The 72,089-nt window shown below is 40.3% G+C and overlaps 3 protein-coding genes and 2 pseudogenes across 3 annotated transcripts; 2 read left to right on the top strand and 3 right to left on the bottom strand.

The window, feature by feature from the left end:
- Positions 1-15,178: 15,178 nt before the first annotated feature.
- On the bottom strand, positions 15,179-28,156 carry LOC143896016 (ATP-binding cassette sub-family B member 10, mitochondrial-like; annotated as a pseudogene).
- Positions 28,157-31,320: 3,164 nt separating this feature from the next.
- LOC143896010 (uncharacterized) lies at positions 31,321-32,668 on the bottom strand. The gene is made up of 3 exons (XM_077403566.1): positions 32,274-32,668; positions 31,696-32,048; positions 31,321-31,445 (listed from the first exon to the last, which is right to left on the bottom strand). The coding sequence occupies exons 1-2, from the start codon at positions 32,411-32,413 to the stop codon at positions 31,718-31,720; spliced, it is 471 nt and encodes a 156-aa protein (XP_077259692.1). The 5' UTR covers positions 32,414-32,668; the 3' UTR covers positions 31,321-31,445; positions 31,696-31,717.
- An 11,775-nt stretch (positions 32,669-44,443) lies between these two features.
- LOC143896015 (uncharacterized) lies at positions 44,444-45,535 on the top strand. Its single transcript, XM_077403570.1, has one exon. The coding sequence runs from the start codon at positions 44,444-44,446 to the stop codon at positions 45,533-45,535; it is 1,092 nt and encodes a 363-aa protein (XP_077259696.1).
- Positions 45,536-57,729: 12,194 nt separating this feature from the next.
- Positions 57,730-58,819, bottom strand: LOC143896013 (uncharacterized; annotated as a pseudogene).
- A 3,311-nt stretch (positions 58,820-62,130) lies between these two features.
- LOC143896014 (uncharacterized) lies at positions 62,131-63,042 on the top strand. The gene has a single exon (XM_077403569.1). It carries the CDS (start codon positions 62,131-62,133, stop codon positions 63,040-63,042), a length of 912 nt encoding a protein of 303 aa, XP_077259695.1.
- Positions 63,043-72,089: the final 9,047 nt, after the last annotated feature.

The raw sequence follows: 72,089 nt of genomic DNA, 5'->3' as shown, positions 1-72,089 counted from the left end.
TATATATATATATATATATATGACTATTTATTTATTATTAAAAAAATTATTAATTATTTTTCACTAATTATTAATTTTCAAATAAATAGTTATTTATTTTTTATAAACTATCTATTGGTTATCTTAATAATAAAGAATTTATTTTTACTAATTACCAGTTAACAAAAAAAATTAATTTATATATTTACCTAAATACTAACTTTCACAAACTAGAAATTTTTCTTTGACAAATTACCAATTCTATAAGTAATCTACACTTCTCACAAAAATTAAAGGAATACTAAATTTATCTTTAAAAATAAGCAAAATTCAAGCAGCTATAACTTTGTTAAAAATAAACAAAATTTAAATTTAAAAAAAGGATTTTAAAGCTTGAAATTTCTACTTTCAAAAAGTTACTATTATTTTTTAGTTTCTGTGAGTTTGGTAATTTTTACGTATAGAAAACTACGAGCTGGATAAAATAGAAAATTTTTCTTTCACTTTGTGGGCCTGTCAAGTTCACAAAAAAAAATCCGCGAAAATTTTCAACTTTTTAACGTGAAAGCTTGAAGTTTTTCTTGCAAAATATTTTTTTAAAAATGTTTCTACAATTTTTTGTTACTAATTTATCGTAGATTGAACAAAAAATAAGCTTTTTAACTTTGATTGCTCATAACTCCCTTAGAAATCATCGTATTGCAATTCAAAAAACAGATTCTTAAAGCTGAAACTTTGCTCTATTAAACAGTATAATTGCCAAATTTTTTTAAATAACGTAGTAGATATGACACAAATTAATGAAAATAATGTAAAAATTAGCGATTTTTATCTTTTTCATATTGACCCAAAAAACAATTGTACAGAACAACAAGGCAGACACATCGAAACATTTTTAAAAAAAGATTTTGGAAGAAAAACTTCAAGCTTTCACATTAGGAAGTTGAAAATTTTTGCAGATTTTTTTTTGCACGTGACAGGCCTACAAAGTGAGAGAAAAATTTTCTATTTTGTCCAGCTCATAATTTTCTATAATTTAAATATTATTTATTTTTAATAAAGTTACAGCTGCTTAAATTTTGCATATTTTTAAAGATAAATTTAATGTTCCTTCAATTTTTGTGAGAAATAAATAATTTACTTTTACTTAAATATTATTAATTTTTATGTATTTGTTGGTAATAAAAAATAAAAAATAAAAATGTTTTGCAGATCCTTGCTTAACACTACAAAATAGGTGATATTAACAATTAAAGTAACTTAAATCGACCTGACTGGCAATATATATAACGTCTTTCCGATATGAACATTGAAAAACTGTAAGCCAACTTGGTTTGTCGGATTCACACAGCACTTTTTTTTCAGATCAATATCGAGACATTATTAATTTTGACCATGGTTTTGGTCAATTGATGTAATTTCTAAATTAAATAGTTTTTAATTTTATTGCGAAAAATACTACCCCAGCCAGGGTTTGAACCTGGAACCTGCCGTATACCGAGCGGGTGTCGTGCCAATTCGACCACTGGGGCTGTGGTAATATTTATCGCAATAACAACTGTAAGATGGAGCACCGATTACTAGGTCGACGGTGTATAATAAACAGAATAATAAATTTCTTTCGCCAGTATATAGAATAACAATTAAAGTAATTTAAATCGACCTGACTGGCAATATATATAACGTCTTTCCGATATGAACATTGAAAAACTGTGAGCCAACTTGGTTTGTCGGATTCACACAGCACTTTCTTTTCAGATCAATATCGAGACATTATTAATTTTGACCATGGTTTTGGTCCCTTGATGTAATTTCTAAATTAAATATTTTTTAATTTTATTGCGAAAAATACTACCCCAGCCAGGGTTTGAACCTGGAACCTCCCGTATACCGTGCGGGTGTCGTGCCAATTCGACCACTGGGGCTGTGGTAATATTTATCGCAATAACAACTGTAAGATGGAGCACCGATTACTAGGTCGACGGTGTATAATAAACAGAATAATAAATTTCTTTCGCCAGTATATAGAATAACAATATTTGTTTGAAGTTGAGAGAGAGAGAGAGAGAGAGAGAAAGAGAGAGAGAGAGAGAGAGAGAGAGAGAGAGAGAGAGAGAGAGAGAGATTGTGTTATTCTTTTTTGCGGCCATCAGTGTCGATTGTAATCTGATAGGTCAAGCCGCGCGTTCTACGTAGTTCATGGAAAAAGCGCGCTTGCGGCGCCGACAACGCTGCGTCCCAAGCGGCGAGGCACGTGTTTACTGCGCATGCTTGAGCATGTTAGGAGGGGCGCGCAGCCCGGCCGAGCGAGCACAGTCGTCTCGCGGATACCGTGCGTGATACATCGTGCGTTATACATAAATTCGAGTCGCATAATTGCATCATCTTTTCGCAGTTAAGTCATAAAGTATTTGAGATCGGCCTATTCATGTGCGATACATAAGATAATTGTGAAACATATACGGATCGGAAAAGCTCATGGACAACAGCGATCGTCACTGAGAGGAAGCCAGCGAGATACATCCTGGCGAGCCATACCGGCACGTGGAAGGTTCGAGGAAGGCAGCCATTTTCTGGAACGTTCGAGGAATCCTGTTCAAGCTGAATACAAGCAGCTACTCATACATCGAGAGGAAAGAAAGTCTGAGGCGTGCTCTGTAAGATTAGCTCTAATTATTTATCTGTTTTGCTCACAAGGTAACCATTTCATAATAGCAAGTAGAGACGTTAGAAGTTCATCTAACGTTACGTTAGGAATCCTGATCGAAGGATCCTATGCTCATCTGAGGAAGGTTATCCTTGTTCTTCTGGGGAAAGTTATCCTTGCTATTCTGGGGAGGAAAGTTATCCTCATCTCTTATTTCGGGTTTGTGCACAATTCATTTCGATTCAATTGTATAACATTGAGCTCAGTTTAAAGTAAAGTAAATAGTTAATAGTTTGGTTGCAACCATTTTCATGACAAGTAAAAACTTTAATTCTTCTTTGTACGATTATTTCTTTCTCATTAATTAGACAATATCTCTTGTTAATTTGCGAGCTATGTGTACTGTTCTTTGTATTACATATGAAATGAGAATGCGCTCTTTGCGAAATATATAAATCGTTTCTGGCATTGTAATAACACTATCGAATAACCGTTTCCGTGCGTTGCTATATAAGTTCTTATTCAATTACTTTATAATCTTCTAATAAATATCTTGCGAATTATTAGTTATCTAGTATTACGTTTATGCTGTGGTGAATTAATGTGTCAATCAAAGACTGTCTAGTACAAGATTTAGTCTAGTAAATTCAGTGAAAAACGTATCACTTATTTTGCTTTTGTTGTTCATGTCGTAAATATAGCTTATGTTGTAGTGATCGCTCATACTGTAGTATAATGCTTTGCAGAGACTTCGACACTTATTTAGTAATACTCAATCAGTATTAACATTACAAATAACATCCCTGAATAGACTGATGATAGTAATTCGGTATTTAAAACAAAAGATTGATGCATTATTTCCTAGATTATATAAATTCTATCTGAAGTGATATTCTGGTATTATTTGATTTATGTTTATGTTTCAAACGATCCTTTCTTTAGAGAAGAACAACTAATTCTAAGCTTGACTACGTCAAAAGAAATTATACGAGAATAATGACTACTATGACAATTCTTCTTACAACGAAGATTTTATATGATAAGGAAAGACTTCAGTAAATCTCCAAGTATATTATGATACATATTTAAAGAAAGGACTGTTCTATAATAACCATTGATTTGTTTCTTTTATGTGTTTTATACATTTATTGTATTTCTATAATATTTTGTATAATCAATATATATATATATATATATATATATATATATATATATATGTATGATTTTGTTCACGAATACTGGGAAGGTTTAGGGCAGTTTCCCTTCTCCTATGAAACAAATGTTGGTATTTTTTGTGTAGCTCTGCCCACTTTAAACTTTGATTTGAATTACATATAAATCATGAAACGCAATCTCTCTCTCAATAAACGGATTCTTTTCATTTGTTCCTTCCTCATCTAAGTCTAGAGTTCAGGCTTGTGCGCGAGCTTGTCCAAACAATATTAAAGTAATTTAAATCGACCTGACTGGCAATATATATAACGTCTTTCCGATATGAACATTGAAAAACTGTGAGCCAACTTGGTTTGTCGGATTCACACAGCACTTTTTTTTTTTAGATCAATATCGTGACATTATTAATTTTGACCATGGTTTTGGTCCCTTCATGTAATTTCTAAATTAAATAGTTTTTAATTTTATTGCGAAAAATACTACCCCAGCCAGGGTTTGAACCTGGAACCTCCCGTATACCGTGCGGGTGTCGTGCCAATTCGACCACTGGGGCTGTGGTAATATTTATCGCAATAACAACTGTAAGATGGAGCACCGATTACTAGGTCGACGGTGTATAATAAACAGAATAATAAATTTCTTTCGCCAGTATATAGAATAACAATTAAAGTAATTTAAATCGACCTGACTGGCAATATATATAACATCTTTCTGATATGAACATTGAAAAACTGTGAGCCAACTTGGTTTGTCGGATTCACACAGAACTTTTTTTTTCAGATCAATATCGAGACATTATTAATTTTGACCATGGTTTTGGTCCCTTGATGTAATTTCTAAATTAAATAGTTTTTAATTTTATTGCGAAAAATACTACCCCAGCCAGGGTTTGAACCTGGAACCTCCCGTATACCGTGCGGGTGTGGTGCCAATTCGACCACTGGAGCTGTGGTAATATTTATCGCAATAACAACTGTAAGATGGAGCACCGATTACTAGGTCGACGGTGTATAATAAACAGAATAATAAATTTCTTTCGCCAGTATATAGAATAACAATTAAAGTAATTTAAATCGACCTGACTGGCAATATATATAACGTCTTTCCGATATGAACATTGAAAAACTGTGAGCCAACTTGGTTTGTCGGATTCACACAGCACTTTTTTTTCAGATCACTATCGAGACATTATTAATTTTGACCATGGTTTTGGTCCCTTGATGTAATTTCTAAATTAAATAGTTTTTAATTATTTTTTAAACGGTGCTCCATCTTACAGTTGTTATTGCGATAAATATTACCACAGCCCCAGTGGTCGAATTGGCACGACACCCGCACGGTATACGGGAGGTTCCAGGTTCAAACCCTGGCTGGGGTAGTATTTTTCGCAATAAAATTAAAAACTATTTAATTTAGAAATTACATCAAGGGACCAAACCATGGTCAAAATTAATAATGTCTCGATATTGATCTGAAAAAAGTGCTGTGTGAATCCGACAAACCAAAAGTTGGCTCACAGTTTTTCAATGTTCATATCGGAAAGACGTTATATATATTGCCAGTCAGGTCGATTTAAATTACTTTAATTGTTATTCTATATACTGGCGAAAGAAATTTATTATTCTGTTTATTATACACCGTCGACCTAGTAATCGGTGCTCCATCTTACAGTAGTTATTGCGATAAATATTACCACAGCCCCAGTGGTCGAATTGGCACGACACCCGCATGGTATACGGGAGGTTCCAGGTTCAAACCCTGGCTGGGGTAGTATTTTTCGCAATAAAATTAAAAACTATTTAATTTAGAAATTACATCAAGGGACCAAAACCATGGTCAAAATTAATAATGTCTCGATATTGATCTGAAAAAAAGTGCTGTGTGAATCCGACAAACCAAGTTGGCTCACAGTTTTTCAATGTTCATATCGGAAAGACGTTATATATATTGCCAGTCAGGTCGATTTAAATTACTTTAATTGTTATTCTATATACTGGCGAAAGAAATTTATTATTCTGTTTATTATACACCGTCGACCTAGTAATCGGTGCTCCATCTTACAGTTGTTATTGCGATAAATATTACCACAGCCCCAGTGGTCGAATTGGCACGACACCCGCACGGTATACGGGAGGTTCCAGGTTCAAACCCTGGCTGGGGTAGTATTTTTCGCAATAAAATTAAAAACTATTTAATTTAGAAATTACATCAAGGGACCAAAACCATGGTCAAAATTAATAATGTCTCGATATTGATCTGAAAAAAAAGTGCTGTGTGAATCCGACAAACCAAGTTGGCTCACAGTTCTTCAATGTGTAACGATGCACCCCCACACATGCATCATTCCCGGCGAAGAACTGCCGGATGCCGCCCGACGATCTCCGTCAGGCGAGGAAAGGGCGCGGTGCGCCCACCTTATTTTTTAAACGAAGGAACCGCGATCGTGTGCGCGGCACTCCGCCGCACCGACATCTTCCCGGGTCTCCGACAGACACCGAGGGGAGCCGAACGCCGCCGAGCGCGAGCACGCTTACCGCCACGCCGATCCCGCTCCGCTCCGCCGGCGGCGCGGCTCACGCGGGAATCGGCCTCCCCTCCCTAGCGTACCACCCGGGCGAGTATAAAATACCGGCGCCGCGACAGATCGACACTCGCAATCCGAGCTTAGCTACCTGTGCTCCGCTACCCTCGGAGACGAGTACCTTTCCGCTTCCTAGGCCAGCTCACGAAACGGGGTACAGCGTTCTGTGCCTCGCTCGAGAGTTCTCGAGCGCTGACCGCCTTCCTACCCGGGACACCCCGTCTGCCACGGTAACCAGGGGTCGAGCGTGCTCGGCCTCTCGACAAGAGTTCTTGCCGCCGGAACAGTCGGACCTCCTCGTCAACCGATCGACCAGCCTAGCCCCTGGCCGTTCGTTTCCCTTACCTCCGCGCCGCATAATTAACACCGGACCATATCGCGAGAAAAGAAACCGCGCCGGATAACACACACGCGCCCGCGCCGCGATTCTCGCGCCGCGGGCCGACCAGCCATGGGCCGGCCTCAAGGCCCGTTCGCACGCGTACCGCATCGCGCCGGTGCGGACCACCTGATTCGCGTCCGCTGCATAAACCGAATGCGCTCCCGACATTTGTAACTATCGCGACCGTCTTATAGAGTACAATCCGCCCGCGTCCGCCGCATAAACCGAATGCGCTCCCGAAATTTGTAATTATCGCGACCGTCTTATAGAATATAATCCGCCCGCGTCCGCCGCATAAATCAGATGCGCTCCCGAAATTTGTAATTATCGCGACCGTCTTATAGAATATAATCCGCTCGCGTCCGCCGCATACACCGAATGCGCTGTACTTATCGCGGCTGTCTTATAGCATATAATCCGCCCGCGTCCGCCGCATAAACCGAATGCGTTTCCGTACTCTGTAATTGAACCACTGTAATAAACCACGTTTCGTATCAAAACTGCCTTCTGTCTCTGGGCCTACCATCGAACTCCTGGTCCGGCGAGCTAGTCCGCGTTCGATAAAAACAGCCAAAAGGCAGGCCGTTACATGGCGCCCGAACAGGGACCGTTTTGATCGTTCCGAGAGACAGAAGACCAGGATACGCAATGGCCAAAGCGTGGATATATAAACTACCGAAAAACGAGCTAATCGAAGAACTCACGCGACGCGAACTCGACGCCGGCGGCACGATGGACGAGCTACGGCAACGCCTGAGTGCTCATGCGACCGATCATCCCGAGATGACGCGAACCGACGCCGCGGGGGGCAACGAGACGAAAACGGTGCCTCCGATCATCATACAGCCGCCGGGATCGCTCCTCGCGCCGACAACAACCGGCCTGCCGTCGGCTCCGGCAACCCCGTACGAAGTTTTTTTTCCGGCGGCAAGCGATCGCCCGGCCGGATTCCCCGGTCAAGTCGTGGATCAAATAAGAAAATGGGGGTGCCATTTTGATGGCAAAGATCCCGTCGCGTTTCTCGAGCGGCTAGAGGAACTTAAAGACGCGTATCAGATTTCCGGCGCGCAAATACTGGCGGGGCTTCCGGAGTTACTTAAGGGCGACGCGCTTCTTTGGTACCGAAATAACCGGCACACATGGCAGGGCTGGGAGGACTTCCACGCCGATTTCCGCGAGTATTACCTCCCGCGACGATACCGCGCTCAACTCATTCGCGAAATACAGACGCGAATGCAGCGACCAGACGAACCGTACCGCAAATTTGCCACCGAAATGCTCACCATGATGCGCCGAGCGACCGGGTTCACAGAGGAAGACCGGCTCGACGCGCTCTACGATAATATGCATCCGCGGTACCAGCTCTACATCCGACGCGATTCCGTCACCCGGACGCGCGAAATCCTGCGCCAGGCGGAAGAGTTCGAGCGCATCGAAGAGCGGACTCGCGCGCGACAGCCTGCCGCCCCGCAACCCGCGCTCGCCGCTACCGCATACGACCGACACGAGTGTTGCTGGCGCTGTAAACAGCGCGGGCACACCCGTTTTGATTGCCGCCGGCCACCCAAACGGTTTTGCTCACAATGTGGGCGGGACGGCGTGTTTACGCGTGATTGTCACCCGCCGGCGGGAAATGCCACGCGGGCCGGGGAAGAGGCGGCCGCCCCCCGGTCCTCCGCATAACGTACAAACCGCGTCCGCACCTGAGCGTCCGCGTAGCGGACCAAACGTTCGACGCTCTCTTAGACACCGGGTCCGAAGCCTCCTTCGTGAACGCGAGCACCGCGGAAACGTTGGCGGCAAACTTCACAATCACGACAATTACCGGGCGGGTATATCTCGCCGATGGGACGCGCGCGGACATCTCGGGTTTAATTACGTTCCCCGTGACCGTACAAGGACGCATGTTTTGGCACCGGTTCCAAATCATGCCCAAGCTGGACTGCGACATGTTGATAGGCGTAGACCTGTGGGGCAAAATGGATTTCGCCATCCCGCCCCCGCCGCCGCCCAGCGCCGACACGATAGCAGCCACCGTCGGGGGCATTCACGAGGAGGACGCGGCGACCGAGGAGAACCGCCTCCGCCGTTTTCTGGCAGACGAACTCGCGCAGTTCGAAGGGGTGCAGGGCCCCACGGACCGCGGGGAACACATAATCCGCGTAAAAACCGACCGCCCGGTTAAGCAGAGGTATCGACCGCGGAACCCTGCGATGCAGGCGATCATAGACGCAGAAGTCGAAAAAATGCTGCAGGACGGCATCATCGAGCCGTCGCACAACGCCTGGAGCTCGCCGATCGTGATCGTACGAAAGAAAGACGGCAAACCGCGTTTTTGCATTGATTTCCGCTGGGTTAACGAGCTTACCGAAAAAGACGCGTATCCACTACCGCAAATCACCGCGACGCTAGATAGATTACGGGGGGCTCGGTACTTGTCAACCCTCGATCTAAAAAACGGGTACTGGCAGGTGCCCCTCGCGCCGGAGAGCCGACCCGTAACCGCATTTACGGTCCCCGGCAAAGGGCTGATGCAATTCCGGGTTATGCCATTCGGCTTGCATTCGGCCCCGGCGACTTTTCAGCGCTTGCTCGACTCGATCCTCGGCCCCGAATTATGGCCGCACGTGTTCGTATACTTGGACGACATCGTGATCGCCACTGAAACGTTCGAGGAGCACCTACGCGTTATGCGCGAAGTTTTCCGCCGACTCCGGGCCGCGAAGCTAAGGATTAACCCGGAAAAATGCCGTTTCTGTACCGACCGTATAAAGTATCTCGGCCACATCGTCGACCGCGACGGCATCCGCACCGACCCAGACAAGGTTAGCGCCGTCGCGAACTGGCCCGTGCCCCAGAGCGTACGACACATCCGACAATTTTTAGGGCTCGCGAGCTGGTACCGCCGGTTCATCAAAAACTTCGCCACCCTCGCCGCGCCGCTCACCGCGCTGACACGCAAGCAGGCCCGATGGGCCTGGGGGGAGGCCGAGCAAAACGCGTTCGACACACTCAAACGCACGCTGACCACCGCGCCGGTCCTTGCCTGTCCGAACTTTACGCGGCAATTTCACCTCCAGACGGACGCCAGCACCACGGGTCTGGGAGCCGTGCTCACGCAGTACTTTCCGGAGGGCGAGCGTGTCATCGTTTACGCTAGCCGCACATTGAATCACGCCGAGCGAAACTATAGCGCTACCGAACTGGAGTGTCTGGCAGTCGTATGGGGAATTAGGCGGATGCGCGATTACCTCGAGGGGTACCGGTTCACGGTGATCACGGATCACCAATCGTTAAAGTGGCTACAGAAACTAGAGTCGCCGTCCGGCCGATTGGGACGTTGGTCCTTTGAATTGCAGCAGTACGACTTCGACGTTAAATACCGTAAAGGGACACTGAACAAGGTGGCGGACGCGCTGTCGAGGCAATCCGAGCTCCTCAGCGTCACCGCCCCGAAGTGCCCATGGTATACGCGCATGTGGCATGCAGCCGAAACCGCGCCACACGAGGCGCCCGATTTCCGAATAGACCAGGGCCGACTGTGGAAGCACGTGCTCCACAGTCTCGATTTTAAAGATACACCGGCAGACGAACAGTGGAAAGCGGGAGTGGGGACAGTGGGGAGTGGGTGTGGAAGCGCGACCGACCCCTGACTAACAAAGAAGCCGCATTCAACGCAAAGCTCGCTCCAAAATTTATCGGTCCACTCGAAGTTCGTCGCATCATCTCGCCAGTAATAGTCGACCTCCGTAGCCGCCAGGGAAAGTGGTACCGTCACGTGCATGTACAGGATCTCAAACGCGCGCCCACCGATACGACACCCGTCGTACACGATCCCGACCTAGACGGGGCACCCGCCGACGAAACCGCCGCCGCGACCGTACATTACGAACCCACGCCGACGACGCGCGCTGAAACTGTTAGCGCCGACAAAAATATTATTGTCAGGGACCGTGAATATTATTGTCAACGGGTAAGATCACCGTGGAATATTATTGTCACGCCGAACAAAATAAAGATGGTACGACCTTCCCCCCCGGATAAGCCAGGAAACCTGGCGACGATAGGAAGCGAGCGAACAACGCGGCCACCGACCCGTCAGATCGACTGTCACCATGACGGAAGACACAGCGACGGAGCAAGCTACGGAGCGAAATATCCTACGAGAGATCGAGGAAATCCTGGGAGAGGACCCCGAGCCGTACGATCCCGCCAACCCCGGGATCGGGCACGGGTGGGCCACACTATACCGCGGCGATCCCGAGCCCACGCCGCCACCACCGCCGGAGAGACCCGCACCTCCACGGACGTGGCCTCGCATCGGCACCATCGTGCAGAGGTCCGACGCAGCCAACCGAGCGAAGCAAGCGTGGCTGACCACGCCGCCGCCACCGCTACCCCGGCGACTGCAACCGCGAAATACGGCACCGCTAAGGCCACGACCAGCTCTCAACCCGGCCCGAGTGATGGGCCCGCTGCCACCGCCGCCGATACCGATCATCGTCGCGCCCGGGATTACCGTGGACGTGCCACATTTCGCACGCCACGTCTCCCGCGAATACAAAGCCCGACTCGGGAACAGGCGCTGGCACATACGATTCAATGGAGATGGGTCCGTTCGATGGATTAAGGAGAAATCCCAGAGCAGCACGGGGTAGGTCCAGCCAAGGTCAGCCGACTACCCCGACCGGCCATCAACGCATGCCTCAAAGTTCAGGCATACTAAGGGGGGGGGTGATGTAACGATGCACCCCCACACATGCATCATTCCCGGCGAAGAACTGCCGGATGCCGCCCGACGATCTCCGTCAGGCGAGGAAAGGGCGCGGTGCGCCCACCTTATTTTTTAAACGAAGGAACCGCGATCGTGTGCGCGGCACTCCGCCGCACCGACATCTTCCCGGGTCTCCGACAGACACCGAGGGGAGCCGAACGCCGCCGAGCGCGAGCACGCTTACCGCCACGCCGATCCCGCTCCGCTCCGCCGGCGGCGCGGCTCACGCGGGAATCGGCCTCCCCTCCCTAGCGTACCACCCGGGCGAGTATAAAATACCGGCGCCGCGACAGATCGACACTCGCAATCCGAGCTTAGCTACCTGTGCTCCGCTACCCTCGGAGACGAGTACCTTTCCGCTTCCTAGGCCAGCTCACGAAACGGGGTACAGCGTTCTGTGCCTCGCTCGAGAGTTCTCGAGCGCTGACCGCCTTCCTACCCGGGACACCCCGTCTGCCACGGTAACCAGGGGTCGAGCGTGCTCGGCCTCTCGACAAGAGTTCTTGCCGCCGGAACAGTCGGACCTCCTCGTCAACCGATCGACCAGCCTAGCCCCTGGCCGTTCGTTTCCCTTACCTCCGCGCCGCATAATTAACACCGGACCATATCGCGAGAAAAGAAACCGCGCCGGATAACACACACGCGCCCGCGCCGCGATTCTCGCGCCGCGGGCCGACCAGCCATGGGCCGGCCTCAAGGCCCGTTCGCACGCGTACCGCATCGCGCCGGTGCGGACCACCTGATTCGCGTCCGCCGCATAAACCGAATGCGCTCCCGACATTTGTAACTATCGCGACCGTCTTATAGAGTACAATCCGCCCGCGTCCGCCGCATAAACCGAATGCGCTCCCGAAATGTGTAATTATCGCGACCGTCTTATAGAATATAATCCGCCCGCGTCCGCCGCATAAATCAGATGCGCTCCCGAAATTTGTAATTATCGCGACCGTCTTATAGAATATAATCCGCTCGCGTCCGCCGCATACACCGAATGCGCTGTACTTATCGCGGCTGTCTTATAGCATATAATTCGCCCGCGTCCGCCGCATAAACCGAATGCGTTTCCGTACTCTGTAATTGAAACACTGTAATAAACCACGTTTCGTATCAAAACTGCCTTCTGTCTCTGGGCCTACCATCGAACTCCTGGTCCGGCGAGCTAGTCCGCGTTCGATAAAAACAGCCAAAAAGCAGGCCGTTACAAATGTTCATATCGGAAAGACGTTATATATATTGCCAGTCAAGTCGATTTAAATTAGTTTAATTGTTATTCTATATACTGGCGAAAGAAATTTATTATTCTGTTTATTATACACCGTCGACCTAGTAATCGGTGCTCCATCTTACAGTTGTTATTGCGATAAATATTACCACAGCCCCAGTGGTCGAATTGGCACGACACCCGCACGGTATACGGGAGGTTCCAGGTTCAAACCCTGGCTGGGGTAGTATTTTTCGCAATAAAATTAAAAACTATTTAATTTAGAAATTACATCAAGGGACCAAAACCATGGTCAAAATTAATAATGTCTCGATATTGATCTGAAAAAAAAGTGCTGTGTGAATCCGACAAACCAAGTTGGCTCACAGTTTTTCAATGTTCATATCGGAAAGACGTTATATATATTGCCAGTCAGGTCGATTTAAATTACTTTAATTGTTATTCTATATACTGGCAAAAGAAATTTATTATTCTAGGTGATATTAATACAAAATTACCTTTTTCAAAAAAGGTAAAAAAAGTGCCAAGTACACGCAATGTATTTTGTAAATTCAAAAATCCAACCTAAGTGATAGCTTTATATCTTTTTCACAAAATTATATTATCTAACTTAACTCAAGTAACATGTATTTAAAAAAAAAAGATGTCAAATCTTTAATTTCTTCTTTACAAAATTATATTACCTAACTTAACTCAAGTGACATGTATTTAAAAAATAGTGCAAATTAGAAATTTGCACTTGGCTTCCTCATAGAGGAAGTGATGTCTTAAGATCGCGGTCTTACATACAGGTCTCTCAACTCTGATGTGTGTATGTGCCAAATTTACCGAAATTTCTATAACTTTAGAACTAATTAACCAAATCTTAACGAATTGTATATAAAATAGGGGTAGAATTTTCCGGGGAGTACTATAGAGTGTATAGTTTTTTGTTACCGATTTTCTGGAAACCGTTTTTTTTTATTCTTCTAATTCTTGAGTAAAAAAATTTGACGAAGCAAAAAGAACCCCTTCATTATTAGCAATTTTTATTAATTCTATATATTCTTCAGTTTTTTTTCTGCCCCTAAAATAATTCAGAGAAGAATGCGATGGGAGTAAGGGTGCCGTCGGATGGCGCGTATTGCGATACGAGCGTATCGGGCGTATCGAAGTCTGCAGCCAATCACAGACAATCCGCCGATTTTGGTACGCCAAAATTTGCTCCTAAATGTCCCATGGAGCGGATTTCAACAGATTAAGCGTAAGCGGACCAGCGGATCGCCAATCACAGAATCTTTCCGATAGAGCTCTTTCAAAGATTCCGTTGAAACGGATCCGTGATTGACGATCCGCTGGTTACGCTTCCGCTTTATCCGCTCAATGGGACAGTAGGACCGTTTGGCGACGCGTACTGAACACACGCACACAAACACGCTTGTGACGCATGCACCTAAAAGGGCAAACGTAATAACCTCCAAAGTGAAGCCAGTTGTACGGCAAAAAATCTATGTTGAGATCGAGATCACCAAGGTATTCGCCACCGCTTAATCTAGATCCAAATCACCTAGATTACCCCGAGAACAATGTCACCACGTCGATTTACGTTTCAGATCCAGATCGCCCTCGAAGAGGATCACCTCGCTTGCGTTCGCCGAAGAATTTTGGTGACTTTTGCATGACATCGGTGTATGGCAGTTTCGAGATCAAGATCGCCAAGGTCATTGCCAAGGTATTCGCCACCGCTTAATCTAGATCCAAATCACCTACGTTACCCCGAGAACAGTGTCACCATGTCGATTTACGTTTCAGATCCAGATCGCCCTTGTTTTCTCCTCGAAGAGGATCACCTCGCTTGCGTTCGCCGAAGAATCTTGGTGACTTTTGCATGACATCGGTGTACGGCAGTGTCAAGATCAAGATCGCCAAGGTATTCGCCACCGCTTAATCTAGATCCAAATCACCTACGTTACCCCGAGAACAGTGTCACCATGTCGATTTACGTTTCAGATCCAGATTGCCCTCGTTTTCTCCTCGAAGAGGATCACCTTGCTTGTGTTCGCCAAAGAATTTTTGTGACTTTTGCGTGACATCGGTGTACGGCAAAAAATCAGTGCAATGTTATTTTAAAATATATTTTTATCTTCTATTGTAATTCATTTTCTATTTTGTTCTAGATTTTTATATTAGCATCACATTACTTTTAATGTTATTATTTTCTCTTATTTTCTATGCCTGCGCACAAATTGAGTTGTATTAAATATATTTATTCAAAATTGTGTTATAATTAATGCTTACCTGATATAGCGTTTAATTAACAAAGAAGCCAGTATAGTCTAGAATAACAAATATGTAGTAACAAATAAGATAGCAGTAATAAATCTGCGAAAGAATGAGTCAGTGACAATAACTCAGTTAATCAGATTTATTTTTTACAAGTAATCATTACAATATATATCACTGATTGAGAATACGTTTTACAGCGAATAGTATCACAACACGAAATATACAGAGAAAGTGCGGACGAGCGTTCGCATTTACAGCGCCGAGAAAGAAATAAATCTCACTCACACCTTTATGAACCATATTACTTTCATTAATCGATAATCGATATTATGCCACATTAAATTTTATGAATTCGTATTGCCACCTCGGTTATTTCCAAATGCAATTTAATTTTGATTTCGCAACGTGTATCGTCACGGTTTATTAATCGTACCTCTGACGCATATATTTGTCCGTGAGTTAAAAAAGAGAAGTATTTTAATTGCGTTAATTTTTTAAGTAATTCTAACGCCAATTTGCGAATATGTAAAATAATTGATTTCCGTATTGCGTTCACAAAGCTGCAGAGTGTTCATTGTCCACTTTCTCTCTAATTCGGTAACTTTATAACGAATTTAAATTTAAAAAAAAAAAGGAAAAAAAGAAAAAAACTAAATATCTTTGCGGATTAATTTATTTGACTTTCTACGAAAAACGGAAAATGTACTATCTTCTCTCGCGTTAGATACGCGAAGGAAACATCTCGGAACGTCACGTTGCCCGATAATTCTTTTTCTAAAATTTGCCCGCCCTCCATGGGAATAAACGGCTGTCGATCGATTAACTCGAACAGACGAACATTTGCGCCTAAAGCCTTATTCTCTGCTTATTTAACTCACTATACGTCCTGGACAATCCGTTCAGAGATATGCCCACGTAACCGGCGTACAACACAGAAAGGCGCTTAAGCTTCCAATTGTTATGTCGGAGTTCGATACTATGAACACTCCATTATAAAGGACCGAAAGAGCAATAGCATTCCCGGAAAGACCGGTCATACCGAAGAACATTCCTCTATACAGACTCTCTTTGTAACACAATTTGAGAACGTCTTGTAGTTTTGCGCTGTATCTGTCGATCTCGCGTTTTTCTTGCGCGAACGACTCAACAGTTCTTATATTGCTAATTCTTTCCTTCGCCGTCGTATTGACCACTGTAAAACTACTTTGCAGATCCTTGGAGATTCTTTTCAAGATACGTCCCCAAAAGACAGCAACGACCGCGATCTATCAAAATAATAGATTACGATGCCTTAATGATGCGTTATATCTGATTAAAAGCGTGAAACGTACCGCTCAATCTCCCGACTAGTTCTCCCGTACTTTCTCTGTCAAACCTTGCTGTTTCCTGTTGAAGGATAGCGGCGTACGCCTGCTTCCTAAAGGAATGCGTGATTCTGTTCCCCGCCGTCGACATTAGATAAACTCTGCCAAAGTTGCTCACACCGCCTATGAAAAATACCACAAAGAGAGCAAGCGTTAACCGATTAAGGTTTTCTTTCATATTCGTTTTTTCCACGGTATTGACAAACGTCTATCACTTTGCCAAAGCAGAACGGGACTGCCATTGTTACGCTGGACGACACGAACAACAAGGCGACGGCCTTCAACAGAGTCCACTTCTCGGGGGCGGCCAGCAAAAGTAAAATCTTCAATTCCGAGCGTCTCTTTGCCTTAACCGCATGTACTACGGGCATAGATGCGTCGGACAGGATAGCGTTAGTCGTATAGTGTCTCAGTCCAATGAACACGCGGCCCTTCTTCGAGAATCTGACAATCCTGCTAGTGTCGGCCGTCGGCCTTCGATTCGGGTTAACCTAAACACAAACAGTGTCACTCAGGATTTCATTGAAACATCGTGACTACGCATATGTACGATCGAATACGTGCGATCAGCTTTGCGGAAAACTGTCCAAATTCTCCTGAGTATTCTGTTGTGTATTAGATCGCAATAATTCCTAATTGCACGCACTTCGTATGTACATACTCCGTTTCTTCTCTTTTCTCTACTGCTCTACTAGTGCACCTTCTACACTCAATATGGCACCTGAGCCCAAGAAGGAGGGCTCGACCCACACGTACGTTACGATGGAACTGTGTGAGTGTGCGATCCGCTCAAACAATGTTCAAAAGATTGTTAAGCGTATCAAAAACGGCGGATCGTCTGTGATTGGTCGCAGAGTCGATACGCCCGATACGCGCGTATCTCGATACGCGCCATAAGACGGCACCCTAATATTAAATGATTATCAGCGTGGATTTGGAGTGAATGATATGGGTGTGCGTGACGACACGGACGGCGGATAATGCGGCTTATAATTAAGTATAAAATAAATTTATTTATTTATTTAAAATTTCGAGGTCTAACAGCGCCAAGTTTTTTTACAAGAAAAATTTATGTATTTTAATAAAATATTTTTATTTTGTACTGTTACCTTTGTAATTCTTTGTGATTAAATCTTTTATTCTATTGAAAAATACATATATAAACTTTATATTTAAATACAAATTGTATTCCTTCGTTGGATTAAATATTTTAATAAAATATTTGTATTTTGTACTGTTACCTCTGTAATTCTTTGTGACCATTAAAAAATACACATGTAAACTTTGTATTTAAATATCTTGTATTCCCTTGTTAAATTTAAATAAAATTTTTTAATCTTATAAAATTGTTATCATACATTATTTTTTAATTGACACAATGTAAAGATTTTTCAAAGTAGTGCAACAATTATTTTTTGAAGCAATATACATGTTCTCTCTGTAATTGGCGCTCTAATTTAAAGAGATATCATTTCTTTTTTGTAATTGTAATAGATCACTTGAAGCGCGACTCTTCTTTTTGATAAGGTAACATAATTTTGTGACGTGTATCACTTGGGTTATAATTTTTTGGAAATAAAGATACTACTGCTTAGATTTTTTCGAAATTTTTCGAGATATAAAGATCTACCACTTGTTATTTAGGTTTTTTCGAGGTATAATACTACCACTTTCTTTTTTTTTAGGTAACAACATATACACTACTATACGTGTACTTGGCGCCTTTTTTTCTTTTTTTTTAAAAAGGTAATTTTGTGCGGATATCACGCCTTTTTGTAGTATATTACGCCTTTTATAAACAGTATGTACAGGATAAAGCTATTTGGAAGTATAATACTACCACTTTGTTTTTTTCGAGGTAACAACATAACAGGGTGACAACATAATACATATACACTACTATGCGTGTATTTGGCGCTCTTTTTTACCTTTTTTTTTAAAAGGTAATTTTGTACGAATATCACGCCTTTTTGTAGTGTTACGCATCTTAATCTTATAAACAATATATCTTATAATCTTATAAACAGTATATAATACAAGGTATGAAGCTAAAAGTGTTACGGACTATTATTTCTAAAGAAAACAACAATTTAATATTTTGCTTAGTTTTTTTTAAATAATAATCTGTAACCCAGTTGTACACCTCGTATATATTTTTCAATTTCAACATAAAACATAATCGCAATAAAGCATGATTAATGTTAATAAGCCGTTAACTGTAAAATTTTTTATTTATTTTTATTTGCTTGTCTTACTGAATGTTGTTCGCAACTGTATATGTACCGATATCTTCAGGTATCGTTATTTTTGATAATTATTTTTACGTCAGACATAATTTTAATTCATCCAATTTTTATTATGTCTAGACATAATTTTCGTCCAATTTTTATTATGTCTAGACATAATTTTAATTTAGCGATTTTTATTATGTCATGACATAATTCTAATTCTGCCGCTAGGGAAATTTTAAGTCGATTCTTATGAATCAAGCTTGAATTCAATGTCTAGGTGTCCCAGGTTGCCGATGACGAAGTCCACATAGTGCGCTCTATAGTTTTCGGTGTTCAGGTGTATTAATACCTTGAATTCGATGGCCACGTGTTCCAAGTTGCCGATGACGAGGTCCACATAATGCGCTTCGTAGTTTTCGGTGTCTACGTGTATTAATACCTTGAATTCGATGTTTAGGTATCCCAGGTTGCCGATGACGAGGTCCACATAGTGCGCTCTATAGTTTTCGGTGTTCAGGTGTATTAATACCTTGAATTCGATGGCCACGTGTTCCAAGTTGCCGATGACGAGGTCCACATAGTGCGCTTCGTAGTTTTCGGTGTCTACATGTATTAACACCTCGAATTCAATATCTACGTGTCCTACATTGGGTGCGTTCAGCCGATACTCCGCTAGCCTAGCAATCGTGAGCAGTTGCTCGTTTTTGCTCGTTTCCTCTCTTTTGACCTAATGGATTAAAAGGAGAGAAAACGAGCGAAAACGAGTGACTGCTCACGATTGCTTGGCTAGCGGAATATCGGCTGAACGCACCCATTCAGATTTAAAGTTATTAATACACCTAGACACCAAAAAATATGAAGCGCACTATGTGGACCTCGTCATCGGCAACCTGGAACACGTAGACATCGAATTCGAGGTATTATTACACCTAGACACCGAAAACTACGGAGCGCGCTATCTGGACCTTGTCATCAGCAACCTGGGACACCTAGACATAAATTTCAAGGTATTAATAAACGTAGACACCAAAAACTACGGAGCGCACTATGTGAACCTTGCCATCGGCAACCTGGGGCACCTAAACATTGAATTCAAGGTATTAATACACGTAGACACCGAAAACTACGGAGCTCACTATCTAGACATCGTCATCGGCAACCTGGAACACTTAGACATCGCATTCAACGTATTATTACACCTGGACACCGAAAACTACGAAGCGCACTATGTGGACCTCGTCATAGGCAACCTGGGACACCTAGACATCGAATTCAACGTATTATTACACCTGGACACCAAAAACTATGAAGCGCACTATCTGGACCTCGTCATCGGCAAACTGGGATACCTAGACATCGAATTCAAGATTGATTCATAAAAATCGACTTAAAAATTCTCTAGCGGCATTTTTTGCCAAGCGTAGAGATTGTAGAGAACCTTCTTTTTCGTTGAAAATATATTATATCAAGCTTGATTCATAAGAATCGACTTAAAAATTCTCTAGCGGCACTTTCTGCCAAGCGTAGAGAACCTTCTTTTCCGTTGACTCAAAATATTTATTATTACCTAATTTACCTAAATAGAAATTTTTTTCCTGACCGATAAGTCTATCGACCTAATTTCGAAATACGCGCGCGATATCGAAACTGACGATACCTGCGCCGCCAGTGTCGAAAAAGTGAAAGTGACGTCCTCTGTTTGTTACATGTATGTTATAATGAATAAGAGCGGTCGACGTAGAAGAAAGTATCTTAAAAAAAAATTTTGACATTTGGACTTTGCGTCGCAATATCTCCGCTCGTAGGGCACGTAGCGGAATATTATAAGAGAAACCCCCCCCCTAATTGGACCCCAAGCTATCTATCAAGCCTACTTAGAACTTGATCCGTTCACTCGTTATCGAGATCTCAACATCTTGTATACTCGCAACCCGTCGCGAGACACTACCGTGTCTCTTGATAATTTTGTGAAAAAAATATAAAGCTACCACTTAGGTTAGATACATGTCACTTGAGTTAAGTTAGGTAATATAATTTTGTGAAGAAGAAATTAAAGATTTCACATCTTTTTTTTGAAATACATGTCACTTGAGTTTGAAGTACTGGAAGGCGAACATTATTTTCTGAAATATCTCACTAATTAATTCCTAATATTTAAATATACAATAAATAACAAATAAAACTATTTCTAATGTTTACTTTTTTCTCTGTATATATCTGCAGAAAAGAAAACCTATTTTCGAAGGCTGTCCTTTAACGGTAGAAGAAAGCGATATTCTTATAATGAGTCATGCGATTCGTCACCAATCAACGGATGTTGAAATTGAAGATCTTATCAAGTTAATCAACTGCCATCTTCCGGCTCCAGTAAATCCTACAAAATATATATGTTCTTTAAAAAATTTGTCAATATTGCTAAAGTTCAAAATCATATACTATTGTCCAACATGCATTATACCATTATATTTTGGAAATGCAAAAAAGATTAATTGTCCAAATTGTCAAAGTTTATATATTGAGACAGATCTTCGACATAGTGGTAGTTTTTTTGTATACATTTCTCTAAAGGAACAATTACAATATTTATTATCAGGGCTATTGTTCTATCGATTGCAAATGAATGGAGACTACAGTGGTATTTCCGATGTAACTAGTGGAAAAGTGTATAAAACATTATTAGAGAAAGAGACTGTAAATAATTTTGATATTAGCGTGCAATGTAATCTTGTAACGATGCGCCCCTTACGCCAAGGCATCGTCCCCGGCTACCACCCGCCGGATGCCGCCCGACCAATCCTCCGTCGGGCGAGGACCGGGCGCGGTGCGCCCACAATTTTTAATCTTTTGAAACGCACCGTGTGCGCGGGAAATCCGCCGCACCGGTGCCTTCCCGCACGACGCCGACGAGCGCCGAAGCGAGCCGATCCTCGCCGAAGCGAACACGCAGGATCGCGCCGCTCCCACCACCGCACCGTCGCCTGACGATCGGCCTCCCTCCTGCCAAGCTCACCGCGCCGAGCGGTATAAAAAGCCGGCGCGCTCGACGAAAAGACACTTCGTCTTTACCACGGCTCTCCGCTATTCCTGACGAAGCTACCCTCCGAATTCTAGGGCAACACGCACAACGAGGTCCAGAGTTCTGGTTCTCGACTGAGGGTTCTCAGAGTGTTCCCGAACTCCTTGAACACTACCCCGACGGCCACGGCACCGTGGGGTCGAGCGTGTTCGGCCTCGCCGCGAGGGTTCTCGCGACCGTAACCCCGGGATCCCGCCATCCTCCGGTGCAATGCACCGCGCTATCTTACCCGTGCATATGGACTATACCGCGTCCCGTATGTAATACCCCGCGTTCCGTTATTGGCATATGTATTCCGTCGGTTCATATAGCATGGCTCCTGCATTCTGATGTCTGTAGCCGCGTTCCGTTTGTAATATACCGCGTCCCGTATGTAAGATACCGCGTTCCGTTATTGGCATATGTATTAATTCGGTTCATATAGCATAGCTCCTGCGTTCTGATGTCTGTAGCCGCGGTCCGTATGTAATATACCGCGGTCCGTATGTAATATACCGCGTTCCGTATGTAAGATACCGCGTTCCGTTATTGGCACATGTTATAGTTCGGTTCGTATAGCATAGCTCCTGCGTTCTGATGTCTGTAGCCGCGGTCCGTATGTAATATACCGCGCTCCGTATGTAATATACCGCGTTCCGCTATCATCTTAGATCTTTGTTTTATGTATTAATTCGGTTCATATAGAATATCCGAGATCTGTAGCCGCGGTCCGTAGGGAATATACCGAGCGGCGTTATTCTCTCCTCTGCATACCGCACCTCGGGGCGAAAACTCGAGTTCCGATATTCCATATACCGCGCCGCGTGCACCGGCACTACCGACCACTGTAACCTACCGCGTCCAGCTTGCGTGTAATACCGAATCTTGAATAAAGTGCATGTTACTGTCACATGGCAAATTGATTACTGTCTCTGGGCCTTTCATTGAACTCCCGATCCTGTGAACCAGTCCGCGTTCGATAAAGTCGGACCGTTACAATCTAGATAGAGTTAGTACTTTTAAATCACCTAAAATGTCAATGTGCCCAATTCAAGTTGCAGTAAATGAGCTTCCATACCGAGACAGAAAAGATAATATTATATTAACAGGTTTGTGGTATTGTGGTGCGGTAAGGAGAAACCTGTGATGGATATTTTTCTGCGACCATTATAGATGAATTGAAGGATTTACATGAAAATGAAATTATCAAATACTTTTACTTCGCCAGTGAGTAGTGAAATTACAAAAATCCTTTGCTGCGACTAAACTGGCTAATATTTATTTAACAAGCACAACGCGTTTCAACCGAGATTCTGGTCCTTCTCAAGTGCGTACATTAAACAGACCAAAAGAAATTTGGTGACTAGAATCAAAGAACATCGTGCTGATATTAAAAAGCATCCCAGTAATCATTCTGTGGTCAGCAAACACAAGACCTCTTGCAATCACGAATTTAATTGGACTAGTCCCAAAGTTCTACATAGCGAGAAACATTTTAAAAAGAGAGAGATAGCCAAAATGGTGTTTATTAAGAAAAACAATAACACTATTAATTTACAAAAAAACACCGATAACCTTCCGGTCATTTGTGACAAAATAATAAACTTAATGTGAGCGCTTTCGGTTACCTCTGCCTTTGTTTCTCACTCAGTCGTCTGTCGTCACTTATAGTGAACGCACCACCGAATTTCACGTTTGTTAATATGACTCGAATATCTTTTATCGCCTTTGACACACAAAACATGTAAGTGTTGTTATTTTATTCCTGAGTTTACTCTTCGTACGTCATTTTAGTTTGTTAAGGACGTTCTCTCGTCCTTATACTAGAGAAAATCGATTTTCTTAGGATTTTCTTGAAACTGTGAATATACGTTAATTTAGGTGTGCTTTATGCGTGGTATAAATTTCAGTACCTCTTCTGGTATAAAAAATCCGTACAAAATTATCTTTTTTAAAAAAAAAGTAAAGAAACGCGCCAAGTACACGCATAGTAGTGTATATGTTGTTACCTCGAAAAGAAAACAGTGGTAGTATTATACCTTAAAAAAATCTAAGTAACAAGTGGTAGACGTAATCTTTGTATTTCGAAAAATCTCGAAAAAACCTAAGCAGTAGTATCTTTACCTCGAAAAAAAAAAAAAAAAAAAAACGAAATGGTAGTATTATCATACCTCGAAAAAACCTAAGTAACAAGTGGTAGACGTAATCTTTGTATCTCAAAAAATCTCGAAAAAATCTAAGCAGTAGTATTTTTATGTCAAAAAAATTATAACTCAAGTGATACACATCACAAAATTACGTTACCTTATCAAAAATGAGTCGTGCTTCAAGTGATCTATTACAATTACAAAAAAGAAATGATATTTCTTTTTAAATTACAGCGCCAACTACAGAGAGAACATACACTGAGATAAAAAATTTGTCAATTCCAAGAAATATTTAGTCCAATACGTTCAACTAAACATTTTAGTTAGCTAACTAAACATTAGTTGAATTAATTAATTCTTGATTAAAAATACAAAATAAATTGTTGAAACAACTAATATTTAGTTAACTAACTAAAATGTTAAGTTGAACATATCGAACTAAATATTTCTTGGGATTAACAATTTTTTTTCTCAGTGTATTTTTTGATATACAAAGATTACGGTCTACCACTTGTTACTTAGGTTTTTTCGAGGTGAAAAATTACAGAGGTAACAATACAAAATACAAATATTTTATTAAAATATTTAAACTTAACAAGGGAATACAAGGTTTATATATGTATTGGGAATACAAAGTTTATATATGTATTTTAAAAGATTTAATCGCATCGCAAAGAATTACAGAGGTAACAGTACAAAATTAAAATATTTTATTAAAATACATGAATTTTTCTTGCCAAAAAACTTGGCGCTGCTAGCTGGACCTCAAAATTAGGTCAGCATAGTGTGTATGTGCGAGCGAGTGTTATAGGTGTGGGTGGTGTGTGTGTGTGTGTGTGTGTGTGTGTGTGTGTGTGTGTGTGTGCGTGTGCGTGTGCGTGTGCGTGTGCGTGTGCGTGTGCGTGTGCGTGTGCGTGTGCGTGTGCGTGTGCGTGTGCGTGTGCGTGCGTGTGCGTGTGCGTGTGCGTGTGCGTGTGCGTGTGCGTGTGCGTGTGCGTGTGCGTGTGCGTGTGCGTGTGCGTGTGCGTGTGCGTGTGCGTGTGCGTGTGCGTGTGCGTGTGCGTGTGCGTGTGCGTGTGCGTGTGCGTGTGCGTGTGTGTGTGTGTGTGTGTGTGTGTGTGTGTGTGTGTGACGATGAATAATGCGGTTTATGATTAAACCGTTACCTTATAATTTTTTTGAAATAAAAATACTACTGCTTAGGTTTTTTCGAGATTTTTTGAGATACAAAGATTACGTCTACCACTTGTTACTTAGGTTTTTTCGAGGTATGATAATACTACCACTCTTTGTTTTTTTTTCGAGGTAAAGATACTACTGCTTAGGTTTTTTCGAGATTTTTCGAGATACAAAGATTACGTCTATCACTTGTTACTTAGATTTTTTTAAGGTAAAATACTACCACTGTTTTTTTTTCAAGGTAACAACATATACATTACTATGCGTGTACTTGGCGCGTTTCTTTATCTTTTTTTTAAAAAAGGTAATTTTGTACGGATATCACGCCTTTTTGTAGTATTACGCATTTTATAAACAGTATGTACAGGGTGTTATTTCGAGGTATAATACTATACCACTTTGTTTTTTTTCGAGGTATGTATATACAAAATATGCTTAACGATGCAAGCTATTTATTTGAAGAACAATGAAAATGTGAATAAAAACAAAAACATACAAAAATAAATTTAACCAAAAACAGATTTAATAAACAATAAACGAAAATTTAATAAAAACTTCTAAAAGTTTAAAATAATATTAATTATAAAATATTTATACAATTGACATACTATTAGGAAATATTATCTAACAAATATGATTGAAAATACATACAAATACTTGATTACTTACTACAAATTATTATTATTATTATTATTATATTAGGCATTATAGACGCGCACTTTATGCGCGCTATTTAGCTTTAATATTATACTATTACTATTATACTATTAACTTTTTCATACACATAACTGTCAAAATATACAATGACAGCCGCTCACGAAGTAAGCGTAGCCAGAGAACCAATCGGCATCGTGGAAAAGCAACAACAATTAATAAATTTCGATAAATTCGAATATTGATTTAACATGCTTTTTCAGAAATGGAATTAGAACATTAACGAAAAAGAAGTAAATTAAAGACTTAAATTTTATAATAAAAAATATTCTCTTATTTACGCTATAATTATTAATTGCATATTTTAAAAGAGCAGTTGGGAGACGCCACGCCGAATTTTACACTTAATAATTCAGCATATTGGTTGCTTTTTTCTGTACGCATTTCTCTGTTTATGTATGTGTACGTGCGCGCGTGCGTCGTATATATGCACATGTATATAAGAATACACATATAAACGCACACATGAGCGTGCATGTAACACAAACACATTTTAGTTTAACCATAAGAATACACATATACATGCGCACGCGCGCGCAAACCCACAAACACATTTCAGTTTAATACTAAGTATGAAGTTATAACAGTTAAACAATTTAAGTACAGAATTTTCTATGACATCTAAAACGTGATTGAGAAACGCTTGGCGTGGCGTCTCCCGACTGCTCTTTTAAAATATGCAATTAATAATTATAGCGTAAATAAGAGAATATTTTTTATTATAAAATTTAAGTCTTTAATTCACTTCTTTTTCGTTAATGTTCTAATTCCATTTCTGAAAAAGCATGTTAAATCAATATTCGAATTTATCAAAATTTATTAATTGTTGTTGCTTTTCCACGATGCCGATTGGTTCTCTGTCTACGCTTACTTCGTGAGCGGCTGTCATTGTATATTTTGACAGTTGTGTGTATGAAAGAGTTAATAGTATAATAGTAATAGTATAATATTAAAGCTAAATAGCGCGCATAAAGTGCGCGTCTATAATGCTTAATATAATAATAATAATAATAATAATAATTTGTAGTAAGTAATCAAGTATTTGTATGTATTTTCAATCATATTTGTTAGATAATATTTCCTAATAGTGTGTCAATTGTATAAATATTTTATAATTAATATTATTTTGAACTTTTTTAGAAGTTTTTATTAAATTTTTGTTTATTGTTTATTAAACCTGTTTTTGGTTAAATTTATTTTTGTATGATTTTGTTTTTAAATTTTATTTTAATTTTTAGTTATTAAATTTTTTGTATAAGTGTTTTTATTTACTAATTAATTTTCAATTTTTATTTTCTGCATTTAATTTAACCTAGTTAAGCAGCAGTCGGGAGTTAAAAAAAAAAACAATTTTTTATTGTTTAATTTTTTGTTTCTAATTTTTATTTAAATTATGTTTTGTTTTTAATTTTTTTTAAATTAAATTTATTTATTATAAGTTTTTTTTAAAATTTTTTTTATTGTGTTTTTAAATTTTTTTATAAAATTTTGTTTTTAAATTTTTTTAAATTTTTATTATAATTTTTTGTTTTTAAATTTTTTTAAGTTTTTAAATTTTTTTAATTTTTTTATACAAGTTTTTGTTTTTAACTTTTTTTATAATTTTTTGCTGCTGCTTCGGAGATTTTTATTAAATCTGTTTTTTACTAATTAATTTTTAGGTTTTTATTTATTTTATATTATTATAATTTTTGTTTGCTTTTTTTGCTGCTGTTGCGAGATTTTAATTATTTATTTTATATTTTTAAAAGCAATACATATATTTCTATGCTATGCAGAAACATATTTTATAATATACATATAAATAGTTGAAAATATAGGTACTAGGCATAATCTAAATCCCCCCATATTTCCACACCTCACCTGGTATCCCATCCTTTCCCATTGCTTTTCCATCCTTTAGTTTCCTTATTGTCCCCCTCATTTCTTCTATGCTTATCTCCTTTTCCTCCTCTCCTTCCTTTTCTTCCCTCCTCCCGTCCTCTCCCATCCTCACCCTCCCCTCTACTCCACCTAACAGCTGCATAAAGTACTCCTTCCATTCTTTCTCCTCAATCCCTTCCTGGATTCCTCTCCTCTTTCTTCTCTCCCTATTTACTATTTCCCATACCTCCGATTCTCTCCTTGCTTCCATCGCCCTTCTCTCCCATCTCAGATTCTCCTCCTCCTTCTTCCTCTTACACAGCTCCTTAAACTCCTTCCTCTTTTCTCTGTATGTGTTGCCCTCTTCCCTGCCTTTTCTCCATTCCCTCAGTTTTCTTCTCGCTTCCCTCTTTGTTTCTCTGCATTCTTCGTCCCACCACCCCACCTTCTTATTCCTGCTTCCCTTCACCTCCTTTTCTACCCCTATTATTGCCTCTACTATTCTCGTTTCCATATCGTCCCATTCCTTATTTATCTCTTCCTCTTTCTCTTCTACTTCCCCTATTTTTTCTTCGAACATTTACTTCTTCCTCATTCCACACTCCTCTGTTTCTTTTCTTCCACTTTCCCCCTCTGTCCTCCTCCATGCTCCCCCATACCGCCATTTCCAAGGGCCAAGGGATGATGGTCTGAGTCCACTCTATCCCCCACCGTCATGCTCTCGATTTTCTCCCTTTTCTCTCCATCCCCTATCACATAGTCTATCACTGTCTCCCCTCTTCCTCCTGTAAATGTAAATTCCCCCTCCTCATCCCCTCTCACATTCCCATTGAATATCTCCCACCCTCTCTCCTCTACACATTTCACCAGCAACCTCCCCTCTCTATCCATCTTTTTATCTTTTGATTTTTTTCCTCCTTTCCTCAGCCCTCTCCCCTCTTTTTCTTCTACTTTCCCTCCTTCCTGCCCCGTCCTTGCATTGAAATCTCCTCCAATTATCGTAAATCTTCCTTCCTCTTTCTCTTCCATAAAATGCCCTAGTTCCTGTAAGGTCTCCTCCATTCTCTCCTTCTTTGCATACACCCCTATAATCTTCCAGTTCTCGTCACCTATCCTAACCTTTCCCACTATCATTCCCTCCTTGTCAATTTCCATTTCCGTTCCCTTCTCTTTTAACCCCTTTCTTATTCCCATTATCATCCCTCCTATTGCTCTTCCTTTTTTGTTCTTCTTTCCCGCCATTTGCACTCCCCATTCATATCCTGTTGGCATTCTCCCCCTTATTCTTTCCCAGCCCTTTTCTCCTATCTAGGTCTCTATCAAGACTATCACATCTTCTTTCTTTAGCCCCTCCCAAAACTCCTTATCTTTGTTTTCCAAACCAGCTACGTTCCAGAATACTATCCTCCACACTGACCTCCTTCTTCCCTCCACTTCTCTTCTGACCACCACCTTGGGGGGAAGGAGTTGGAGACTTGGGCATGGAGATATATAAACAGAGTATGGAAGGGGGGAGGTTGGCCGGAGAATTGGAGATAGGGATTAATCGTCCCAATCGTAAAGAAAGGGGAAGGAAAAAAGGTGGAGGAGTACAGAGGAGTGACAATAATGTCGTCGCTATACAAGGTGTACACGGCCATTATTGCGGAAAGGTTGAGAGAGGAGTCTGAGGAGAAGGGAATTATACCACATAATCAGACGGGCTTCAGAAGGGGAATGGGAACGGTGGATAATATCTATGTTTTAAACTACTTGGTGAATAGGAGGCTGGAGAAGAAAGGGGGAAAGTTAATAGCATGTTTCGTAGATCTGAAAGCGGCATTTGACTCGGTAGACAGAGGGGTGCTAGTAAAAGCAATGAGGGAAAGGGGAATAAAGGAAGGGCTGGTGAGAAGGACGGAGGAGTTGCTGAGGGAGACGAGAAGTAGAGTAAGGGTAGGAAATGATATAGGAGAGGTATTCTGGACGGGGAGGGGGGTGAGACAGGGGTGCCCGCTAAGCCCGTTATTGTTTAACGTGTTACTAGCGGATATGGAGAAGGAAATGGGCAGGGTAAAATGGGGAGGAATAATGTTAGGAGGTAAGAGGGTATATACGCTGGCATATGCTGACGATGTAGTACTAATTGCAGAGGACGAGGAGCAAATGAGGAGTATGTTGAAAAGATTAGAGGAGTACTTACGGAAGAAGAGACTGGAGTTGAATGTGGAGAAAACGAAAATAATGAGGTTTAGGAAGGGAGAAGGGAGGGAAAGTAAAAAAAGATGGAGATGGGAAGGGAAGGAATTAGGAGAGGTAAAGGAATTTAGATACCTGGGATATGTGTTCCAAAAGAACGGAGGACAGGAAGCGCAGGTAAAGGAAAGGATTAGAAAAGCGGCGGCGGTGATGGGAAAGGTATGGGGGATAGGGAAGAGACGATTTGGGAAAGACTGGGGAAAAAGATTGTGGTTGTTTGATAGGCTGGTGTGGACGGTGATGGGATATGGAGCAGAAATATGGGGATGGAGAGAAAGAGAAGGGATGGAAAGGATGGAAGAAAGGTATATTAGATGGGTCTTAGGAGTGGACGGGAGAACACCGTGGTACCTTGTTAGGGAAGAGTTGCAAAGGGAGAAGATAAGAGGGAGAGCGGGGATGAGAGCATGGAGATTTGAGAAAAAGTTAGAAGAGGGTAGAGGAAGCAAATTGGCGAGGCGGTGTTGGGAAGAGATGAAAGGAAGGGAGAAGGAAGGGAAAGCAGGCTCGAGTTGGGAAAGAGAGAGAGGGAAGTTTTTCGAAGAAAGAGGAGTGAAGTTAGAAGAATTGGAAAGGTTGAGAGAAGACGGGAATGATTGGTTTGGTAAGCTGGTTGGGGAAGATAAGGAGAGGCAGAGGAGAGAGAGATGGGAGAAGATTGAGAAGTCAAAGTATAATAAATGGTATAAGTGGATAAAAGGAGGGGGTATTCCGGGATATTTGAAGAAGGGATGGGGAGAGAGTAGATGGAGAAGAGTAGCGAGGTTTAGATTAGGGAATGAGGTGAAAGAGAACAGATATTGGGAAGGGGAGGAGAAGAAGAAATGTAGAGTGTGTGAGTATGGGGAGGAATCATGGGAACATATATGGGAAGAATGTAGGAGTTGGAAATCAAGAAACGGTAGCTGGCAGGAATCGGTGGGATGGGTATTGGATGAAGAAGGGGGAGGGGAGGAATGGATGATAGAGCTAGAGGAGGAAAGAAGGAGAAGGAAAAGAGAGGTGGAAGAGCTGGAAGAAGGAAGAAGCAAGGAGGAAAGAGGAGAGAGGGGAAGAGAGAAGGAGAGGGAAGAGAGAGGAGGATAGAGGAAGGGAGAAGTAAGTAATAGACTCATGCTTCCAGATCCAGGATGGAGCGAGAGGGGAGAGTAATAGCAGAGGCGGTGGAAAGGATGGTGGAGGAGAAGGTAAGAAAGTTGGTGAAGGAGAAGAAGGAGGACGATAGAAAGAAGGACGAGAGAATGGAGGAGATGGAGGAGAAATTAAGGAGATTGGATTGGATTGGATTGCATTGGATTTTTATATATTATTTAAATAATATATAATACTAATGATTAACAATACAATACGAATAAATAAATAAATAATTTTATTTGACCATCAATCTCATCTGTATTAACATAAGCAAGAACATAAGTAAGAAGCAGCGTAAAAACGAAGAGAAAATTAATAAAATGTATATAGACATGGTACGATTGCAAATTACATCGATAAAATTAATATATATACCGTTATGACATAGTTAAATTAATGACGATGAGGTCAAAGCAGCATCTGATTGCGACAGCATAGGTATCACGTTGTTGTATGTTTCTTTCAACTTTTCTGCTTCGATTTCTTTCGCGCGCAATCTAAAATAATCAGAGAAAAATCTTCTATCGTAAAATTTTATAACGTATTCACGATTATTATATTAATTTCTTTTTATCGTTTGCCAATTACGAAAAACATGCGATGAAAAGAATCATATTATATGTCACAAATACACGGAATAATTGCAAAAAAGGACACATTCTACAGTTAATTTTAAATAATTTTTAAAATTAATTAAAACACGCAAGTTTGAATAAAAAATCTGATTAAAATATCAAGAAAACGAACTTGTATAATTGTTTGACGACGTTCACCAATACTCGTGCCTATAGGTAACGTTGAAGAGCGTTAATTCCGAAATAAAACCCTGCAGAAAGTTCATGACGTCTCGACTGATTTGCTCGAGCCTGGATTTCGAGATGTTTGGCAATGCCTCCTGATGTAAAAACATATCGTTCAACTCCAGCTCCTTCTTCAATGTGTTTACTTGTTCCCGTAGCTGTTGCACGATCAGCTCTGTCCGGGGCTGAATGTGCCGCATTGTCCTGATCGGTTTCAGTTTTGCAATTTTAGCGGTCAGTCGCATGGTCGACAAAGTGACGTCGAGATCTTCCCTCGTAATGTGTACATGAGATACAAAACTAACGCATAAAAAATCTGGCTTTTAATTACTCACAAGCGAAATGTTATATAAATATGTAATTTTAGATCAAGTGAGAAATTTAATAGAAAACATTGAAATTTTAATTGTATATATTAAAAAGTAGAGTTTATATTTATTATTTGGAAAAAAGATAAAGAGTCTAGATTAAAGTGAGAAAGTATGTGCTATTTTAATTTCAGATTTATATTTATTATATGATTACCGAATGACGGATGTGACAGTGAGATTGTCTTTCAGTAGCTTCAGCAAATTATTTGAGCGAACAACGCTGTATGTGCACATACTTGGTTTCCTAAGATGCAGGAAATATTGTTCCAGCTGTATTTTCATTAAAATCGCCATACCTAAGTCGGCTGCTGTTTTCTAGCAGCTCGATTTTCCCACCGTACCAGTTCCAGCCATCTCTACGATATGTATCTAACATCGATCCGTAAAAACAAATTTGTAATTTTTCTTTCGAGGTGTCTTTCAATCGAGACAATTTTTTTTTGAAAATCTAGTCAAACTTATCGTGAATATTTTATTCCAAATATTTTAAATATTTGAAACTTGTATTTATACATGTCAAATAATGGTTCTATATTTAAATATGTTATATCCATCTAAAATATTTAAACATAACATTCTAGACGTATTAATATCTTAATTTAAAAAAAGTACAAAAAGTTCTTCCTAGTAATCTCAAAATTATCGTGCAAGAATATTTAAAATATGGGAATTTTCAAGATTTATTTTTAAAGATATCGAATTTATTATTACTTTTGCTGTCGCTACAACAACTTGCGATTTTATCAGGCTCGCGTTTGAAACGTGGATAGTGATCACAGCAGCACCCAAATGTGATACTGCATACATTGTGCCTTTCACAATCGATCTCCTGGCTTCTCCTTCGAGTATTTTTCTCAGAGTCTCCTCCACATTCTCTGCATCCACTACAGTTACATTCTGAAATTGTAACTATGTTAATTAAGCAAAAAGCTGATTTGACGCTCTATAGTTTCGAGCAAATCGTAAAAATAACTATTTTTTAATTCAACGTTATTATTTTGCGACGTGAAATTGAATAACCTCTCGACTCACGTTTGTCAAAATACCAAATACTCGTTCTCTGCGATGTTAGCTGTAATCGCCGTAAGAAAACCAATCAACATCGCGGAAAAGAGCCAACAAAGCAATTCGAAACTTTCGAGAAGACTTCGAGAGATGCGAGTATCGATTTAACATGCCTTTTTTTAGAAAGGATAAATCATGACTTAATTTTTTCACACGCATTTTCATTCGAGCAGTATATGCGACGTTCGACTCGAGCCGCTTGGATATATCGTAAACTATGAAGCTATGCTCCGGCGACGCTCGCCTATGTGGTGTCGATGCTCCAACGAATCTTTTCTTGTTATTGTAACACTAGATATATTTTATCTTAATTACTTCTCTGGTTCAGTCTTGTGCAGTCAGTTAAATCAGTCAGTCAGTCAGTAGTGTCAAAACGTTCGCAAGTAGAGCACAGAGCACTGTGTAAGAATAAGAAATGGACCGAGAAGAAATGGATCAAGAAGAAATGGATCAAGAAGAAATGGAAGAAGAAATGGAAGAAGAAATGGAACGAAGATATCATAGAATCGAAGACTGTATAGAAATTGTTTACCCCGCAGTAGGAGTATGTATACTTAATACCGTTGCGTGCGTGTCGCCCGGTATGCTTTTCGAACTCCAAGTTGAAGCTTGCAGCGAGCAGTCTTTTAATAAACGATCGTCGTTATTTTCGTGAGTGCGCGAGTGTGAATAAGTGTCTGAGAGAGTCACGGACTAACTGTCGGCTTGGGTGTAACATTTTTGAAAATGCATACCGGGGCGGCATGCACGCAACAATACATAATTGTATATTATATACTTTTTTTAAAAATTAACTATTCTGTTATCGCGTTACAGTGGATATGGGTCGACAACGTGCCGGTGCACGAGATCCCACTTTTTCATATGGTGAAAATTCGGATTTCTCACAGACAGGTGTGTTTAATATTTTTTTCACAGATTTTTAAATTTAAAAAAAAAATTTAAAAAATTTTTTTTTAATTTTTTGTACAATTTGTTTTTAGCCAAATGTTTTAAATTTTAACGAAATACTCATTCGTGGATTTATTAATATACATACCCAGCGTTTTTTTTACGCTGGTTCAGACAAGTAGATGTTGAGAATAATAACGAAATCTGGGACGTGTCGGGAGACGAAGACATTTATGGATTTCGACGACTGTTCGAAATTGAACACGAGTTCGAGAAAGAAGAAGAAGAAGTGTGGTAATTTTTTACAATTTAAAATTTTATGAATAAATATTTTTATGCTTAATTCCATATATATATAATTTATTATTCATTTTTTTCCGCTTCCTTCACTATTATTAAGTATATTTTTATAATAATAATAATATTTTAAATAATAATTAAAGTTAAATCCGCGCAAGGAAAAGAGAACGCCAACGAACGTCGACGCTCGCCCTTATCATCGTTGTATTGTATTTACAATATATGTATATCATATTGATACAATATTTATGTATCCGTTATACGTTGCATATATCGTATATAATATCATAGCTCACCAACGAGTCGCCCCCCCCCTCGCTCCCCTTCACCAACGAGTCGTCCTTCCCCCCCCGCTCCCCCTCACCAACAAGTCGTCCCCCCCCGCCCCGCTCCCCCTCACCAACGAGTCGTCCCCCCGCCGCGGCTGACCCCTCGCCACCAAGTCGTCCCCCCCCCTGGCTGACCCCTCGCCTCCAAGTCGTCCCCCCTCCCCGGCTGACCCCTCGCCAACAAGTCGTCCCCCCCCTCCCCGGCTGACCCCTCGCCAACAAGTCTTCCCCCCCCGGCTGACCCCTCGCCACCAAGTCGTCCCCCCCCGGCAGACCCCTCGCCACCAAGTCGTCTCTCCCGGCGCCTTCCCTTCCCCCCGCCCCTCACCCCCCCTCGGAGCTCCCGGGGTAGATCTGTTATTGTTTTATCTACTATTAAGCCCAAGTTGAACGAAATCGGTGAGGAGGCCACTATTCTTCAGATTTACCCATAAGTGTAACAATTTAATATCTGATAATAACCTTATGAATCTTGTATGTAGTTTATTTTTTTTAATTAAATATATTGCTTTTTTTAAATGTTTTTATTTAAATAATAAGTGTATGCTTTAATAATTATATAGTTTATTCTGTCCAATAGTTTATATTTCATGGTTTAGTTTCTCATAAACAAATTATATTATTCTTTCTAATTTCGTATAGATATGATGTTTGCTACAAAACTTTTAAATGCAGCAAAATTGGATGAAAATAGAACTAAGCAAAATGAGGAAATATCAAACGCCTTATTGTTAAATGCAGATAATAATACGGAATCTGAAATAATGACAGAAGTCGCTGATGAATCTCTGGTACATAATGATAGCCAATCAACAGAGAACTGTGAAGAGAGTAGGTTACAAAGTTTTAAATTATAATTTTTTTAGCATTTCTTATTTTATTTTTAATATTGTATTTATATGTTTAATATTTTTTTTTAAGAAGTATATGTTCCGTTATTCCGTTAAATTTATATTTACAGATTATCTATTTTGATGGTCAGATGCATGCGTTCTTCTCTTATTGCGAACATATGAAGAGATGGAAGAAAAGTTTAATAATGGGAAATTCTCACATAAAAAATGTTGGGAACTAGTTGCTACAGTATTAAAAAATAAGGGATACAACGTAACAGGGCCACAATGTTCCTCAAAGTTAAGAAGCTTAAAAAAGACATACAAATCAATAAAGGATCATAATTCTAAGTCAGGAAACGATCGGCGAACATGGCAGCATTTTGAGGTTCAGAGTAATTTTTTTTATTAAGATATTATTTCTTCTAAAATATATTCAAAATAAATAATTATAAATTCTATCTACAATCAATTTTAAACACTATATACAAATTGTATTCCAAATTATAAATAAAAGATTTACAAAAATTTTGTGACATAAAATTTTTTTTTTATAGATTATGGATAACATATTTTCAAAAAAAGCCTGGTGTAAGCCTGTAGCACTTGCTTCGTCGACTGGTCTGTCAATTAAAAATATAATTACAGGAGAATCTTCTGCAACTTCGTTACAGTTTCCATATGATGAGTTTGATGCTGAAAAGGAAAATAATCTGCTTGAAAAGAGTACAAAATTTACAAAAACATCTGTAAAACAACTTTTGGAAAAAAGAATAAAGCAAAAAGAAGAGCAAGAAACTAAAAAACAGAAACGTCATGACGATAGAATGGCTATGGAACAAAACTTGATCGACACTGTTGCACAATACTTAAATAAGAAATAAGAATATGAAACATTTTTTACTTAAACATGCTACATTTGCTATATTTCTTTGTAGATTAAAACTAATGTACGTATAATAATCTTATTTGTCTTAAAAGACTGATATTTCTCGTCAATTGCATAGAGATCTCTTTATTAACATGATTTATTTTGAGTTTCCATTATATTTTTCTTATAAAATTTTGAAGGTAGTACAAAATATGAGTGATATGTTTGTTAACTGTACTGTAAGACATTTCTATTTCAGTTATTGTTGAGAATTATTTGCTTCCCGTGCAATGCCATGGATGAGCGTATGCGTGTGAGTGTGCGTGGAGCTAAATTTCGGTAGTCGGGCGCGAGGGACCAAAGTCCAGTTTCCCTCACCTCACGATTCACTCGCGTTCCGCGATATCGCCGGCCTGCGACAAGCGTCGCCCTTCTCACTGTACGTGCGAACCTTGACGCGAGAGAGTCAACACAATAAAGTTATACGTATTCTAAGTGTAGAGAATTCCTTCGAATCCCGTCCCGCGGTTGTTATACTGTATTAACAACAGGTTATGGGCCCAGCACGCCTGTTCAAATTACGGGACGCGAAGTTCAATTTTTCGGTATTCTCCGTTGTGTGAAACGGAAGGTCTCTCGCGGTGTACTCCGTTCTGTGTGAAGAAGGAAAGAATTTTCGCGGTATTCTCCGTTGTGAAACGGAAAGTCTCTCGCGGTGTGCTCCGTTCTGTGTAAAGACGGAAAGAATTTTCGCGGTATTCTCCGTTGTGAAACGGAAAGTCCCTCGCGGTGTGCTCTGTTCTGTGCAAGGACGGAAAGAATTTTTCGCGGCGTTCTCAGTCGGCATTCTCCGTTCGTATAAAACGGAAAGAACAATTAAACACTTCGTTCGGGCGGAACGAAACGAACGTTGCCACGTGGGTGATACGTGATTGTGTTGAATACTTCGTTCGGGCGGAACGAGAAGAACATTGCCACGTGCGTGACACGTGAGTCAAGAAAGGATGGCGGATCTTCACCTGAACCAGATTACGAAATTCGACGGAAGCAATTTCCAACTGTGGAAATTTCAAATCAGCACCGTGCTGGTTGTTCAAGGAATAAAGGGCTACGTTGATGGAACAGTCCCGAAACCGGAGGTCGGAGCGGCAGGGTATGCAGATTGGTTGAAGAAAGATGCGGCGGCCATGTGCACGATTTCGACAGCGGTCGAGTATTCTCAGCTAGAATATCTAGTTACGTGCAACACGTCGAGAGAGATGTGGGACAAGTTAATAAGCATACACGAGCAGAAATCTGCTTCGAACTTGCTCCATCTCAACCAGAAATTCCATAGCTATCGAATGGGCGCGAACGACTCAGTCGCGCAGCATGTCTCGAAAGTCGAAAATATGGCGCGCCAACTCAAGGATCTCAACGAGCAGATCTCCGACAACGCCATCATGGCAAAAGTGCTAGGCAGCCTCCCCACGAAATATAGTGCCCTCGTGACTGCGTGGGACAGTGTAGCTGTTGAAAATCAAACGATTAATAATTTACGAGAACGTTTGATAAAGGAAGAGAGTCGCCTCACACAGAATGAAGAAGCGGAATCAGCGTTTAGTGCGGTGAGTGGCACGTCCCGCCGCGGAGGCAACGGGCGACAGGACCAGAAGAAAAATGTCAAGTGTTTCCACTGCAAAAAGGTTGGACACATTAGGGCGAAGTGTCGAAAATTCATCGCTGAAAAAGAAAAAGGTGCTGGTGAAGCAAATGTGAGTGCCCTGATAGCAACGGTCAAAGCTACAGGAGAAAAGTCGGATTCGTCCGAGATATTTGTCTTCAATGCTTCTCATGACGAAAAGGAAGAATTCATGAGAAAGGATGCGCGCGACGTGTGGTACGGAGACAGCGCCAGTTCGAGATACATAACGTTTCGCCGGGATTGGTTTTCAAGCTTCTCGGAAGCATCGGGCGAGATCATACTGGGCGATGATGGGCCATGCGCGGTAAAAGGTTGCGGATCAGTGCCGATTAGAAGCTTGGTAAACGGCGCGTAGTTGTCCTTCAACATCGAGAATGTGATATACATACCATCGTTCAAGAAAAACTTGTTTTCGCTCGGAATGTGTACGGAAAGAGGTCTGAAGGTGGAACTCTCGAAGGAGTCCATACAAATTACACGTGACGGCAAAGTGATGATCGAAGGATCAAAACAGAGCAATCAGCTCTATAGATTGTTTGTGAAATCGGCAATCAAGGACGAAGCGCACGTGGTGAGCAGCAGCAACAGTTTACGCGTGTGGCACGAGCGGTTAGGACATATAAACACAAAGGCAGTGCGTGATACCGCGAAGTTAGTGGACGGTATTGATATCTCAGACGAAAGCGAATATTTCTGTGAACCGTGTCAAACAGGAAAGTCGCAGCGGGCATCGTACAAAAGCACAGTGTCGCGCGTGAAACGCGTGCCGGGAGAATACATACACAGTGACGTGTGTGGTCCGATGTCGGTTAGCTCTCTCGGTGGCGCGAAATTCTATGTTTCGTTTAAAGACGATGCATCTGGTTTTCGTAATGTGTATTTCCTAAAGCACAAATCAGATGTGGTGGACACGTTCAAGAAGTACGCGGCGCTCGTGAGAAATAAGTTTAACCGGTCGATAAGAATTCTGCGTGTCGATAATGGACGCGAATACATGAATGGTTTGATGAGAGACTATTTAGATCGAAATGGCATTCAACTCGAGACAACTGCTCCATATACCCCGGAACAAAACGGTCGCGCTGAACGCGACAGCAGGACGATCGTGGAATCTGCCTTGACGATGTTGGAGGCAAAAAGTTTGCCCAGATTCCTGTGGGCCGAAGCTGTCAACACGGCAGTGTACCTGCTCAACAGGACTGCGACGAGTCAAGTGAATAATGCCACGCCGTATGAAATCTGGCATGAGAAAAAGCCAGATTTATCCGGAGCAAAGACATTCGGAACCGAGGCATTCTCTCACGTCCCGAAGATTCACAGGAAGAAGTTTGATGCGAAGGCGGAGAAAGTGATCTTCGTCGGGTACGACGGTGAGTCGACAAACTACCGTCTGTACAATACAGTCACAAGAAAAATGACCGTGAGTAAGAATGTAACATTTAATGAAACATCGAATGTCAATCAAGAGGGAAATAGAATTGCATACATAGAAATTAACGATCCAGTGGGAGCCGTCGAGGACAAAGAGAAAGCAGAAATTCTAGGAGTGGATGCTGGAGTTCGAGTTTCCGTGATAGAAGTTGAACATGCTGAAGAACAGAAAAATAGTCATGAAGAAGACGGCGACGAGCAACAGGAGCAGCGAGCTCGCATGCTGAGGAATAGACAGGGAATTCGGCCACCTGAGCGTTTTGAAGCTCACGTCGCCGAGTACGAGGAGCCTGTTTCATACGAGGAAGCAGTGAGTGGTCCAGAAAGTGCGCAATGGAAGCGTGCAATCGCTGAGGAACTCAGCGCTCACGAAAAGAATGGAACGTGGAAGATCGTTCCGCTCCCACCAGGAAAGAAGACAATTGACTCGAGATGGGTCTTCAAGGTGAAGAGGACACCTTCAGGTGACGTGGAACGTCACAAGGCTCGCCTCTGTGCAAGGGGCTTCACTCAACGCGAGGGCATCGACTACCACGAGACGTTCTCTCCAGTCGTCAGGTACGAGTCACTGAGGGTTTTGCTGGCCATCGCTACGGAGAATGACTACGAAATGCGTCAATTTGACGTAAAGACAGCATTTCTCTACGGCGATCTCCAGGAGGAGATCTACATGGCAGTCCCCGAGGGCCTCAACGCCAGTGGTGGTAGTGGTAAGAAAAATTGTGTGCAAATTGTTGAGATCTTTGTATGGTCTCAAGCAAGCTTCGCGCTGCTGGAACGAAAAGTTTGATCAATTTTTAAAGAAATATAAATTCAGTGCTAGTGACGCAGACAAATGCGTGTATATAGGACAAATAAACAATACGTTGATAATTTTGGCATTGTATGTTGACGACGGGTTGATCTTTGCGGAATCCGTCGAAGCGATAAATATTGTATTGGATGCGTTGAAATCGTCGTTCGAAATAACAGTCGGTAACTCGGAAAGTTTCGTCGGTCTTCAAATCGAGCGGGACCGCAAGAATAAACGCATGTTAATCCACCAAAGTGGTTATATTAATGAACTGATTAGACGCTTTAATCTGATTGATGCAAAAGTTGTAAGTGTTCCCGTGGATCCTAATTGTAAAATCGATAATTGTCGCGATGACGAGAAATCAGAGAATTTTCCTTATAGAGAAGCGGTAGGAGGTCTGAATTTTCTCGCGACGGTGTGTAGGCCAGATATAGCCTACGCGGTGAACGCGGCGAGCAGGCATTTGCAAAATTATAATAATATTCATTGGGAAGCTGTAAAACGTATCTTGCGTTATTTAAAGGGAACGAGAGACTTCAAATTGATGTATTCGTCTAGCAAAAGTTCTCTGATTCCTACGTTTTACTCGGACGCGGATTATGCGGGGGATATAACGACGCGTAGATCAACTTCAGGTTTTGTTGCGATGATGGCAAATGGGCCAGTTATTTGGGGGTCGCAGCGGCAACGCATGGTAACGTTGAGTACGACCGAGGCGGAATATGTCGCCGCGAGCACCGCGACGAAGGAGATCATGTGGTTGAGACAGCTCCTATATGACATCGGATTTAAATGTGAGAGTCCAGTGGCACTTAAAGTAGATAATCAGAGTGCTATACGTCTGATAAAGAATCCTGAATTCCACAAAAGGACAAAGCACATTGAAGTCCGATATCATTTTATACGAGAGAAATATGAAAAACGCGAAATAATCGTGGAGTATGTGCCTACAGAAAGTCAGTTGGCGGACATCTTTACGAAAGCGCTACAAAAGGATCGTTTCAGAGCTCTATGTGACGAGATAGGGTTGTGTGACACGCGAAAAATGTAAAACGTCAGTATGCAAGTATGTATTGAACGGAAAGAGTGGGAGTGTTGAGAATTATTTGCTTCCCGTGCAATGCCATGGATGAGCGTATGCGTGTGAGTGTGCGTGGAGCTAAATTTCGGTAGTCGGGCGCGAGGGACCAAAGTCCAGTTTCCCTCACCTCACAATTCACTCGCGTTCCGCGATATCGCCGGCCTGCGACAAGCGTCGCCCTTCTCACTGTACGTGCGAACCTTGACGCGAGAGAGTCAACACAATAAAGTCATACGTATTCTAAGTGTAGAGAATTCCTTCGAATCCCGTCCCGCGGTTGTTATACTGTATTAACAACAGTTATTTTTTGTACATTTTTTAAATTTCATGTTTAAAATACACACATGTAGGTATTAAAATTATATAAACAATATAATTTTTATTGTACTGTAGCCTTTATTCTATCTTTTGTTGATATAATGATTAAAAATATATTACATTTCTACAAAGTTTAACTGCGTTCTCTTTCTAACATGTTCATAATTATATTTCGTTTATAAATCGCATTATTACCGTTTGCTACGCTTTCATTAGTATGGTGATCTTGTATTGGAACACCTAATGTCACTGGTATTATTAAGAGTTCATCTTTTCTTAGAATGCACATATTATGAATGACACAACATGCTATTATATATTCAGACATGAGATCAACTCTGAACATAGGCAAAGTATACATTAAACTCTTCATTTTGCCTTTTAATAAAGCAAAACATCTTTCAACTATTACCCGTGCAGAAGATTGGCAGAAATTATAATATCTTTGTGCAGCATTCAAATGTCCGTTATCTTTAAGTGGTGTTAGCAAGTGTTCATGTAATACATAAGCAGAATCTCCTAGTAAGTGGCTGTCAGATGGAAATTTTTCTTCATTATTCAAATATGTTGCCACTTCCGATTGCCTAAATATTCTCTGGTCATGGACAGACCCGGGGTGACCCACATAGCAATGAGTGATAAACGCTCTATGGTCACACACAACCTATAATTAAAAATTGAAAATATAACAATAAATAATATAATGCCATAATAATATAATACAAGGCTATAAATAATATACTAATATAGGGAAAATTGCTATTACAAATACTTTAATGTTTTAAATATACCTGAAGCTGGATAGAATGATATCTCTTTCGATTTACATAATCTGCTGCATTTTGTGTAGGGGCTTCGATTTTGATATGCGTGCCATCGATGGCACCAATTACGTTTGGAAACCTACTGTTTTCTTTAAATTTATGCATTACAGTTTGTGCTTGTTCACCTGAAGGCCAAAATATAAATTGATCGGCTACTTTAAATAGTGCTCGTGTGACCCTCCTAACGGCTCTCAAAGCTGTAGCTCTTCCTACGTCAAACCGATCACAGATGGATCTGCAAAAATATAAAACAAATTACTATATACAAGTAAATTTAAATGCTTTTTAGGTATATTAAGTGTCCAAAAAAACAATATATGCAATAAAAACAATAATCATACCTATAAGAATCCATTGTTGCTATTTTCCATAAGGCAATCATTAATTGCTTACGAGATGGGATTGTTTCATTGCCCCTTGTCTTTCGAACAAGATAATCACTAATTATAATTAATATATATTCAAATGTTGCTCTTTCCAATCTAAAATCATATTATATTGGCATCTAATATTATTGTATTTTATATGTATCAATAATAACTATAAATGAAATAGATAATAGTATTATTCTATATATATATATATATATATATATATATATATTGTATATAATTAAATATATATAATTAAAATTGCATATATAATTAATTAGTAAATAGAACATAAGATATGTATCTAACCTAAAATGACTTTTGAACTCGTAATTCGAATAAAGCTCAATAACAAGCTTTACATTTTGTATACGAGGACGTAAGTTACGTTTCTGTTTTTTTTTTTTTCAATAATTCCCACTCTTCATCTGAACTTGTATCACTTTCCGAATCACTTTCGTTTAATATTAATAATGCAGAACTAAATATAATGTTTTCCGCCATGATTTTAATACTCACGATGCTCAATAACCCGTTCCACTTGCCTGCCACGCTCATGCTAGTGGAACGGATGATCGCGGCGTTGCGAGCGTGAGCGTTGGTGTCATTATATGGAACGCACCCATCGCGTGATCGCTCGTACAGCGACCAATGGTCTGGTCGCTCGACGATTTGGAGCCAATCAGCGTTTCTCACGTATCTAAGTTTCCTCGCGGAAAAGTTCGGAGCTCCGGCCGCGATCGCTTCGCTTGCTCCAGCCGGGAGCCCAGTGAGCCAAGTGCGCCCTAGCCATTCGTACGCGACACTGATTGTCGACATCGAAAACGGACCACGAATCGTAGCGAGTGTAAAAGCGAGTGCTTTGTAACAAACTTTGATAAATTGACTGTTACATTCTCCAAAACGAGAATCTAATTATTTTGAACTGTCCTCGGCTCGCTGTGCAAAAACCCGGAGCGGTCCACTTAACATTTAATGGTCCTTCGAGCCGGATAGTGCTAACTAAAAAACCGGCATAGACAGTTCGACCGCCTTCATAGTGATCGCTTGTGCTTCGAGACAGACACCGTCGCGCTCGCTCGACTCACTCGCAAACGGAGTTCGCCGTTCGAACCGTCGCACATCGAACCAGATTCCCGGTTCATCGGGTACTCCGCGATACGCGTTCGTGACTCCGTGGCTTACTCAATACATTGAGCGCTCTGCACCCGCTCTCCGAAAGATTGGTGCCCTGTGAATTGTGAAGTGCTTCGGAGGCTCTTGTGCAACCTCCAGCAACCGTATCATCGCGATACGCTCACCGCCGCCCGACGGGCGCACTGCCTTGAGACGTGCCTGACGTCTCTGCTTTCCGCGAGTATTGCCCTGCTGCTCACCGCGGAGTCGCAAGCGGAGACGGGCCTGACGTCCCTGACTCCCGCGAGTATCGCCCTGCTTCTCGCCGCGGAGTCTTCAAGAGCCCCAGCTCTTCGATCGGATTGACACACAGGTGTCAGATCCTCGCCTACAAGATCCAAACATCTCGCTGACATGTCTCTGGATCTCAAAAATCTGCTAATCGCCCAAGGCGATGCAATCGCTACCCTTAAGCGATCGCTGATAAACTTTAAAAAGCTTCCTAAAGCTCAGGTCACTCTCCCAAAGACGAAGAGGAGACTGACAAATTTGGAAGGACTCTGGGAGAATGTTCGAGCCCTCCACGTCCAGCTGCTACAGGCGGCCACTCCGGAGGAGAAGAAGTCGACCCCTTACTTCCAACAGGACGACCTTCTTGCCGCCGAGGAAGCCTACTTCGACGCGGCGGATCATCTCCACGAGATCATCGGTAAATTAAGTAACGACGCCCCGAGCGCGCCGTACCGAGGTAACGAATCATCTTATCGCGACGCGCACTCCGGCATGTCATTGCATCTGCCTCGTATTTCGCTTCCCAACTTTTCGGGTGCTTTCCCGGAATGGGAAAATTTTCGGGGAATTTTTGAGTCACTCGTCGACAAAAACGAGTCCCTCACGAAGACTCAAAAGTTACATTACTTAAAAGCGAGCCTCTCCGGCGAGGCTGCCGTGTTAATTAATAACATTCATATTTCTGACGCGAACTACAAGGCAGCGTGGCAACTTCTTCTCGACGAGTACGACAACCGTAACGCGATTATTCACGCGAACATCCATTCTTTCGCCGACTTACCAAAAATGAAAACCGAGAATGTTCTCGAATTGAAAAAACTCCGCGATAGCGTGTCTGCGGCTCTCGCCGCTTTAACAAATCTCGAGCGTCCTATCGATACGTGGGACGACCTCCTAGTTTACATTATATCGCAAAAGTTTAGTCCGCGAACGCGCAATGAATGGAATTTGAGGCGAGGCGATATGGATGCATACCCCACGTACAAGGAGATTCATGACTCCATGATTCTTCGCATACGTGGGCTCACGGATTATCCGTCGCAACTCGATTCCGCGTCGAGCAATACGCGCGGAAACAAATCTCGTACGTCGATTAATAATGTGTCGCCCGTTAAGTGCGTCCGTTGTTCCGGAAATCATAGTCTGTGTTTGAGATCGAAAACTCAGCACCGCGACGAAGTCGCGTTCGGCTGCATGTCAGCACATGCAAATTGAGAGAATTAATATTCGCGTGAAATGCCGCTCAGGAATTGTCGCGGAATATTCGGTATAGCATGGATCGTTCGGGATTAGCTTTCTAGAAACTTTAACATTGTAATCAATAATAAAGTCAAACAACAATAACGCTGGAACAAAGGGACGATCCATGCTATACACAAAGCACTCGAAAACAGGTGACGACCCCGTCGGGTCGCAACATGAAACCGGTGACGTCAGCTTCTTGACGCGGGACTTCGGTGGCCAATCACCCTCCCGAAATTCGGAGAAATCACCAGGGAGGGAGTTTCGCCTCGGAAGCGTTAAAAGGACCGCCGCTGCGCCGCGGGATCGATTTCGCTCGCAGATCACAGAAAAACCGCTTTTCACACCGCTTTTCGCCGCTTTGCACATCTCTTTTCGCTATTCCGCGTTTGGAACACGCTTTCGCCGCGTCGCTTGCCGTAGCTTCTGTGCGCGCTTCACGGCTTTCTTCGGCCACTGGAAAAAAGAACTGTAAATACCTGTACATACATTTTGAATATATCTGTTTTATTTTTCAATTCTGCACTTGTCTCCTTTTCTGTGGTCGTCTTCTACCTCGCGCTCTCTCGCGCTACCGCGTGCTCTCGAACAGTCTGACAAGGTCCCTTACAAAAAAGTATTACTGACTAAATACTTAAAATCTCAGTGATTAAATACTGTCAATATTTATTTGGGAAATACTGGAAAAATACTGGTAGTGATAAATATTATAGGTAGTGATTAATACTACACAGAACTACTGGTGCTTAGTATTGAATTACTCACCGATATTTCGATTTCCGATATTTACCTGGCATAAAAAAAAATTATTTTTTTTTCAAAATTTTATTACTATTTTATAACTAAATTTGTTTCTTAAGATGCAGTCTATAATTATAAATATTTTCTCGTATTTAAAAAACACACTTACCTTGGTGGGATCAAACTCGGGACCTCTGGATCGTGAGCCAACTGCCTTACGTGGTAGACTACTTCTTAATTTGATGTAAGTGTTATATATAGTCTACATGTGTCATAACCAGCACAAATATATAATTTTTCAAAAATCATCTTAAGAAACAAATTCAGTTTAAAAAGAGTAATAAAATTTTGAATTGGATATTAAAATGATATCTTCAGTATTATTTCAAAACTTGTACACTTTTATCACGACGAATTAGTACAGACTTTCATATAAAATGTATTAGTGCCTTATTTTTATCTCTTTTCCTTAATTATTATCAGGAATTACCCATTATAATGTTTCTATACGAATTGTAGTACTGGTCAATGATTAATTTCACATGGAATATTCAGTTCAGTACTTGAGTATTAATATTAAAATACTGGCCAGTGATTTATTACACATGGAATCCTTGGTTCAGTACTTCAGTACTAACATTGAAATACTCATCAGTAATTCAACACAAGTATTTATTACACAAGTATTTTTCACCTAGTATTAAATGCTTTCTCATCAGAAATTTAATACTAAGTATTCAATACTCGTCCTGTATTAAATACTACTTTCATAAATTATTGACCAGTAATAAAATACTATGCAATACTTGGATCACAGTGATTCAAGTACTAATAAATACTTAATTTTAGTATTATTAATACACAAAATAAATATTTATTACTAACCAGCTAGTAATACTTTTTTGTAAGGGGTGTGATAAATTTCTAAGTTTGCCGATTGAGCAGCGTCGACTCGTAGCACGACAGCATAAATGTTGCTTCAATTGCTTGAGGACCGAGCATTATTTAAGGTTGTACATATGACCCCATAGAAGAAAAAATGCCAAATTCTTCAAACTTTGTCAGGTGATGAGTATTATAATAATAAAGCATTGTGCCAAGTTTGAACAAGTTTGCGAGGCCCGTTCAAAAGTTATAACAATTTGAATTTAACATGGGCTATTATGGGAATTTTTATCAAGTTTCACTATTTTTTCAACTTCATTTGAGAAATTAATATCGAAGAAAATATAGCATACTTTTAAAATTTTGCAGAAATATTAATAAACATCTTACAAACAAATTAGAACCCAAAAAATTATGACTTCGAGGATATTTTCTGAAATATTGAATAAAAAGCAAACACACACAGAGAACAGTCTCGCTTGGTCTCGCTGAACTCGTAAGTACGGAGATCCGGCAACAACGCACTATGACGTCACATTATAACCTCTCTCTCCGTCACTCTCCGTAAAGGATAACAAATACTACAGAGGTCCGTTACTTTTTTCAATAGAGCCTCCTGTGTATCGAAATATAATTGATATCAAAATGTCATAAATAATCGATTATTAATTTATATGTAAACATTTCGTTTATTGTGAAGAAAGGCAATGAATTATCGGTGCAAGAGTGCAGTTATTCTAGTAAGATTAGTTACACCGCTGAAGAAGTTGGCAATATTGTTGCCGATCTCCCTTATGCTTGTAATCGATGAGTTTCGGAACACGGCGCTCTCTCTGTCTCGCGCCATTCCAAGTGGAACGTATATTATTTTATCCTCTGTACTAATAAAGATTCGTACAATTATACCACTGCGTGTTGGTTTATTTCGGTTAAACCTAACAGGTTATGGGCCCAGCTAAATGCTCATAACTGTGATTGTGAGTGAGGTAGAGGTAAAAAATCTACAAGAAAGCCGAAAAAGGCAGTGCGGTACTCGTGTAACGGAACGACCGTGGCGGACATTTTGTCGTTGGCGTGTCGGTTAAAACGAAACGAGCTGCTTGGCGATCCGGGAAACAATGAATCAGTTAACATCGGCAACAGTGGGCGTCGTGAAGCTGGAAGGAGCCAAAAACTGGAATGTGTGGAAATTCCAGGTGGGTGTATTGCTGCAAGGTCTCGGGGTTTTCGAGATCGCAGAAGGTACGAAGATAAAACCAGAGGCAGAACCAGAGCGGACAGCATGGCTGAAAGAAGATTCCAAAGCTCAAAGTCTAATCGTTACAAAACTGTCAGAATCTGTAATGTTGCATGTCCTGACATGCACAAGTGCGGCAGAAATGTGGAGAAAGCTGCATAGTGTGTACGAGCAGAGGAGTGACACAAGCATTCATATGGTGCAACAGCAATTTTTTCAACTGAAATATACTCAAGGTATGAACATGTCGCTATTCATATCAAAAGTACAGGAGTTTCAGAGTAAACTGAAACAGCTGGGTGAAGAAATTTCAGACAAATTTGTTATAACAAAGATCTTGATGTCCTTGCCTGAGGGATACGGCCACTTTGTATTAGCATGGGAGTCGACATCAGAAGAAAGACAGACAGTAGATAACTTAATAGCGAGACTGTTGGTCGAGGAAGAGCGGCTGAAAGCGAAAATGGATACATCTGAGAAGAGTGTTGCGATGTCAGCAGTGAAGAAAAATATAAAGTGCTTTAAATGTGGACAATCAGGACATTTTAAGAAAGACTGTAAAAATAATGATAATCGGAATGTGAAGCGTTGTTATGTGTGCAATAAAAAGGAACACCTAAAAAGTGAATGTCGGTTCAATAGTGACAATGACAATAAAAAACAAGCAGAGAATAAGAGTAATGCATTTATAGTGTCAGCTATGGTTGGTGATGGACAAGCGTGTTACAATAAATGGTTGGTAGACAGTGGCGCTAGCGAACACATGACTTTTGATCGCACCTTGTTTGCGAGCTACAGCAAGCTGCTAAATAAAAGGTTGGTGATCATAGGTGACGGAACAAAATTAGACGCTGTTGGTGTAGGATATATAGTATTGAAAGCGTTTAATGGAAAGTGCTATATTGAGACTACGTTGAACAATGTATTGCATGTGCCTGATTTGAAGATGAATTTATTTTCTGTGGCAAGCGCGGTAAATAAAGGTTATAGCATGAAAGCAGACAGTAATAAATGCGAGTTCGTAAAAGACAATAAAATAAGTGCTATTGCAACGCGTGATGGAAAGTTTTATATAATGGATTTTAAATGTAATAGTTCAAACAGTGTATCAGCAAATGTAGGGTACAGTTTGAAAGACTGGCATGAAAAGCTGGCACATCAAAATTTTGAGTGGGTCAAGGACATATTAAAGAATAATAATATCAAGTTTTCAGGAAGGGTCAACACTTGTACGGCATGCTTGGAAGGGAAGCAGCATAAACTCCCATTCCAGAGAAGCAAATCATCTACATCAAAGGTGGGTGAACTGATTCATGCGGATGTGTGTGGACCAATGGAGGAAACTTCAATTGGAGGTTCCAGATATTTCCTGCTGTTGAAGGATGACTACTCCAATTATCGCACAGTATATTTTATGTCACATAAGTCAGAAACAGAAGAGAAGATCAGACATTTTTTGAAGTTTGCCAAGACCACCACAGGAAACAAGATTCAAATACTACGAATTGATAATGGCGGAGAGTTCGTCAACACAAGAGTGAAAAAGCTCCTGGAAAAAAAGGTATAATCCATAAAACAACTGTCTCCTACTCTCCAGAGCAAAATGGAAAGGCAGAGAGGGACATGAGGACAATAGTAGAGGCAGCGCGTACCATAATGCAAGCAAAAAGGATGAACAAAAACTTGTGGGCGGAGGCGGTGAATACATCAGTATACGTATTAAACAGAACCAGTAAAAGCAGAGTGCAAGAAAAAACGTCGTTTCAATTGTGGACTGGAAAGGACTTTGATCTAAAGAATTTACAGGTGCTTGGTACAGAAGTCTATGTACATATCCTAAAGGAAAAACAGAAGAAATGGGACCTCAAGGGAGAGAAAGGAATATTTGTAGGTTATGGAGAAACAACAAAAGGGTACAGAGTGTATTTCCTAGAAAAAGAAACAGTAGGGATTAAACGGGATATAGTGTTTGTTACACCAAAGGAAGAGAAAAGTTGTGAAGAAGATAGGCAACACTGTATATGCCTGCAAAATGGTCTCATAATGGATCGATTGGAGGATGGACAATCCGAACAAGTTGAAAAGTATCGACGATGAAGAAGCAAGTGAACTTCAGATTTAAGAAATTCAAGAAAATATCGACGATGAAGAAGTAAGTGAACCTCAGATTGAAGAAATTCAAGAAACAGAGGGAAAAAGTGCTGAAGAGTACGATACACCAAATGAAGAGATATATACACCTACGAGTACAACTCGGAGTGGAAGACGAGTAAGGAAACCACAGAAATTTAATGATTACGAAACCGGCTTTGTCGTAAGTCTCGATAACAAACCAACGAGTTATGCAGAAGCCCCGAAAAGAAAGGATGCGGAAAAATGGAAGGAAGCCGTAAATACGGAACTAAGGTTATTAATTGAGAACAACACATGGACTAAAGTAAATAAGTTGCCTGAAGGTAAAAAAGCAATAAATACTAAATGGGTATTTATATGATTAAGAGACTAGGTAATAATGAAATTAAGTATAAAGCTAGGTTAGTAGCTAGGGGATTCGAACAGAAAGATAATTTTGATATTCATGAACTGTATGCTCCTGTTGCAAAGTTAAATACGTTCAGAGTGTTTATGTCTGTAACTACAAAACTGAATTTACCGGTGTATCAAATGGACGTATGTAACGCGTTTCTTAATAGTAAAATCGAAGAAGATGTCTATTTAAAACTTCCAGACAGTACTTTGTGTAAACTAAATAAGTCGATTTACGGTCTTAAGAAATCTCCAAAAGATTGGAACCAAACGTTTGATGAAGTAATGATATCAGAAGGCTATGTTAAATCAAGTAAAGATTGTTGTATGTATACAAAACGTAACGGAAGTGTTAAAATATTCTTATTGTTGTATGTTGATGACATCTTATTGTTTGGAAATAGTAATACTGAATTAAAAAAATTGAAAGAAGCATTATTTAAGTTTGTTAAAATGAAAGACACGGGAAAGATAACAAAGTACTTAGGTATAAACGTAGAGCAGGATCTTAAGAAAGGTTGTAACCGGACGGTACTACTGGAGGCACGAATCAACGCTACGTGTCCTTAGAAATCAACGGTCGCCACTCGGTTTGACCTTTGAACCACCGAGAAGGTAAGTATCGAACAATATCTCGAACAATCAATTAGACTAATTCTCTTCCCTTTTCAGGTTCCTGCCACCGCTGGGTCATCGCCGTCATCGATCAGGATCGTCGCTGCCACCGGAATCCAGGATCAACGAGGGACTTCGAGTGATCGACGCCAATGGATCAGGTCGTCAGAAGGTAAGTCCAATTTAATAAATTCTCGATATTTTTTATGAAAATGTTGTTTAATTTATTCAATTATATTGATTTCCAGTGTTGGTTGTTCACAAAATTTCAAGTCACAAAAAATGTCGGACGCTCGTATACGCAGGCACACACGCCCCGTTTATCTACGACGCACGAAGTTATTTCGGTCTAAAAAGGCCGTTCGTCTGTGTAAAGACGACAATTAACGCGTTCCGCGGACGTTCCCGGTTGTTACGAATGTTGGCGAGCCGTAATCATCGAACTCTTGTGACGATCGCGGTGACTTAGCGCGACGACGCAGAGCGAAGCTTAATACGTGTTATACGCTCGAACATCCCCGAGAGACTGCCTCGAGTTGCTCGTCTCGCTCGAGCTCCTCACCATCGGTATCGTATACCCCCACCCTGACGTATATCCCGCTTTCTCTCGCCGTTACCTGCGCGTTGGCCGCCGGTAATTTTCCACGCGAGTGTTTACGCCGATCGCGCGGACCCCGTGGAAATTTCCACGCTCATTGCGCTCGCGCGGTTGCTCCGTCCTGACAACAGGGTAGCCGTTTTCCAATTTCGGAAATTTTGCTTGGCCGTTGGCGCCGACCCGTGCGCCGGGTCTATTACCCCCTCTACGATCTCCATCCGGGCGACTTCCCTGAAGAAGACGTCCGGGTGCAGAGCACCGGGCTCGCCGGCGACGCCGACCCCTCTCGGCGCCTATTCCGGACCTGGTAACACGATTCCCGCGGTTTCTCCCCGCAGAAGATGTCCAGGTCGCGAGATGGCGGACGGTTTTCTAACTTCGTTCCCGGTCGTCGGATTTCGACGGCGACCGGATCTGAACGTTCATGAGGACGTCCCCGTCAATCGGGAACGTCTTTTCCCCGTAGATGACGCACCTAGTGCGAGTTCCCGGACGGTCCGCCGACTTACTATCCGGCCTTTTTGTCCTTCGCAGTGTAGGGAAACTTCTCGGTCGTCCGCACGGGAACCTTTTCCTGGAAAGTGTGGTTGGGCTTTCGCCCTGTCACGCCGCCGCGTGACCTCCCGTACCCGCGTCGACGGGAACAAAATAAAGTCGCGTAGCCCCATTGCCTCCAAACAAAATACAAACAAACGGAAAGGAAAAGAACTATATTGGCGCGGCAGATTACCCTTATAACTACTGGTGCGCCGGATGGGATCATTATACGCACTGCGATCCTACGGAAAATGAAAGAAAACTAATATATACGGCCGTGGGTGACAAAAGCAAAATCCTAATTTATAAACGTCGTATGACTATGTTCCCATCCTCGGGACGCAAACGCTAATCTTATATCTAGTCTCGACGGGCCTCCGCCTCGTCCATGTCGGAGCCGCCGCTGCCCTCCGGACTACTAAAAGACGCCACGGACTCGTGGTCGCCCGTAGCGGGATCGCCCCCTGCCGTTCCTTCCTCTCCCGGCGCCTTGGTTCCCTGCGTCTCCGCCTCCGGGATCTTGGGTTTTAAAAGATAATAAGAGGAAAAAGAATGAAGAAAACCAATTAACGGGCGACTGCCCGAAGACGAATTCCGCGTCTAACACGCCATATCGCTCCCATACAGTCCGGCCCCTTCGTCTCCTCCTTCCTAGTCCCTGCCGGTGATGCGTGCGGCTGCAAGGTATAACCAGAATTAGTCAAACTGAATACTTGAAAAATATTTTAGAAATATATGGTATGTTGGATTGTAAACCTTTGTCGTTACCTATAGATAAGAATTTTAAATTTGATAGCTTTTGAAGAGAACTAAGTCAGAATGTAAAGAGATAGAGACTGAATGTAGGAAACTAATAGGTTGTCTTATGTATGCTGTAATGGGTTCTAGACCTGATTTATGCGCAACTGTTACAATGTTAAGTAGATTTCAAGACTGTGCAAGTACAATGTTATATAAACTATTAAAAAATGTATTGAGATATATAAAAGGTACGATTGACTTAAATCTAGTGTATAAGACAGATGATAGTAGTGCTGTAGAAGGCTTTGTGGACAGCGATTGGGGAGGTAGTCCACAGGATAGAAAATCTACGACAGGTTATTGTTTTAAGGCATTCAATTGTACGGTAATATAGTCGTCAAAGAAGCAACAGTCAGTTGCATTATCAACTACAGAGTCAGAATATACAGCTCTAAGTACTGCTACTAGCGAAGCGTGCTGGCTCAAGGAATTGTTATCGGAGTTCGGTATTATTGTCGATTGTATAACTTTATACAAAGATAATCAGACAGCCATTAAGATCGCACATAATCCTGCAAATAGGAGAGTCAAGCATTTAGATATTAAACATTACTTTATAAAGGAAAAGTTAGATGCGGGTATTATCAATATTAAATATGTATGTACTAGTGAACAGATAGGCGATATATTTACAAAACTACTGGGTAACTTGTTTAAAAAGTTTAGAGATAAGATCCTTAATACAGAATAGTGAAAGAACATAGTAAGTAGTATGGTAGATTAAGATAATTACTATGTGTTAAATGATTGTAAAAGAGTCAGTTTATTTTCTGTTGTTTGTGTTTTATGAAATAATCCATTGAGAGGAAGTGTGAAGAAAGGCAATGAATTATCGGTGCAAGAGTGCAGTTATTCTAGTAAGATTAGTTACACCGCTGGAGAAGTTGGCAGTATTGTTGCCGATCTCCCTTATGCTTGTAATCGATGAGTTTCGGAACGCGGCGCTCTCTCTGTCTCGCGCCATTCCAAGTGGAACGTGTATTATTTTAACCTTTGTACTAATGAAGATTCGTACAATTAGACCACTGCGTGTTGGTTTATTTCGGTTAAACCTAACATTTATTAACTGCATTGAAAATGATAAATTATCAACACATATAATAAATATAAAATCTTTCATAAATTAAATAAATAACATATTAATATTTCATACGTAAAAAAAATACATTTAAATAAAGTGCGTGTAACGCTCGATTATCATAGATATTTGAAAATTTTTATATCTATATAAATACTACGGAAACGGAAACAAACTATAATTATATTGAAACATATATTTTAATAAAATAATCCATTATTAAATAATTCTAAAGTGTTTTAAAATAATCTATTATTTTATTAATGACTGACTTAGACGCCGTTACTACAGGCTCATCATTTTCCTTTTTACTTAACAATTGATAAATCCCTTCTGAACTAGATTGAAAATAAGTATCTTTTAAACATTGTGTTACGTACGGAAATTTTATATTTCCGACGACGCACGTTAAAAGTCTTGAAGGCTTAGACGACGCACGCTAAGCTCGGAATTCCGAGGAAACGGCCAGGGTTAGTGTAAATGTTTAGATTATCTTATCGGAGTTCGTTGAAGGGCTGGGGGCCAGATGGGCCCAAAACTACGCTTCTAGAATGTTCTAGAAGCTTCTAGAATACCTCCCCCCTTAAGACGCGTAGGAAAAAGGCGGGAATCTCGCGCGGGAGATTTCGGTCTTTTTCGGGTATAAATAGGGCGGAAAAACGCCGCGGAAAGCAGATAAGTTTTAACTTTGGTCTTGACTAGACGTAATTCTCAGACTCTCTCCTAACCTTATTCGATTTCCTACGTTCCGCTATTCGCTAAGTTCGAGCATTCGCGCTCAATTCTGGGACTTAGTCCCTACACTATCATACCTCATAAGACCGCGCTTCACGCACAAGTTGTATTGAGATTTATAGAATAAAGGTAAGATAAGTTTAAAAAGAAACAAGTGTAAAAATCTGGAATCTCATTTCGTATTTTTTAATCAACAAATCGATCACTTCTAAGATGCGACTTGCAGTTGTCGCTGACAAAGCGTGGCGATCTGTGCTGGGGCGTTGACGAAGAGTGTGGCGATCCAGTGCTTTCGCTGCCGAAAGCGTGGCGATTACGGGGTTGATTCTTGGAGGTCGTAATAATCACTGTCACTTCTGGGATTCCGACTTGCAGTTTCCGCCGACAAAGCGTGGCGATCTGTGCTGGGGCGCTGACGAAGAGTGTGGCGATCCAGTACTTTCGCTGCCGAAAGCGTGGCGATTACGGAGTTGGTTTCCAGAAACAGACAATAATCTCGACAAATTCCCGAAAGTGAATTTGACCTCTACGCTGACGATCTGAGCGCTGACGAAGAGTGTGGCGAGCAGAGGGTGTGGCGGATTGGTTTTGAGCGCTGCCGAAGAGTGTGGCGAGCTTAAAATTCATTTTCGTGAACGCGGCTGAATGACGAAGAAAGGAGGTAGGCGCGTTCGTATTAAACAAATCAGATTCCAGATCAAGCAAGCAGTCATTTCTAATCAAGATCCTCTCCCCTTCCTCCAACAATTGCAATAATTAGAAAACGCACCCCCCTTTAAACCTATTCCTGTCGATTTCAACGTTGATTATCTTAATTATAACCAAATAAATAAAGCTGATCCTCGTTACCATACGTATAAACTCAGATATCTTTTTGGTCCCGAATAATAAAAATAATAATAATATCCTTCACACGACTTGTCCAAATCCCTGGTAAATTGCTTAAATGCATTGACCAAAAAACGGACGAACTATAACAGTCAGAACGTGACAATTGCATGTTAATAGAAGCTCGTGCCAGTTTTTTCCTAATATCTAAACTCACTATACCGTTTAATGGACTTAAATCTGGAAGCAGACTATTTATGCGCTTATCTACAATCCACTTTTTTGATTTTTCTGCATAACTCACTGCATATTTTGTTAATGTTTCATAACTAATACCAGATTTACTAATAATTTTTTCTAAAATATATACATCTTGCACTGCGTTATGAGCATTTACACTAGAAATTTTAAGCCAATTTGCTAATCTTGTAATTGAACATTCTCCTTTACCTTTTCGATTAGTTTCTTTTTTTATAACCTGTAAGGTATCTATAAATCCTACAATAATGTCAGCAAACTCTTCGTTTAAAGAATAAACTGTTATTAAATCAATCAATCTTGGTCCATCAAAACTCAAATTATGTACCGCTATATAACATTTCTTTTTTAATAAAATTAACCATTGATACAAATTTGTTATTGCAAGCCTTGGTGGAACTGAAGGAACTGGTTCATCATACAGCATTAACTCTGCTTGACATTTTCGAAGACCATATACCGCAGTGGCAGCTGCAGAAATCTCTTGACTAGGTTGAATATAAACGTCGAAAGAATTTTTACCACATTTGGCTGCAATTTGCAAAATATCGCAATTTCTTTGAAATCCTGAGGTTTCGAGGTCAAGATATACTATGGGAATATCTTCTTCCATAGTACCTTCATCATCACTTATACATTCTTTATTTATTTGTACGGCTGGCTCTTTCAATAAAGCAGAATTACTTTCGTAAGTAACACCTTCTGAAAGTTCTCTTTGATATCGTAGAGAAGCTCTATATTTTTTTAATTGCATACGCCTCAATTTAAATGCACGACTTGCTGGGAAGTTTTTCTATATTATACAAGCATTTCTTCATTCCTTTGGATGTATGGTGGACATCTGATAATTTTGCAATTGAATGCAAAGCACCTGCTCGACAAGCAGCTATGGCGGAACTATCGTCGTCACCAACAAGAATGCCAATTTCGACATTTTTCGATTTTAAAATATCACTTTCATTGATTAGTTTGTTTGCTGCATGCGATTCCATGGCTTTGGCAGAGCCTCTAAAATTCAGTCTGCAATCATGATTGAAAGGAGTATGTCCCATGTCACATTTTTTGCACTTTCGATTACATGTTGAGTAAACTAAAATTTGCTGACTGAAGTGGCCTACTATAGATCCAAAACCATTAAGACTATCATAGTCGCGTCCAGTTCCTCTTGTAGTCCACCCCATATCATAAGACGCCATCACACAAACTACTGTAATCGAACGTTACAGGATAAGGATCTATTAAGGATTCTTGGGATGTATTCAAACAAGATCTCACACTGTCAGGCCTATTAAAAAGTAAATTAAAAATCATTTGTATTCGAATTCGACAGGATATTACATATAGCAAATTATTATATCGCATCAAAAAATTATTTCTTATTTTAATGATTATTTTATTTCAAAGTTGATTTTTAAATTGAATTTAAATATAACATTTTAAAATTCATGCAATCATAAAAATACAAAAATGTTAGAGTTACAATATACAATTATTATAGTTGAATATTTAAATAATAGAAACTCAAATCAATGTACAATTTAAAGCGAATTCAATTGTAAAATGAAATTCCAAATTACATGTTTTCTTCAATAGTCGCTTTATTTTCTAACGTTAGTTGTCGCTCTAATTCAACTGCACGCTGACAACTTTCTTTAGCTGCTATTTCCAGTGCTCCTCCTGCTTCTGCTTCGTATCTCTTATACGTCTTGAAATTTATTGTTGAAATATTTAAACAAGCTAACAATTTGTTTAAATTTGTGAAACCTATTCCGCTGTGGATCAGTCTTAGAAAAATATTTAACTTATGTATATGTGGCTGCTTATTTAATGTATATTAAGCTTGTTTTTGAAGTATTATAAATAATAGTTTGCTATATAAATAATACTAACCTATTGTTAATTTGGTATTAACATCAAATCGTGAGTTGCGTCTTGATTTTCCAGGTGGAGTGTGTTGCTTTCCCGTTACAACAGGATTAACCAATAAACATTTATGGCATCGTATAAGCAAAACAGATCCAAGACCTTGACGTTCTTCTTGTTCAATATTCTTTAATGATAGAGTTTCTTTGCAAGATGTGCACCATAACTGTTCACCGAGAAATTTTAAATCCACGATTCGGCGTCCTTCACCAGGTTCATTCGAAAGATCTCGTTCTTCATTGATATTTGTTGATTCTTTCTCCGCAGTACTTGTATTTTCCATACAATCATCTGGTGTAGTTTCGACTCGTGTCTTCAAATTACGTTTCCCAGTATTTGTCTGTGCTAACCGTTGATTGTACACTTTTTCAGTGACAACTTTTCCTTTCCACATTTAACGTTTTACTTTTGGCATTTTCGTAGCGCAAGCGAAAACTAACCTCAAACGAGGCGTCTGTATATTACACGTGCTCGGAGAGAGCTATTGTATTTAATTTATTAATAAATGACGTAAATAAATAACGTAATATAATTTCATCAGTATTTTTAAACAGTAATTACTATGTTTTGTTACTTTTTAAAGATTTTCACACTTTCAGATTTTCATTTGTGTCAGTTGCAAGTTAGGTACAGTCTTTCTAAAAACCATTAAAAGTGAAAGTTTACAAACGAAAAAATATGCATAAAAATGTCTCTATAGCTCTTAAAAACACAGGCAACCGTTATTTTAATACAATATTAATATAAATATTACTTTCCAGTAAAGAATATCTTCTTAAATATGTTAATTAGCTTTATGTTATGTTTCTTAAACTTTTGACAGAGATCTTACGGGTCATACAACCTTAAAGAATTGTCCGAGTAAAGGAAGTTGCAATCGATGCCGGCAAGCTCACCATTCGCTGCTTCACAGCGAGGGTACAGCCGCGCGATTAATTCGGCTTCTTCCGCGCCGTCAGCTGTGGCTGTCGCCGCTGCTCCCGAGCCTCCGGCCGCGTCCTCCGCGTCCGTTCAAACCGTGCATGCTATTCGAGATGTAACGCAACCGCCTCATGTACTTCTCGCCACTGCGTATGTTAATACAAGTACTATCGAGGGCCGCTTATTCAAAGTACGTGCGCTACTAGACCAGGGCTCGACATACAGTTTCATATCCGAATCTCTTTGTCAGATTATGCGAACCAAGCGTCATCGTGCCGCGTTAAAAATACGTTACTTCGGAGAGAAATTTAATGGAGTCGCGCGATCTCAAGTTAATCTCACGCTCGCGCCATGCGACAAACAGGGACCGATATTTCCATTCTCGGGCTACGTATACCAACGAATTACTTCGTACACAGCTTCTCAAACAAAGCCAGCCGCAATGTGGTCGCATCTACGCGATTCACCGTTAGCAGATCCCGATCCCTCTTGTAATCGCCCGATTCATGTACTAATTGGCGTGGATTTATACGGTTCTCTGCTACTCGACGGCCTTCGTCGGTCGGCACCCCGACGGGCCAGCTTACTGTTTTTGGATGGATCGTCTCCGGTCCTGCCGGCACCGCGCGCCCAGCCGGAGAGTTCGCTTCCGTTTTGAATTGCGTATCCTGCGAGGATACGAATTCATGGATTTAAAGTTTTTGGGAGGACGAAAGTATCCCCTCTCAAAATCCTCTCACCGAAGAGGAAGAACGAAAAACATTTCGCTCGTACGCATTTTCGCGATTCTCAAGGACGTTATATTGTTCGTTTGCTTTTCAAAAACGGACTCCCTCACATAGGCGACACTTTTCGAAAGGCTTCTTTCTTATACTCCAAAATAGAGCGCCGACTCTCGCAGAAACCTGAGATCGCCGCTCAGTATCACGATTTCCTCAAGAAATACGAATCCATGGGGCACATGGAAGAGGTACGCGACGACGAGCCCTCTCGATACCCCCCGGTGTACATCCCGTGTTTTGCGCGAATCGAGTACGACTACTAAAGTTACGCGTCGTGTTTAACGTGTCGAGCAAATCGGACGATAAACCACTCTCAACGATTTTCTAATGGCGGGACCGAAGCTACAACAAGACATCGCTGCAATAATTTTACGCTGGCGATTATTCCGTTACGTATACATGGCGGACATCGCGAAGATGTTCCGTCAGATACGCATGCATCGTGACGACGCGGATTATCAACGAATTCTTTAGCGCCCTCCCGCAAGTCTGTTGATTCGATTGTATCGCTTGCTCACCGTGACTTACGGCCAAAAACCATCGCCCTTTTTCGCGCAGCGCTGCCTTCTTCAATTAGCTCAGGACGAATGTAAATATTTTCCCGACGCGGTTTCAATAATCGAAGAATCGACCTACGTCGATGACGTTCTTTTCGGAGCAGACGACCTTCGGTCTCTGCTCGAAAAACGCAAGCAACTCGTCGGACTAATGAATCGCGGATGTTTTCCTCTCCGAAAATGGAAATCCCCCGCGAATTCACCCGAACTGTTAACGGATATCCCGGAGGACCAACGTGAATCCTCGGACTATCCGATCAATCGCGATGACACGCTCAAGGTCTTCGGCCTGTCTTGGTCACCGCATGACGACTCGTTCACCTTTGTAATCTCGCCTTACGCCGTAACTGTTCATACTAAACGCTCCGTTTTATCATTTATTGCAAGGTTATATGACCCCCTCGGATGGGCGTCATCGCGGCCAAGATGTTGATGCAAGAGCTCTGGCTCCGTAAAATTGATTGGGACTCTCCCATCCCCGACGATTTTTTACTTCATTGGATTAATTACTACACGGATTTGTCTCATATCTGTGAAATACGCATTCCCCGATGGACAGGGATGCGTCAAGATAAACTCGAAGTGTTTACGCCGCAGTCGTTTACCTTCGAATCGTGCATTTTACCACGAATATTCAGGTGACCCTCCTCGCGGCCAAAACAAAGGTCGCGCCGTTAAAAACCGTCAGCGTTCCACGATTAGAACTTAACGCCGTCGTTTTATTAACTTGGTTGTTAGATTGGGTAAAAAATTCCCTGCGCTTCCCGCAAGCGTCATTATTCGGATGGACTGACTCCCAAATCGCATTGGCTTGGATTCAGCAACATCTATCGCGATGGAATTCCTACGTCGCGAACCGCGTCTCCGAGGTGCAGACGCGCCTTCCATCAGTACGTTGGCAGCACGTCCGCACGCACGACAATCCTGCCGACTGCGCTTCTCGCGGCTCTACCGCTGTCGATCTCGTACACCATGAATTATGGTGGGTAGGCCCCCCGTGGCTTAGAAAATCTCTGGCCTTGTAGCCGATCCTCCCGACTCCTACCGGAAAGGAAATTTTGCAAACGGTATCTTCCGAAGCGCGCAAAGCTACCGTTCATCTCGTCGATCCAACTCCTGAGTGGGAGCTGCCCACCTCGTGCTCGAGCTGGATCCGATTTCTCCGTATTATCGCTTATATTCGCCGTTTCGTGCAAAACTTAAAAAATAAAGTCGCCTCATCGAAAATCGTCAAGTCGCCTTTGACCGCAGAAGAGATCCACGAAGCTTCGGTCTTTTGACTTCGATCGGTACAAGCGACCTGCTTTTTTGATGACTTGAAGGCCTTAAAAGCTCATGCCACCGTATTGAGAACAAGTCCATTACGCTCTCTCCACCCATTTATTGGGAAAGATTTACTAATCCGGCTAGGCGGGCGGCTCAAAAACTCAGCGCTAAGTTACAATGAGCGACGGGTGGTCATACTCCCACAACATCATATTTCTGAACTTTTGATCGATCAAGCTCACCGAGGCTCCCTTCATGGAGAGACACAACTCACGCTTAGATGTCTCCGTCAGACATATTGGATAATTTCGGCGCAAAGCATGATCACATCACAAAGTCTCACATCCATCAATGTGTTACCTGCCTTCGATACTCCGCGAAAACGCCGACGCAATTAATGGGTGATTTCCCGAATCCCCGAGTCAATCCCTCTCCTCCTTTCTCTCACACGGGCATAGATTACGCCGGACCGATGATTATTACCCCCGTGGTCGGCCGTGGTCAAAGGGAGAGCAAACATTACGTGGCGGTCTTCGTTTGTCTTGCCACTAAAGCAATCCACCTAGAGTGTGTCAAGGATTACTCCTACGAGGGATTCCTTGCCGCATTTCATCGGTTCGTCATTCGACGCGGACTGCCATCGGACATGTACAGCGATAATGGCGCGAACTTTCGGGGTGCGGATCGCAAGCTACAATGCAGCTTTCGCTCGCTTATGAACGACCCTTCCCTCAAAGAAATCCTCGCGAATGACGGTGTGAAATGGCATTTCGTGCCCCCGGCGGCACCACATTTCGGCGGGCTTTGGGAGGCCGGCGTTGAAAGTTTTAAGCACCACCTCAAGCGGGTGATCGGTGCTCGTACCCTGTCTCGCTCGGAATTCGTGACTATTTTATGTAAGATAGAGGCGTGCCTCAACTCTCGACCGATTTCGCCCCTCAGCGACGATCCATCCGACTTTACCGCGTTGACGCCTGGTCATTTCCTTATCGGTCGACCGCTCACCAGCGTACCGGAAAAATCATTGCTCGAAATCAATGCGAATCGGTTGTCGCGATGGCAACACGTGCAACTTATGGTTGAACAGATCTGGCGTTCTTGGTCGTCGGACTACTTACATTCATTGCAACAGCGCGTCAAATGGACCGAATCTCACGATAATTTCAAGATTGACGAGTTAGTTTTGCTATAAAATAATATCCTTCTTCCTTCAAAGTGGGAACTTGCAAGGATTCAACAAGTCCATCCCGGACTTGACGGTCGCGTTCGCGTCGTTACATTACGCACCGCCAATTCCGAATTGAAACGACCAATAACACAGATCTGTCGGTTACCGGCGTCTATCGGGCCCACGGAGCCCGTAGAATAACATTAAACTAGACTATTTTGTTCCTCATTAAACTGTAAGCTCTCAAGTGTATATAGTGTATATAAGTGAATGTATCATAAGACTTCAGCTCTCATTGCGTGCGCACTTATGCGACCTCGTTCCACCCCGTTTGTTTCGCATTCCGTTGAATACGAGGCGGGCGGCATGTTAAAAATCTAACGCTCGCAAAGTAAAAGCAAGCGTTGGGAATATTCGAGAACACTCGATTTGCTCCCAAACGCGTTTATTTGCTTTCCCCCCGGTTTTTTGGTGTTTTCGCTCGCGCCTAGAACACAGGTGCACATCGCGTGATCGCTCGTACAGCGACCAATGGTCTGGTCGCTCGACGATTTGGAGCCAATCAGCGTTTTTCACGTATCTAAGTTTCCTCGCGGAAAAGTTCGGAGCTCCGGCCGCGATCGCTTCGCTTGCTCCGGCCGGGAGCCCAGTGAACCAAGTGCGCCCTAGCCATTCGTACGCGACACTGATTGTCGACATCGAAAACGGACCACGAATCGGAGCGAGTGTAAAAGCGAGTGCTTTGTAACAAACTTTAATAAATTGACTGTTACATTCTTCAAAACGAGAACCTAATTATTTTGAACTGTCCTCGGCTCGCCGTGCGAAAACCCGGAGCGGTCCACTTAACAAAGAGGTATAAAAAAACATTTTTTAAAATAATACATCGATCTTGATTCAATCATATGCTATATTTATATATTTATTTATTGCATTATTTTTCATTTTTTTTTCAAAGATTATGTCCTACAATACTTTGAAAAAATAATGCCAAATGTAGACAATATTTTCAAAAAAGCAGTATCCGACAAGTGCAAAAAAGCAAGTCGTAATTTCAAGCAGAAAAAGAATAAGAAAATGAATAAAGAATCTTAAGAATAAGAAATCTGAAAATTTAATTTTATTCCATATTATATATACGTATGTGTTTTTTTAATAATATAACACTTAGCTGATAAATAAAATATTTTGAACTCATTATATTGTCTGATTTTCGAATCCTTTAACCTTTAATAGAGAAAATGATATATATATATATATATATATATATATATATATAAGATCAAGCTAAGAAAAAATAACCAGACAGTTGAGATCACTAGAAGGATCGGCTTGGCGTGGGCAGCATTCGGCAGACTAAGCTACATCCTCCGAGAACCAAAAATCCCAATCAACCTCAAACGGAAAGTTTATGATACGTGCATATTACCAGTTGCGACGTATGGACTCGAAACAATCACTCTCACAGCGAACAGCGCAAACCGACTACAAATCTGTCAGAGGGCAATAGAGCGAGCAATGCTGAAAATCAGCCTGAGGGATAGAATCCGAAACGAAGAGATAAAGAGAAGAACAGGAGTTGCCGACGTGGTTGAACGAGCAAGTAGACAAAAGTGGCAATGGGCGGGACATGTTGCGAGAAGCAACACCAAATGGACCAAGGCCCTGATGCAATGGAGACCAAGAGAGTCCAAAAGAAGCGTTAACCGACCACAAACGAGATGGCGTGATGACATCCAACGCCACGCAGGAAAGAGGTGGATGCAGACAGCACAGGAGAGGAAGACATGGAAGGAAATGGAAGAGGCCTATGTCCAGGAGTGGATGAAAAACAGGCTAGAGAAGAAGAAAAAGAAGATATATATGTATATTTATCTCATATAAAAGTAGGGAGCCGGAGATATAAATTAATTGGCGTTAAGGTCTATCAAATTAAATTTATTTAAGGTAAGGATATTGAAGGTTGTTTGAAAATAAAATATACCTCCTTTACGAAAAAAAAAACACCCTAAATAACATCCCAAAAAACACTAACGAATAATAGCATAATTTTAGATACCCAAATAGCGTTTACATCATTTAAGCGTTAACGCAAAAAAAAAACAACAAAAATGACACCCCCAAAAAACACTAAAAAATAATAATAGCGCACGGAGAAAAAGTTACGGTTGCTACAACAGAATAATACTGTTAATTTTCGCCCATCCATACAAAAGGGTTATGGAAACCATAGTACTCTGGAAGTGACCTATGGTTTCCATATGGTTTCCATATGGTTGCCCTAACCTTAGTGAGGGTAGCTACTATATGGATGTTGCAACCATAATATATGGATGTTACAACCATAATGAACAAAAATATTCACCCGACAAAAAAAATTATTTATTTTGAAATTTTGTTACTATTTTTTAACTAAATTTGTTTCTTAAGATGCAGTCTATGATTATAAATATTTTCTCTATTTAAAAACACATATAAAAACACACTTACCTTGGTAGGATTTGAACTCGGGACCTCTGGATCGTGAGCCAACTGCCTTACGTGGTCGACTACTTCTTAATTTAATGTAAGTGTTATATATAGTCTACATATGTCGACCAGCGCAAATATATAATTTTTCAAAAATCATCTTAAGAAACAAATTTAGTTTAAAAAGAGTAATAAAATTTTAAATTGGATATATGATATAATATTTCTTATAATGTTGGGTGAATGTCAGAAATCAGTGTCGGCTCATTACGAAATTTTGTGTTCGTAAATATATTTATGAAAAAAGTATGTTTATAAAGGTTTATCTACATAAGACGCAGAACGCGAGTCGCAAGATACAAGCACAGCCCGCGAAAAACGATTGTATTAAAACCGTATTAAAAGCTTATATGAATTTATTAAGAATCTTATTAGAATCGAATATGCAAATCAATTATAATTTAAATATGTCATATTTAAATCAAATTAAAGTACCCCATCTTATTTAATTTATATATGGATTAAACTGGACCTTGCTTTGTTAAAATATGCAAAATCAGCCGCACAGACCAAAAGAAATGCAGAGTTAATATGGTTTTAATTTGCCAAATGTGGATTAAATATGGTAATAAATTCAAAATTAATTTGTTAAATATAATCATATAAGTCAAATATAATCATATATAAGTCAAATATAATCATATAAGTCATATAAGTCATATAAGTCAAATTTGTCATATATAAATGTTATTTGATCTTATTAGAATTTTATATAATTTTGTTTTAAATTTAAAATTATACCAATTTAAACTTAAACAAGATTATATAAAATTTTATTTTTTAAGCGTGCTACTTTATTATAAGAGTGGACTTCACGATATAACTGATACAAAAATTGTGTCGTTCCGAGACAGTGTCGTGTCTTCTTGATACCGTTATCTTATAACACTCTTTGTCAAATTTTAATTACGAGAAACAGATCACATCGAATGCCATCTATCGGATACTTTGAGATGCAATATTCTGATCTGATCATATACAGGGTGCCCCACAATTGTTGGTACTTTTTTCATATTGAGATAGATCGAGCCAAACTGAGTCGAAAAGTCATGTACCATTTTGCAATTTTCGCAATAGTTGACGAGTTATTAATGATTAAAAATCGACGTATTAGCCCGCCCTCCGCCAAATCCAAGCGCGCGGCGAGATGCGGCCGCCCCGCGGTCGGCGCGCGGGCAGTTGTTTACTACAAGCGGCGCGTAACGCCGGGCCCCTGTCCTATAAGCGATGATGGTTTCTCGCCTTTTTTAAATAGAAATAAAATTTTCTAACAACATAGAAAATTTTTTTGTGCGTACGTATGTACATATGTGTGCACATGCATACACCAGGAAAATATCAATTCTACTGCTTAAAAAAGCGATTACTCAATTTACCTTTTTTTTTAGTAAGTAACGGTTGTCTTTAAGCAAGAATTTTTTTTTTATAAAAATTTTAAAATTTAAAAATTTTAGAAAGAGTCTTTATTATGTACTCGAAAGAAGAATTTATACTCCTTCAAAGAACATAATAAAATTTTATCAAAGAAAAGTCAAAATAATAAATAAAATAATATGAGGACCCTCGAGATTAAAATAGGAGAAGGCTATGAGGGTCAGACGCAGATCACAATGCGTAATATCAGAAATAAGTGATTTATTCGTCGTTTTGATACATTACATCGATCCGTACGTTTCGGCTCAGTTTTGAGCCATCTAGGCTTCAGCGGTATAATAGTTACAGAAATTAAGTTACACGTTCTCCGTACCGTATGGTGAGTTTACTGATTCAAAGTATTAGAAACATAGACCAATTGACCCATATCTGTAAATTTGTTCAATTAATGTTGAGATATTAAAAAGATCCCTTAGGAAACTCACCATTTGGTCTAAAAAACGTGGAATACAGAGCCATGTATACATAATGAATACTCTCTGGCTGAGAAGACTTGACGATCTTTATCGACACGACACATGCACAGCAATGATATGAAAGGTCTTGCAAGAAGAGGCATGTCGTAGGTCAACACACCGGCGAGGATTATAACAAAGCACGATTTGACACCGTCTCAAAATGACACGGTTTTCTTGCATCATGCATATGTCACGGTTTTGAGCAAATTGTAATCCATGCTCATGAACTTTGGTCGTTGGCAAATCGGCGTTTTACTATTGGTACATGCAATATTGTGACAGTGTCAAATCGTGCTTTGTTATAATCCTCGCCGGTGTGTTGACCTACGACATGCCTCTTCTTGCAAGACCTTCCATATTATTGTGTGTCGTGTCGACAAGATCGTCAAGTCTTCTCGCAGAGAGTAGATATTCATTATGTACGCATGGCTCTGTATTCCATGTTTTTCAGACCGAATGGTGAGTTTTCTAAAAGATCTTTTTAATATCTCAACATTAATTAAACAAATTTACAGATATGGATCAATTGGTCTATGTTTCTGATACTTTGAATCAGTAAACTCACCATACGGTACGGAGAACGTGTAACTTAACTTCTGTAACTACTGCTGAAGATGGCTCAAAGCTGAGCCGAAACGTACGGATCGATGTAATGTATCAAAACGACGAATAAATCAGTTATTTCTGATATTACGCACTGTGATCTGCGTCTGATCCTCATAGCCTTGACTTCTCCTATCAAAATAATTAGCAAATTGAATTTTTGTTTTATTTTGTATTCTTAACTGAAGAACTGAATAATTAGAATGTAGAATATTATTTATTTTAAGTAATATTATCAAGAAAACATTTTTTGTAAAGATCATCGTTACTTAAAAGAAGAGAAAACTGAGTAATTGGTTTTCTTAGCACTAAAATGATATTTTTTTACGTGTGCGTATACGGCACGCCATTTTACTATTTAATATCATTATAAAAATTCTATCAAATTAAATCAATACTTAAAGAAAAGAAATTATTATTATGTCTAGACATACTTATAATTTATCGAATTATTATTAAGCTATAATTGAAAATGCAGAATTACAATTATGTCTAGACAAAATATTAATTCTGAATATATTTTACGTTATGACATAAAAAATTTTTGGGAATTAAAATTATGTACATAATTGTAATTCCCGAATTTTACTTATGTACGCAATTTTAATACTTGAATTTCTATTATGTACAACACAATCGTAATTCTGGAATTACTTTTTTTCTTTTAGTAAGTAACGGGGTTCTTTAAGAAAGAATATTTTCTTGATAATAATCTTAAAATGTATTCATTACAAATTTTAGAAAAAGTCTTTATTATGTACTGGAAAAAAGAATTTATACTCCTTCAAAAAACATTATACTATTTTATCAAAGAAAAGTCAAAATAATAAGCAAATCAAATTTTTGTTTTAATTTTATATTTTTAATTGAATAGTTAAACAATTAGAATTTAGAATATTATTTGTTTTAAGTAAAGAGAGTGATGAGTGTATTTTAAGATTATTATAAAAATGAAATATTCTTTGCGAAGATGCGACCGTTAAAAGAAGGGAAATGGAGTAATTGGTTTTCTTAGCACTGGAATGATATTTTTTGAGCACTTCGAACAGTTCTTGCATTAAAATATTTTTATAAAGTGGATTAAACCTACTGGGGACACTACTTAAAAAAAATGCGCCATGCTATCTACCGCAAGGTGGTGTGGAAATGATAGCGCTCTATCATTTTCTTGCCACAGAAAAAAAAATTATTTTTTGGCTCGCGATCTTATATCGCGATTGCTATTCATGCACAATTCACACGCAAAAAATATCATTCCAGTGCTAAAAAACCAATTACTCCATTTCCCTTCTTTTAACGGTCATCTTCGCAAAGAATATTTCATTTTTATAATAATCTTAAAATACACTCATCACTCTCTTTACTTAAAACAAATAATATTCTAAATTCTAATTGTTTAACTATTCAATTAAAAATATGAAATTAAAACAAAAATTTGATTTGCTTATTATTTTGACTTTTCTTTGATAAAATGGTATAATGTTTTTTGAAGGAGTATAAATTCTTTTTTCCAGTACATGATAAAGACTTTCTCTAAAATTTGTGATGAATACATTTTAAGATTATTATCAAGAAAATATTCTTTCTTAAAGAACCCCGTTACTTACCAAAAGAAAAAAAGTAATTCCAGAATTACGATTGTGTGTACATAATAGAAATTCAAGTATTAAAATTGCGTACATAAGTAAAATTCGGGAATTACAATTATGTACATAATTTTAATTCCCGAAAATTGTTTATGTCATAGCGTAAAATAAATTCAGAATTAATATTTTTTCTAGACATAATTGTAATTCTGCATTTTCAATTATAGCTTAATAATAATTCGATAAATTATAAGTATGTCTAGACATAATAATAATTTCTTTTCTTTAAGTATCGATTTAATTTGATAGAATTTTTATGATGATATTAAATAGTAAAATGGCGTGCCGTATACGCACACGTAAAAAAATATCATTCTAGTGCTAAGAAAACCAATTACTCAGTTTTCTCTTCTTTTAAGTAACGATGATCTTTACAAAAAATGTTTTCTTGATAATATTACTTAAAATAAATAATATTCTACATTCTAATTATTCAATTCTTCAGTTAAGAATACAAAATTAAAACAAAAATTCAATTTGCTAATTATTTTGATAGGAGAAGTCAAGGCTATGAGGGTCAGACGCAGATCACAGTGCGTAATATCAGAAATAACTGATTTATTCGTCGTTTTGATACATTACATCGATCCGTACGTTTCGGTTCAGCTTTGAGCCATCTTCAGCAGTAGTTACAGAAGTTTAATTACACGTTCTCCGTACCGTATGGTGAGTTTACTTCAAAGTATCAGAAACATAGACCAATTGATCCATATCTGTAAATTTGTTTAAAATTAATGTTGAGATATTAAAAAAAGATCCCTTAGGAAACTCACCATTCGGTCTGAAAAACGTGGAATACAGAGCCATGCGTACATAATGAATATCTACTCTCTGCGAGAAGACTTGACGATCTTGTCGACGACACACAATAATATGAAAGGTCTTGCAAGAAGAGGCATGTCGTAGGTCAACACACCGGCGAGGATTATAACAAAGCACGATTTGACACCGTCACAATATTGCATGTACCAATAGTAAAACCCCGATTTGCCAACGACCAAAGTTCATGAGCATGGATTACAATTTGCTCAAAACCGTGACATATGCATGATGCAAAAAATCCGTGTCATTTTGAGACGGTGTCAAATCGTGCTTTGTTATAATCCTCGCCGGTGTGTTGACCTACGACATGCCTCTTCTTGCAAGACCTTTCATATCATTGCTGTGCATGTGTCGTGTCGATAAAGATCGTCAAATTTTCTCGCAGAGAGTATTCATTATGTATACATGGCTCTGTATTCCACGTTTTTCAGACCGAATGGTGAGTTTCCTAAGGGATCTTTTTAATATCTCAACATTAATTGAACAAATTTACAGATATGGATCACGTGGTCTATGTTTCTGATACTTTGAATCAGTAAACTCACCATACGGTACGGAGAACGTGTAACTTAATTTTTGTAACTACCGTTGAAGATGGCTCAAAACTGAGCCGAAACGTACGGATCGATGTAATGTATCAAAACGACGAATAAATCACTTATTTCTGATATTACGCACTGTGATCTGCGTCTGACCCTCATAGCCTTCTCCTATTTTAATCTCGAGGGTCCTCATATTATTTTATTTATTATTTTGACTTTTCTTTGATAAAATTTTATTATGTTCTTTGAAGAAGTATAAATTCTTCTTTCGAGTACATAATAAAGACTCTTTCTAAAATTTGTACATTTTAAGACTAATATCAAGAAATATTCTTGCTTAAAGACAACCGTTACTTACTAAAAAAAAAGGTAAATTGAGTAATCGCTTTTTTAAGCAGTAGAATTGATATTTTCCTGGTGTATGCATGTGCACACATATGTACATACGTACGCACAAAAAAATTTTCTATGTTGTTAGAAAATTTTATTTCTATTTAAAAAAGGTGAGAAACTATATCATCGCTTAGGACAGGGACCCGGCGTTACGCGCCGTTCGTGCGTAATTATCGCCGCTTGTAGTAAACAACTGCCCGCGCGCCGACCGCGGGGCGGCCGCATCTCGCCGCGCGCTTGGATTTGGCGGTGGGCGGGCTAATACGTCGATTTTTAATCATTAATAACTCGTCAACTATTGCGAAAATTGTAAAATGGTACATGACTTTTCGACTCAGTTTGGCTCGCTCTGTCTAAATATGAAAAAAGTACCAACAATTGTGGGGCACCCTGTATAATCTTATATGACTATATTTTTTTTTTTTTAATTTGAATCAAATATTTTACATGTTAAGTTCGACAAATAAAGAAACAAATTTTACCGCAAATATTATTTAAACATTATTTAAACAAAATTACGTTTTAATAAGAATCAAATTAAAACCAAAGGGCCTAGCGGAATAAGCATGTGAAATTGGCCCTTGATCATACAGAGCTGACATTAATGTCACAAGTTAGTACCAATATGATAAAACTTTCCTCCA

The sequence above is a fragment of the Temnothorax americanus genome, unplaced genomic scaffold (assembly GCF_048541705.1).
Source record: "Temnothorax americanus isolate GAGA-0224 unplaced genomic scaffold, ASM4854170v1 Scaffold173, whole genome shotgun sequence".
In the NCBI taxonomy this organism is placed as follows: domain Eukaryota; kingdom Metazoa; phylum Arthropoda; class Insecta; order Hymenoptera; family Formicidae; genus Temnothorax; species Temnothorax americanus.
Note: the sequence above shows the minus strand (reverse complement) of the source record. Positions and strands in the feature narration are given on the sequence as shown.

Coding starts and splice junctions, on each gene's coding strand:
- LOC143896010 (XM_077403566.1), bottom strand. CDS start 32,413: ATGGCGATTTTAATGAAAATACAGCTGGAACAATATTTCCTGCATCTT. Junction 32,049..32,273: donor ACTGTCACATCCGTCATTCG/GTAATCATATAA, acceptor TTTATGCGTTAG/TTTTGTATCTCATGTACACA.
- LOC143896015 (XM_077403570.1), top strand. CDS start 44,444: ATGTCTCTGGATCTCAAAAATCTGCTAATCGCCCAAGGCGATGCAATC.
- LOC143896014 (XM_077403569.1), top strand. CDS start 62,131: ATGTCTCCGTCAGACATATTGGATAATTTCGGCGCAAAGCATGATCAC.